The sequence below is a fragment of the Phaseolus vulgaris genome, chromosome 3, assembly GCF_000499845.2.
Source record: "Phaseolus vulgaris cultivar G19833 chromosome 3, P. vulgaris v2.0, whole genome shotgun sequence".
NCBI classification, from domain to species: domain Eukaryota; kingdom Viridiplantae; phylum Streptophyta; class Magnoliopsida; order Fabales; family Fabaceae; genus Phaseolus; species Phaseolus vulgaris.
Genome location: NC_023757.2, coordinates 41659392 through 41730140, shown reverse-complemented (window position 1 = coordinate 41730140; position 70749 = coordinate 41659392). Strand labels below are relative to the sequence as shown.

General features: G+C 32.7%; 9 protein-coding genes across 15 annotated transcripts in view; 4 read left to right on the top strand and 5 right to left on the bottom strand.

The window, feature by feature from the left end:
- Nucleotides 1-1306: 1306 nt before the first annotated feature.
- On the bottom strand, nt 1307-6145 carry LOC137807799 (protein NRT1/ PTR FAMILY 2.9-like). The gene is made up of 5 exons (XM_068608600.1): nt 6086-6145; nt 5803-6003; nt 5510-5727; nt 4534-5093; nt 1307-2424 (listed from the first exon to the last, which is right to left on the bottom strand). The coding sequence occupies exons 2-5, from the start codon at nt 5912-5914 to the stop codon at nt 1512-1514; spliced, it is 1803 nt and encodes a 600-aa protein (XP_068464701.1). The 5' UTR covers nt 5915-6003; nt 6086-6145; the 3' UTR covers nt 1307-1511.
- A 12991-nt stretch (nt 6146-19136) lies between these two features.
- Nucleotides 19137-21654, bottom strand: LOC137807798 (protein NRT1/ PTR FAMILY 2.8-like). The gene is made up of 3 exons (XM_068608599.1): nt 21533-21654; nt 21234-21451; nt 19137-20814 (listed from the first exon to the last, which is right to left on the bottom strand). Exons 2-3 carry the CDS (start codon nt 21420-21422, stop codon nt 19330-19332), a joined length of 1674 nt encoding a protein of 557 aa, XP_068464700.1. The 5' UTR covers nt 21423-21451; nt 21533-21654; the 3' UTR covers nt 19137-19329.
- A 3644-nt stretch (nt 21655-25298) lies between these two features.
- Nucleotides 25299-27870, bottom strand: LOC137807797 (protein NRT1/ PTR FAMILY 2.8-like). The gene is made up of 3 exons (XM_068608598.1): nt 27712-27870; nt 27413-27630; nt 25299-26994 (listed from the first exon to the last, which is right to left on the bottom strand). Exons 1-3 carry the CDS (start codon nt 27839-27841, stop codon nt 25510-25512), a joined length of 1833 nt encoding a protein of 610 aa, XP_068464699.1. The 5' UTR covers nt 27842-27870; the 3' UTR covers nt 25299-25509.
- A 1703-nt stretch (nt 27871-29573) lies between these two features.
- On the top strand, nt 29574-33931 carry LOC137807795 (LRR receptor-like serine/threonine-protein kinase FEI 2). Its single transcript, XM_068608596.1, has 13 exons — nt 29574-29941; nt 30201-30339; nt 30428-30499; nt 30592-30663; nt 30771-30842; nt 30955-31026; nt 31111-31182; nt 31564-31670; nt 31798-31971; nt 32067-32399; nt 32626-32880; nt 33215-33348; nt 33438-33931. The coding sequence occupies exons 1-13, from the start codon at nt 29857-29859 to the stop codon at nt 33657-33659; spliced, it is 1809 nt and encodes a 602-aa protein (XP_068464697.1). The 5' UTR covers nt 29574-29856; the 3' UTR covers nt 33660-33931.
- A 92-nt stretch (nt 33932-34023) lies between these two features.
- LOC137807796 (uncharacterized) lies at nt 34024-36694 on the top strand. The gene is made up of 5 exons (XM_068608597.1): nt 34024-35280; nt 35430-35563; nt 35925-36072; nt 36165-36271; nt 36368-36694. The coding sequence occupies exons 1-5, from the start codon at nt 34971-34973 to the stop codon at nt 36407-36409; spliced, it is 741 nt and encodes a 246-aa protein (XP_068464698.1). The 5' UTR covers nt 34024-34970; the 3' UTR covers nt 36410-36694.
- Nucleotides 36695-45375: 8681 nt separating this feature from the next.
- On the bottom strand, nt 45376-47209 carry LOC137807794 (homeobox-leucine zipper protein HAT5-like). The gene is made up of 3 exons (XM_068608595.1): nt 46720-47209; nt 46251-46642; nt 45376-46062 (listed from the first exon to the last, which is right to left on the bottom strand). The coding sequence occupies exons 1-3, from the start codon at nt 46835-46837 to the stop codon at nt 45586-45588; spliced, it is 987 nt and encodes a 328-aa protein (XP_068464696.1). The 5' UTR covers nt 46838-47209; the 3' UTR covers nt 45376-45585.
- Nucleotides 47210-59009: 11800 nt separating this feature from the next.
- LOC137807793 (protein NRT1/ PTR FAMILY 4.6-like) lies at nt 59010-62670 on the top strand. The gene is made up of 5 exons (XM_068608594.1): nt 59010-59327; nt 59452-59554; nt 59754-59971; nt 60690-61130; nt 61493-62670. The coding sequence occupies exons 1-5, from the start codon at nt 59325-59327 to the stop codon at nt 62462-62464; spliced, it is 1737 nt and encodes a 578-aa protein (XP_068464695.1). The 5' UTR covers nt 59010-59324; the 3' UTR covers nt 62465-62670.
- A 4026-nt stretch (nt 62671-66696) lies between these two features.
- LOC137807791 (hypersensitive-induced reaction 1 protein) lies at nt 66697-70290 on the top strand. 7 transcript variants are annotated; one of them, XM_068608587.1, is made up of 6 exons: nt 66697-67035; nt 68008-68205; nt 68672-68792; nt 68884-68975; nt 69067-69163; nt 69524-70290. In XM_068608587.1, exons 2-6 carry the CDS (start codon nt 68017-68019, stop codon nt 69877-69879), a joined length of 855 nt encoding a protein of 284 aa, XP_068464688.1. In that variant the 5' UTR covers nt 66697-67035; nt 68008-68016; the 3' UTR covers nt 69880-70290. The 7 variants fall into 7 exon arrangements, with proteins under 7 accessions (XP_068464688.1, XP_068464687.1, XP_068464691.1 ...); XM_068608586.1 differs by having other exon boundaries at nt 66970-67105; XM_068608590.1 differs by lacking the exon at nt 66697-67035 and adding an exon at nt 67130-67246.
- A 57-nt stretch (nt 70291-70347) lies between these two features.
- LOC137807792 (mitochondrial outer membrane protein porin 1-like) overlaps nt 70348-70749 on the bottom strand; it is a 2710-nt gene continuing 2308 nt past the window's right edge. Inside the window, exon 5 of the mRNA XM_068608593.1 lies at nt 70348-70749. This exon is cut by the window's right edge and continues 338 nt beyond it. The gene's annotated coding sequence lies outside the window, so the exon portion shown is untranslated.

The window sequence follows — 70749 nt, the reverse complement described above, 5'->3', positions numbered from 1 at the left end:
TTTTTATTATTATTAAATCTTTGATATAAATAAAATAAAATAAAAATAATAATTATTAATAATTTATTTTAATAAATTTATTTAACTATTAATAAATTTTTAATTTACATTTATTATTATTATTTTAAAATTTTATTTTAACTAATAATAATATTATTTTAATATTTATATTATTATTATTGTTTATTTTATTATTATTTTATATAATTATACTATATTATTATAATTAATTATATTTTAAAATTTATATACAAAATTGATTATATATAATATATACTAAATTATATATAAATTTTGTAACATAATCCATTAATTATATATGTTAGATATAAGCTATAATAATCATGTTATAAAATTTATGATATAAGATTTATATATATAATCGATTATATATTATGCATAATCGATGTATAAAAAATTTATAATATAATTAATTATTTTATTTTTATTAATATATGTAATACTTTTTATTTTATTATAAATATATATAATATTTTTATTTTTATTAATTATAGTTAATATTTTTAGGAGTATGCAAAGTTATTTTAAGGGTAAAATTAAAAAGGGGTTGAGGTTAGGTGGTTTTCACTTCATTTTTCTGTATAGGTGAGTGGATATTTTTACACTCTTCCCCACCTTTCCTTACCTTTAAATTTGTGTTAATATGTGGATAACATATTATAGATACAAAATAAAAATAAAAAATCCAAACATAAAAATCCTATAAATGTTTTGTTGATAATAGTTAATTTATAGATAGAAACACAACATAGTGATTTTTGTCCTTTTTATAATATATACGGAAAAGCTAAATGAAAACTGAATACGAAATTCCACTTATCTAAAAGGAATCCTTTGAAAATATATTTGGGTACTTCTCTAGTAATTATAAGTAAGGGGTGTTTCTTCCTTCACAGTATTAAAAAAAAATGTTTTATCTTATTTCTTGAATAACTTCTGAGTTAAGTACATTTTCGTTTTTTCATACTGAAATTGGGTGCCGTTGTATAATGCAGTAATGTCCAACAATTAATTGGTGGTGCTTACAACCCTTGTTGGTCCAAGAAAATCATTGAAAACTTTCTAGAAGAAATCTCACAATAACAACCATCCTAAAACTTGTGTTAAAGGCCAAAAGATATGTTGAAAATGACAGTGAAATCAAGTAAGCATTAATAATTATGGAAATCTTGAAAACATAACTTGAATAATAACTTCAAAACATTAAATGTTTATTTGGTGACTATTATAATTTTGTGATACAAAATGTTGCAGGTATAGTAGCAGAGTAATAGGAGACACAATATAATAAAACTATTTCCAAATGCAAACTTTTCTGCTGCCAAAGAAACATTATCAACTATGGGCTGAACCATTTTTTCAAGAAGATTATTACAGGAATTTGTACAAGAGACAAGACAATCATTCTCAAATCAAATAAAAATTACTAGGGATGATGATAAAGTTTTTTCTTGTACGTATGCAGAAACTACATAATGAAGGCGAAAGTATTAGACAGTGTTATGAGTTGTTTCAGATGGTTTGGATACTTGATCTAGCTCAAGGTCACTACTGGTGGTAGTAGCAGCCCCTTTGTATTTATACCAGTTGGCACACAGTATAAAGTAACCTAAATTGAAGACTTCGAGAGCTGCTATAACGTAATAAAAATAATCCAATCTCCCCTTGTTCAGATTCTGAGGTAACCAATTCCCAGTTGCAGAATTGGCTGTGACCTTATGGATGATAGAAATGAGCAAAGTACTCAAATAACTTGATCCTGCAAGACCACAGAAAAAAAGAGACCCTGCAAGGCTTTTCATGTTCTCAGGAAACTGTTTGTAGAAAAATTCAACTTGTCCCACGAGGGTAAATGCCTCGGAGAGTCCTGCAAGTGCTAGCTGAGGAATAAACCACAGAGCTGACATCGAAGAAATCTCACCCTTTCTTGGATATATTCCTATAGGATTGCTCAAAGCCATAGTCCTTCTCCTCTCTTCCGAAAAACCAGACACCATTGCGCATAGCACAGAGAGAAACATTCCAATGCCCATCCTTTGAAGAACAGTGATGCCACCCTCTTTTTTGGTGAACTTTTGGAGTAAAGGCACGATAATTCGGTCATAGATGGGTAACCATATGGTGAGGCTCATCATCTGGAAGATAGTGTAGGAAGCTGCTGGGATCTCGAAGTTGCTGTTTAGAACGCGTCTATCAGCTTGAAGGGTCTGCAACACCAACATTGTGTTCTGCTGGACAATGACAACGAAGAAGAAAATTCCTGAAACCCAAATGGGGATCACTCTCACCAAACATTTCAACTCTTCCACTTGTTGCATGCTGCAAAGATTCCATGGATCAGATGCAGACCCGTCAGGGTTTATATCATCTTTCGGGGTTATAATAGCAGCTTTGTCAAGAAACCTGTTACATAACATTCAACTTCTTAGAACCAATCACTTTTAGGAATTCATTAATACAGCACACAGTTTATTGAATCAGTCACCTCTTTTAATAGTATTTACATATCAAGTTGTTTAAAAATAAAACAAACTTGTTTATCCTATGATTTCATTTGTTTATGTTATCTGTTTTGTTGTATAAGGGTTGGACCACCCTGAAGTGGTCTTATTTAATTTCATTGCTATTTGCTGAAAAAAAAAATGTTATCTCCAAAATTCTTTAAAATCCATAATGCAACCTAAAATGTATGTTTAATGTATCTTCATGTATAAAATTTCATATATAGCTATTTCGAACTAGGTTATGAGTGTGTCACTTTTGGATTTCTTTTTTAGAAACTAAAAAACATGTTTTAGTCTTTTAACTTAATTACAATTTATTTCTGGCATTATGACTTTCTGTTAAGGGAGATAGTTCTCTCATAAGGTATTGAAAGAAATATTTAGAAAGTAAGATGTAATTGATAAAAAAGGTAATAAATATTAAATTTAGAGAAACAATAGATAAATAAAAATGGTTTTTGTTATAAAATTCCAACCCTTTGAAAGATACTAGAAGTACCGACAAAGAAAAGTTCTGACAACATTCTTTCTAAAACACAACTTTAAATATTTAAATATATTGAAATTATAATTTGTGACTTACATTTATATTGACTATTTTTCTCTGTAATCTTGTTGTTCTGACGTTATTTTAAATATTTTATATTGATGAATCAATATAAATAATAAGAAGTGAAAGTTTTCAACATCAATTGGTAATTAGTGTAGAAAGTTGTTTTATTGTAAAGCAAAAGTGATATAAAATATTCTTTTTAAAAACGAGTATGTTCTTGAAATTTTTCACATAATGGAGAACCATGAAGAAAACACTTGGTATTGAAATATACAAAAAATAAATAAACTTTTCAAATATACAAGAAAATATATAAAAAGAATTTAGATTTCAAAACCTAAAATATGAAAATCAAGGATTTAAGAATAGAAAGTTGAGAATAGGAGTGTACATGATTCAAGTCTATCTAAGGCAAAGATGAACCTATAAGAGAAAAAAGATGTGCAATGGAGGGAGAGGAATAGTGGTGTAGGAGAGAATGAGACAATGGCACTTTAGAAGAGGAGGAGAAGGTGATGCTCGAGGAGAACGAAACATAAAGGGAAGAAGCATGAGGGAAGACACAAGTTGGTGTCCTAATATAAAATATTCTACATCAATAATTTATTAATCAATTTAGAAAGTAAATACTGCATTGATTGTAAAATGAACAAAAGTTTTATATATTTTCTACATTAATTATGAAAACGACTAGTGTGTTTTGCACAAAAATTTAACATTTATGACATAACCAATGATAGAAACAAATATTATTTTGATTCTATTAGGTTCTTTGGATGGATATAAGAACAAGTCCAAGTCATATCTCAACTCATATAAAAGTACATAACATCATTTTAAACTTAAAATCTTAATGTGAATATATCTTTTAATTATATATTGTTTATCTCTATTCAACGTAAGATTCTCAAATGATTCCCAAATGGTTACGTAAGATTCTCAAATGGTTCTTTATAAGAATATTCCTCATGCAACCAATATAGTAACTATTATTTACACTCTTATAAAGATAAAATATTTAGAAACTTTATATGTTCTTTAGTTTAAATGTAATATTAGTAACATAAATTTATGTTAATAGTGAATTAAAAAAACATGTTGCACATTTAAAGAAAGTGAATGGTTATGTATTTAAGGTATATGTTGTTTATCCTTAGCTAAATTGGGAAGCTCATTAAATGTATATATGGTTTAAATTATGGACTTGCTTTTATGTAAATTTCCATACAAAATTATGCATTTTAATGCATGAACAGAGAAGAAATATTTGTTGACTTTCGAGTAAACCTATTTGTAAAAGTCTTCCACCTTCATATAAATTTTTTTTTAAAAAACAGCCTTCAAAAAGTTTCACCAAGAAGCACAGTGAAAAAGCTTATCATAAGGCCATTGTGAAAACATACTGATTTTGTGTAAGGCATTCGAAATACCCTCTAAATACATGATGATGGTTACCTGAACTGAGAAGTGTGAGGAAGCTTGGAGTTAAGAGAGTGTGGAGAAATATAGTTGAAGAGGGAAAGCAATGACTGTTGTGGTAGATTGAGTTTTCTTTTCTTTACTGCCACAACAATAGCTTGAACTATAGTTGTTAGTGGAGCTTTACCAATTGGTTTAACTTTGACATAATAATTGGTTCCCATGTAGTAGAGTGTGCAAGCTAAGAGCATCAAAACAGCAGGAATTCCAAGTCCCAGAGCCCAACTCACGTTTGTCTGTACGTATACAATGAGTGATACAGATACCATCTGAGCAAATGTGAAGGTAAAGAAGTACCAATTGAAGAAGCTATTTATTCCCTTTTTTCCTGACTCTGTGTTGGGGTTGAACTGATCAACCCCAAATGCCAAGTTACAAGGTCTGATCCCTGCAGCTCCCACAATTAGAAGTCCAAATCCACACAGCAGAAATGCCATCTGCCCTGTGCTTGGTCCTGTGCATGTGCTGTTCTCTTTTCCACAGCTAGGTGGATGCATTTCCTTAATCCATGCTGTTAGTTGAATAACAAGTAACCCCTGTTCAATAACCAATCACAGTAATCACATTAAATATTAGTATCATCAAACTTAATTATAATATATTAGATCACTGATTCTTATAAACAACAACAGAAAGAATAATAATATTTTCAAAGTCACTTTAGGTATGTTCTACTTTTCAAAAAGCAACTCTTATAAAATATGTGTCAATATATAATAAAGATTTGAACCTATGTTTGATACAAACCCTTAAAACTCTCCACTAGGTGGATTGTATTAAATATCCCTCCCAGTAGATGGATTCTAACAGGTCTAGGTTGGTGTGGTTACATGTTTCATATCACCTAAACTTACAAAAGTACTTTTTTCTCAAAACTGTTTTAGAAGTTAGTAGAGAAAAGCAGTGATTATTATTTTGAAGGCATGAATGCGGTGAAGATGGAGATTGAGACCAGAAAGGAAGAAACTGTGCAGAATCCGAGAGTGCTGTAGCGGCCAAAATAGGTGTCACAGAGAAAAGCCCCAACCACGGTGGATAAACTGGCACTGCCGTTGAAGATGTTGATAATATTTGTGGCCGTTATACTGTCCAAGTTGAAAACAGTTGTGAGATAAACCAAGAGATTGGCTAAGGTACCAATGGTTCCTAGCTTCTCAAAAGTTTCATTCCCTGCATGATGTGAAAGTGAGATGAAGAGTAATAAGGAATCATATAAAAAGCATATACAAATTTAGAGATAGTTACCAATGATAAGGGGCATCACTTTCCACCCTCTGTAGTTAATCTTTGGCTCCTCTTCTGCCTCATTTTTCTCCATAATCTCTGGACCTGAGTCTCTTTTCCCAACAAGGTTCATCACTCAGGTTAAGAGAGGAAACAAATAGTTGTTAAAATTTTCTCAACACCTCTCTAGTATTCATCAACCTTGTTCCATTCTTCACCCTCCTGGTATTATGAATTTATAGTGTGAGCCTATTTCCTTGTTCATCGGCTTATACTCAACAAAATAAGTGGATGGAAAAATTACCTCATTTTTGGCACAGATAATTCACGCACAAAAATGCCGACATCAACGAACTTTTTCAACATTTTACCTTTATTAACACACATAAAACTATATAAATTCCACGTATAATTTAATACTGTTTCTTTTATATAATTAATACTAACACTTCTCCTTACAGCATAAACCATTTATTTTATTTTGAATTCAGTATTAACTTTTTCTCTTAAATAGTAATTAAAGTAAGAACATTACATAAATTAGACTAAGTAATTCTCCAATGATCTGTTTGATAGATAGATAAAATGTAAATAAAAGGTGAGAAAGTAAAAAAGATAAAATAAAATTGTAGAAAGGAAGTTATTTGGATTAAAGATAAAAAAAAAATGAAAGCACTGCTCTTTTGGACACATGCTTAGTGTTAGATTTTGGTTGATTTACATAAAAATCTCCATTAATGGTTTGAAAGAAATTAGTCCATAAATATTAAATTAATTAGAATATTTGATGCTTGAGTGGTATATTTACATAATTTGACTAGTCTAGGAAACATGCAAGACAGAAGATAGTCCAGAAGCAACGTTTGAAAGCCATTTTTTTAGTTATTCCCAGTGGATCACGATTGCTAGCTGGTTACTGGATAATCATTCAATTAAACTTGTGTAGAAGAATTCTTTACCCCACTCATTTCACTGTGTAACAATAATTGTCCCGTTGAAATACGAATCCCATTTGCTAATAAATAAATAAAAAATCTTATCCCTTTTCACACAGCTATCTTTTCACACTTTAGTCAAACTACATGTCTTAAGTTCCCATTTCAAAATAAAAGTGTTTTTTTCTCTTACAATTGCATGAGCAATTAAGAAACAAAAAAGTCCTCAATAAGAGTAACAGTCACGTACGTTTTTTCATTGGAACCACTTAAAAGGTATCAACCTTTCCTTATCCAAAAGAAATGAAGATTTAAATTTATCAATCCAATGTCCCAAAAGCCACACCTTCTCTCTCCTCATGGCCTAATAGAAACAATGTTATACATGTTATGGGTTGACTCATTAATGGACTCGATGGGGTCGTTCTCCATGGTTCCTGTACCTGAGTGGAGAGATGGGGCCCAGGCACGGTCGGTTGACGTGGTGCAATTGCTGACGTGTTGACCTTCTTCTCCTCTGGTCGACTGTCCTTTCTTGCTGTCTCCTTTGGTCGGTCGTCCCTTCGTGCTATCAACTTCGGTCGGGCGGGGGAGGGTACCTGCGAAGGCACTCCGACGCTCAAGTAAGTATGAGATTCTAAGCGCAGTTTCGTAAGTGAATGAAAACGTCCCTTTCTCTGGCTTGAGCACAGTATTTATAGGATTGCCTAATGGGCTTTCTATCCCTTGGGCTCAGGGTGGTTATGGATATGTCTTGTCAGTCGTGCTCCGGAATACCCGGGGAACATATCTTCTCTAAACGCATATTCCTTATTCTTCGGAGGTGTATCTTAACCACCTTAGCTTGTCACATAAATGCCCTTACATTTATTGTGTATACGGCCGGTCGGCCACGTGCGTTCGTTTCCATTTAGTGCATAAGGCCGGTCGGCCACGTGCGTTCGTCCGGTGCCTACCAGTACACTTGCCCCCCAGGCTCGAGGTGAATAAAAGCCGAAGAGTCGTAATAATTGTTGTGCCTTTCGAGTTGTCAGACATTAAATTTAACGGAATGACGGGACGTTCGCATTAGCGAAGAATATTTTCGGTTAGGCATCGGACAAGTGGCCTGCCTGCATGGAGCACCCCTGGAGGACGACCAGTACGACAGAAAAAATAATAGTTGATGGAAAGCTGGTGCCGATCAACCCCGATGATAATTTAAATGAGGAGGCCGAGGGGGAGACCCCTGGCCCACAGTCTGACGCCTCTTTTGAAGAGTTAATGAACAATGTGGCATAGAAAATTGCTGGACCCGACATGTGGGCAATGCACACTTGCATAAATAATTCTGATTACATTAAAGTAATAAGATAATTCTAATGCCGGACGAGGCATAAATAATTCTGATTACATTAGTAATAAGATAATTCTGATGCCGAACGAGGCATAAATAAGTGAATAATTCTGATGCCGAACGAGGCATAAATAAGTGAATAATTCTGATGCCGAACGTGGCATAAAAAAGTCTGATTACGTTAAGGTAATAATTCAGATGCCGAACGAGGCATAAGATTGAGTAAATAATTCGGATGCCGAACGTGGCATAATAATTATGATTACGTTGAGGTAATAATATAATTCTGATGCCGAACGAGGCATAAATAAGTGAATAATTCTGATGCCGAACGAGGCATAAATAAGTGAATAATTCTGATGCCGAACGTGGCATAAAAAAGTCTGATTACGTTAAGGTAATAATTCAGATGCCGAACGAGGCATAAGATTGAGTAAATAATTCGGATGCCGAACGTGGCATAATAATTATGATTACGTTGAGGTAATAATATAATTCTGATGCCGAACGAGGCATAAATAAGTGAATAATTCTGATGCCGAACGAGGCATAAATAAGTGAATAATTCTGATGCCGAACGTGGCATAAAAAAGTCTGATTACGTTAAGGTAATAATTCAGATGCCGAACGAGGCATAAGATTGAGTAAATAATTCGGATGCCGAACGTGGCATAATAATTCTGATTACGTTAAGGTAATAATATAATTCTGATGCCGAACGAGGCATAAATAAGTGAATAATTCTGATGCCGAACGAGGCATAAATAAGTGAATAATTCTGATGCCGAACGTGGCATAAAAAAGTCTGATTACGTTAAGGTAATAATTCAGATGCCGAACGAGGCATAAGATTGAGTAAATAATTCGGATGCCGAACGTGGCATAATAATTCTGATTACGTTAAGGTAATAATATAATTCAGATGTCGAACGAGGCATAAGATTGAGTAAATAATTCTGATGCCGAACGTGGCATAAATAATTCTGATTACGTTGAGGTAATAATTCAGATGCCGAACGAGGCATCAGATTGAGTAAATAATTCTGATGCCGAACGTGACATAAATAATTCTGATTATGTTGTAATAATTCAGATGCCGAACGAGGCATATATAAATCCGATAAATTCTGATGCCGAACGAGGCATAAATAATTATTATTACGTTAAAGTAATAATTCTGATGCCGAACGAGGCATATAAAATTCTGACTACGTAAAAAGTAATAATTCTGATGCCGAACGAGGCATATATAAATCCGATAAATTCTGATGCCGAACGAGGCATAAATAATTATTATTACGTTAAAGTAATAATTCTGATGCCGAACGAGATATGAATTGAGTAAAGGACTAGGAGATTTGGATTTTAATTTAGTGCCTCGTTAAAACCTTCCCGGTCGTAAACCCTCCTTAGGGAAAAACCGACTGAGCGAGGAAAGAGTTCAACTGTAATAAAATTTGAGATGTGTGGCATTCCACGTTCTCGGTATTTCCTTCCCAGATAAATATTCTAAATAATAGGCTCCACCGGCTGCCGTATCAGCTATGCGGAAAGGTCCTTCCCAATTGTTGGAGAACTTGCCTCCTTCCTTCCGTGCGCTGCTCCGCATTCGCCATACTAAGTCGCCTTTGTGGAACAATCTTGGTTTAACTTTGGAGTTGTATCGTCTGGCCGCCCGAATTTTGCATGCTTCTTCTCTAATTCTACACTTGTCCCGGAGTTCGTTGATGAGATCGAGACCGACCGAGAGGCTTTCCTTGTTTAGATCAAGATCAAGGGTTTGCCGGCGGAGAGAGGGTTCGCCAATCTCGACGGGGATCATAGCTTCGGTGCCATACGTTAGGCTGTACGGCGTTTCTTGTGTAGTCGTCTGAGGAGTACAACGATATGCCCATAATACTTCTAAGAGTTCTTCAGTCCAGTTGCCTTTTGCTGGGCCGAGACGTTTCTTCAGTTCGTTCAAAATAACTTTGTTTCCAGCTTCTGCCTGTCCGTTTGTTTGCGGATGTTCGACTGAACTAGCGATGTGTTTGATGTGGAGCTTCTCGTAAAATTCAGCTAACGTTCGGTCGGTGAATTGCCGACCGTTATCGGTGATGATGATTTGTGGAAGCCCGAAGCGGCAAACGATATTTTTCCATACGAAATTTTGAACATTGCGGGCGGTGATTGCAGTCAGGGGCTCGGCTTCGATCCACTTGGTGAAGTAATCAATGCCGACTAGTAAGAATTTACACTGGCCTTTACCGGGGGCGAAAGGACCAATGATGTCCATACCCCATTGGACGAACGGCCAAGGTGATAACATAAAATGGAGTTCCTCAGGCTTTTGATGGGACAAAGTGCCAAACTCTTGGCATTTAAGACATTTTTGTACGAAATTGGTGCAGTCACCTTGGACGGTCGGCCAGTAGTATCCAGCCCGGAATACTTTGGCAGCCATTGTCCGTGCGCCGGAGTGAGTTCCGCAAATTCCTACGTGCAACTCTTGGATGACATAGGAAGCTTGGTCTGGTGTCAAACATTTAAGGAGTGGTTGGGTATAACCTCGGCGATAAAGGTCGTCGCCGATTAAGACAAAACGGGCGGCCTGCAGCTTCATGGTTTTTTCGCCGAGAGGACTACATGTGCCGTCGAGTAAATATTGCTTGATTGGGGTAATCCAAGTAGATTCCGTGTCGGTCGTCAGGCATTCCTGTAGGTCGATGCTTGGGCGTGCAAGCGTAACATGGATGACCGACCGATGCATTCCTTTACACTTCGTGGTTGCTAACCGGGACAAGGCGTCCGCGCGGGTATTGTGATCGCGTCGAACGTGCTGCATAGAAATTTCAGAAAAGGTGCTCATCGACTGTTTGACTAAGTGATAGTATCGCTGTAAAAAGCTTTCTCGGACTTCATATTCGTCGTTAAGCTGACCGATGACAAGCCGGGAATCACTTTTGCAAATTAACTTAGTGATTTCTAATTCTTGAGCGAGACGTAGACCGGCTAATATGGCTTCATATTCGGCCTGGTTGTTTGAAGCTTTGAAGTCGAATTTGAGGGCTTGCTCGATGACAATCTCGCTGGGGCCTTCCAAAACAACTCCAGCGCCGCACGACCTCTCGTTCGAGGAGCCATCAACATATAAGATCCATGATGAATGTTCGGTCTCGGCTGAAGAAGTAGTGAGTTCAGCTGCGAAGTCGGCGAGAGCTTGCGACTTGATCGCTCCGCGTGGTTGGTACTGAATATGGAATTCGGATAGTTCGATCGTCCAACCGATCATTCGTCCGGCTAAATCTGGTTTAGTGAGGATCTTTACAATAGGGTAATTTGTCCGAACAATAATCCGATGATTCTGAAAATACATACGCATTCGTCGGGCGGTAATGATGAGGGCCATGGCTACCTTTTCGATCGTCTGGTATCGGATTTCGGCGCCATGAAGGGCGCGGCTGACGAAGTAAACCGGCCGTTCTTCAAAATTAATTTCTTGCACTAAGACTGAGCTGACGGCTTCGTGTGAAACGGCGAGGTAGACTATGATGGGTTCTCGTGCGTCCGGTTTCTGGATGACCGGCGGGGTTGATAAAAAAGTTTTCAAATCGAGGAAAATTTCCTCACATTCGGTCGACCACTCGAAGCGGAATGCTTTTTTCAGTAGTCGGACGATTGGCCTCGTTCGTTCGGCTAGTTTAGGAACAAATCTGGATAGTGCGGTGAGTCGGCCGATAAGTCTCTGAATTTCCTGAATGGAGTTGGGACTTCGCATTTCGGAGATAGCTTTGCACTTCTCGGGGTTAGCTTCTATGCCTCTATGAGTTAGCATAAAACCTAAGAACTTCCCCCCTTCGACGCCGAACGCACACTTGTCCGGATTGAGTCGCATCTGGTGTTGGCGGAGGGCCTGAAAAACTTCTTTTAGGTCGGCAATATGTTGTTTGCATGAGTCGGACTTGACGACGATGTCATCGACATAGACTTCAACATTCCTACCAATCATGTCGTGGAATACGTGGTCCATTAGTCTTTGATAAGTGGCTCCGGCATTTTGGAGTCCGAAGGGCATTACTTCATAGTAGAAATTGCCGGAATCAGTCATGAAGGCCGTCTTCTTCCGGTCAGCCGGGTGCATTTGGATTTGATTATAGCCAGAGTAGGCATCAAGGAAGCTGAGGATGTGATGTCCGGCTGCACCGTCGACGAGACGATCAATGGTAGGCAGAGGATACGAGTCTTTTGGGCAAGCTTTATTGAGGTCTGTGTAGTCAACACACATACGCCATTTTCCGTTCGCTTTCTTCACCATAACCACGTTGGCTAGCCATGTGGTGTAATGGGCCTGCCGAATGAATCCAGCCTGTAACAATTTGTCGGCTTCCTCACGTGCGGCTTGACGTCGTTCCTCGCCTATATGTCTTTTCTTTTGAGCTATTGGTTTAGCTTCTCTATACAGTGATAATCGGTGAGTGATAACCTGTGGGTCTACGCCAGGCATATCAGCGGCCGTCCAGGCGAAAAGATCGGAATTTTTAACAAGTGTCGTCCCGATGGCCATTCGGTCGTCCGGTTTCAGCGAAGTACCGATGTGCGTAGTGTGGCGATCATCGCGAAGCGGGAATGGATGCAAGTCTTCTCCTGCTTCCATACGGGGATCGTCCATGCGAGGGTCGAGGTCAACAAGGGCTATCATTTGACGACGGGACATGTGTCGTCCGGAACGCCGTGTGGGGGAACGTCCTCGTTTTTGCGGGACTCGGTCGTCCGTATTGGTTGTATAGAGTCGTCGAGTTGGCTCACTTTTCAAACTTGCTACATAGCATTCCCTAGCGGTTTTTTGATCGACATGGATGGTTGCAATGTCGTGGTTAGCCGAGGGGAATTTCATGGCTAAGTGTGGAGTGGACACAATGGCTTTTAATCTGTTAATGGACGGACGACCGAGCAGGATGTTGTAGGAAGTTTGTGCGTTAACCAGGAGGTATCGTACGTTTATTGTTTTATGGAGGCCGTCTTCCTCACCAAAGGTTGTGTACAAGTCTATGTACCCCTTAGTATCGACCCGCTCACCTGAGAACCCTACAATTTGTTCGTTATAGGGCTGAATATGTGCTTCTGGGATGCGCATTTTCTTGAAAATGTCCCAATACAATATGTCGACCGAGCTACCCTGATCTACCAAAGTCTTGGCAATTGCGAACTTGTCAATTTCTACAGTGATGACCATGGGGTCGTCCTGGGCTGGATCTATGGCTGTAAAGTCTTCGTCAGTGAAAGTAATCGGAGGTATATGTGGACGCTTCCTCGTGGTAGCATGAGCGGACTGGATGTCACGAAGATGTTTCTTTCGGGCGGAATTTGAGCACCCGCCACCGGCAAATCCTCCAGCTATATAATTTGTTTCGTGGTTCGGTTCGCCCAAGTTAACGGGTCCAGCAATCATGTTGATGACTTCGCGGACTCGTTGGCGAGGTCGGGCGTTTCGGTCGGGACTTGTGGTACGGGGGCGTGTACGCCGAACGGGGCTTTCGCTGCGTTTTCGCGAAGTCTGGCTACGGTCAGTGTGGCGTTTGTAATCGTTACGGTACGACCGGTCGACACCACGGGAAGGACGGTCAGTATTCCGTGGTGGGGATCTTGAACTCCTTGTCCTCTTGACGAACTGCCGTAAATGGCCAGCTTGGATGAGTTCTTCAATTTTATCCTTCAAAGCTTGACATCCTTCGGTCGTGTGACCGAAATTCTGATGGTATTGACAACGCTTAGCAGTATCTGCATTCGGTGGTGTTTGATACTGCTTCAATGTCGGGATTAGGTCCGTTTGTAGTGCTTCATCTAGGGCTCGTCCCCTCGGCACAGTTAAAGGGGTGTAACTGTTAAACCTGGGGATTCGGCCTCCCCTATTCCGGTCGGACCTCAGAGTGGTTCGGACGGTTCGTTCGGTTTCGACTTCTCTTTCTTTACTTTGGGTTTGGTCTTTAAGGGCTCCGAATCCGACAGCTTTGAACCGTTGATGGTAATCAATGTGTTCTTCGATTTGCATGAATTTGGTTGCTCGAGTTCGAAGGTCCTCCATGTCTTGAGGTGGTTTCTTGATGAGACTTTCAGTGAAACGGCTCGGTCGGATGGCCGAGACCAAATGGTGCAATGCAACCTCTTGTTTGAGCCCTCGGATGTTCATGCATGCTTTGTTGAACCTATCTAGAAAGGTTCTAAGAGATTCACCTTTTTCTTGTTGTACCGCTAGGAGAGACATGGAGGACATGTGATGCGGTCGGCTAGTGGCATATTGAGTGGAGAATTTTGCGGCTAGGGTGTCAAAATCGTTAATGGAGTTTGGAGGCAGCTCTGTGAACCAGGTAAGAGGTTCTCCCTGGAGCGACGTGGGAAATACTTTACACCACACATTGTTATCTGTGGTATACAAAGTCATTTGCGTCTTGTAGATATTTAAGTGTTCGTCCGGGTCGGTCGAGCCGTCATAGAGTTTAATGACGAGGCCTCTCCATTTGTCAGGAAGTGGAGTGGTGATAATTTCGTCTGTAAAAGGATGACCCCTTTTCCTTGACTTTCTTTCGACTGTTTCAGCTCTGGAAGCAGGATTGGTATTGGCAGGTGTAGGTATGCGAGAGGCGGTTCGGTCGGCCATATGGGATTGGCCTTCTCGTTCGGGATTATCGACCTGTTGTTGGAGTCGTGCATTCTGCTCTCTTAATAAGGCGATTTCTTCTTCTTGGCGGCGTCTATCTTCTTCTTGGAGGCGTCTATCTTCTTCATGTTGACGATGGTCTTCCATCCCCTTTTGTCGCAGTTCCTCCATCTGAGCTTGGAGGATTTGAATCATAGTCATCTGTTCTGCCATAGCGTCGTTGTTGTTTCTTGTCGCAACCATTATAGCTTCAAAAATTGAAGATTTGCCTCGGCCCCACGGTGGGCGCCAATCGTACCTGAGTGGAGAGATGGGGCCCAGGCACGGTCGGTTGACGTGGTGCAATTGCTGACGTGTTGACCTTCTTCTCCTCTGGTCGACTGTCCTTTCTTGCTGTCTCCTTTGGTCGGTCGTCCCTTCGTGCTATCAACTTCGGTCGGGCGGGGGAGGGTACCTGCGAAGGCACTCCGACGCTCAAGTAAGTATGAGATTCTAAGCGCAGTTTCGTAAGTGAATGAAAACGTCCCTTTCTCTGGCTTGAGCACAGTATTTATAGGATTGCCTAATGGGCTTTCTATCCCTTGGGCTCAGGGTGGTTATGGATATGTCTTGTCAGTCGTGCTCCGGAATACCCGGGGAACATATCTTCTCTAAACGCATATTCCTTATTCTTCGGAGGTGTATCTTAACCACCTTAGCTTGTCACATAAATGCCCTTACATTTATTGTGTATACGGCCGGTCGGCCACGTGCGTTCGTTTCCATTTAGTGCATAAGGCCGGTCGGCCACGTGCGTTCGTCCGGTGCCTACCAGTACAGTTCCACATGAAGGAAAATGGAACAACACTTTATGAGCTGCTTTTGAGGAAAAATATGTCTTTTTTCTATTTTTATTTGTCACTTTTAATTTTCAAAGTCGCAACTTTTTTTTCAATCTTTTCATGGGTTTTTGATTTGCATAGGGAAATAAAATTAAAAAAGTGTCTATTATTAAAGAATTATTCCATCTTGAGACAACTTAATTATATTGTATTTTTTCTTATAATTGTGAAACTATCATTTTAAAAAGATGCTTCTTACAGAAGTGTTTGAGAAAGAAGATAAAAAAAATGGTTGTGGAAGTAGTCCCCATTAAATCACGTGAGTGGAAAAGAAGGATTTGGCAGAAAAGAAAATAAGTTTGGCTAAAGAGTGTTCTGGATCTGACTGGTAATTGGAATGAGGTTTGTTTGAAGAAAAGGGAAAGTTGAAGAAAATATCACTGCACTATGTTCAGGGACTTTGGCCTCATACCCCTTCATATCCACCACCACTAACTTTTATTTCCTACACTATCCTCAATTCACTACTTTTAGCCAACTTATTAATTTATTCAACTCTTTAACTATAAATTGTAGGGTCTGAAAAAGGAATAAAGTTTCCTTTAACATTCTAATTGTTAAAAACAATTATTTTATTATATTTTTGGAATAAAATATTATATTATAATAAGATAATAACTTTTTTTAACGTTAGTGGAGGAAATTTGTGTCAACATATTATGGAAAAGTGATTTTTAAACTTTAATTCCTGTAAGGTGTCTTTGCTGATGGATTTGAGGGTCTAAGTGTTTGTAATTTATTAATGAGAAGATGCAAGTGTGGATGTACGAGAAAAAAATTTAGAGAGGGTCTCTTAAATGAAAACAAAATTTGAAAAAAAGACGTAAGAAAAAGATTAAATTGTTCTTGACTTTTATTACATGATAATAGTTATAGCAGTTTTGGAATTTTATAATTGGTTATGCTTGAAAAAATTAAATGAATTAATATATATAATTGATCATATAATATAATAATAATAATAATAATAAAACAATAATCTATAATAATTTTATAAATAGTAATAATTCTATAATTAAAAAAATACAAAAATAATAATCTTATTTTATTTTATTTTGTGAAAATATTTTTTATACATTTTTATATTTATTGGTTGCATTAAATTGTTCTTATGACATGTTAGTGTTTTCTATGTTTTATCCTTGTAATTTAATTCTTTTTTTTTCTATCATATTTTATTGTACTATTTTATGTTTAATATTCAATAGATTTGAATTTTTACACCAGTTTTCTGATTATTTATTAAGTTTTACAAAATTTATAATTATTTTCATTAAAATTTTATTTAATTTTATTAAAAAATTATTTTCAACAATTTTGTATGTATTCAAAGTGTTAGTTAAATCGTATTTTATTTCAAAATAAGTTCATGAACCATAATAGAAATGATATTTTAATTAGAAGCTGTTTCCATGTACAAATAATCAATTATATTTCATCTTAAATTAATTTTAATTATAAAAATAAAATTATAATTTTATAATTTCATCAATTAAAAAATTTAATAATCACCCTCATTACATCATTCACAAGTTTTTATAAATTTTATCTTTTTTCTTCTCAGTTTTTCACTTTCTTTTATTAATCTAAATAACCCTACTTTTCACTCTCTTTCCTTTCAAATCAATATTTTTTTCTCTCAAATACATATCTTAATTCAAACAAAATATTAGTAAAAAAATTTTGTCAAAACATTAATGATTTTTTTTGTCTTGAGAAATATGAAACTATATTAGAATAGAAGAATAATTGTTTGAGACTATATAAAACAAAATACTTCTACTTTACACTTATATGATAATATATATTAAATATAATTAAAATAATAATATATTTAGTTGTGAAGCGAAGTAATTTTTAAATAACGAGAAATTATTGTGAAATTAAAAATTTCATATTGGACAAAAACGAATTATATATATTGTATTACAATTTTAATTTAAAATTAATATAAAGTCTTTTATATAGATTATTTTCATCATATTCAAATATTTTCCATTAGTTATTGTGATCTCTCTTATATTAAATTGAGTCTTAGTTTGTGATAAAGAAGAAAACAATGATTATTGATGGTACCCACATCTTTGCTTTGCACGGTTATAATTCATTGACTTTTGAAAGTTCTATCGTTCTCAACACATTTTTTGAAATCGAGAGCTGCAAGTGTTGAATGTTTGTGGATGTCTGGGGTGAAAAAGGGTACAGTCATTCATTCTATGTGGGACTTTTGGTGAGGTTTTCTACACATCACTATCTTCACCATTCTAATATATGAATTAATTAGACCGATATTTCAAAGTAATAATAATTGTCTATTATAACATAAAAAAAATATTATTAAAAAAATATAAAGAATTAGATCATATGTTAAAAAAACTGAAAATAACTAATTAATATTTTCTCTAAATTTAAGAATTATAGTTTCAATCTATCATACTCCTAAACACAATACTAAGTATTTAAATAAGTTTTAAAATCCAAAATAGAGAGATGAATAGAAAAATGTTTTTATCTATACTATAATATATTATATAACCCATTTGATATATTATAATATATCAATAATGTTATATAATTACATTACCCCTAATTAACTTCCTTTGGGCAGCACCCTTAAATATGTCATATCACTTGTAGCATTAAAAAAAATCACAAAAGACATCTTTCATATAAAAAAATATATTTGTTGAAGTAAAACATAATTATATACTAATTAAGATTGTATTAAGTGAAAACAACTTTTTTTCCATTAACAATTTTGCACTATAGTCACATGACCGTGACACAATTTTTCTTATTTCAAATTCTAAAACTGAAATATGATTTTTTTTATATAAAGTCGCGCACTAAAAACACAACTTACTACTTATTGATATAAAGTTTTTTATTTATATCCATTATAGGAACTACGAAACAAAAATATACCATAAATGATTTAAAAACTCAATAATAATTTAGATAACTAAAGACATATTAAATAGGCATTAATTTTTGTTTACATGGATAAGTCTTGTAGTCATAGACTCGCCTTCAAAATATTTATAATGTTAGAAAAAAGTCTTAAATAAGCTAACGAAAACAACATGTATTAAAAATACCTATTTTTAATTTCATTTAATGTTTATGTGCTATATTAATTGATACAGTAAAAAATAATTGGAAAGATAAATGAAAATATAAAACAAAAACAAGTGATTTTAATCTTAGACAATAAAATGGTGCATAATTTAATCACAGTAATAAGGAGATCTTTCTTAGTCCACACATATCTCAGAAGACTTACGATACTATTACATCATTAAATTGCTTTGAAGTAGGATAAGTTGAAATGCTATTGTAAAAATGGATTGAGACTACACAATGGGAAAATGTGAATAAACAAAAATGACATGTTTGTCTCTAAATCAGGGACAAGAAAAAAAAAATAAAAATAAATAAATATATATATATATATATATATATATATATATATCAGAGTTAAACTAAAATCGAAAGATACTTAAATTTGTGAAAGAAAGAGATTGTATCTATAAAGATGTGAAAGAATAAAACTTTAGGAGGCAAATTTTGATTTGAAAAATCTAAACTATTATTAAATTACAATGTGTCGGAGACAGAAGCATAAAAAGTAAAAGATAAAAAGCCACATCAAAACTTAAGTACATTAAGTTTGTCTAAAGAGAAAAAAATCTAGGAAACGAATATACAGCACCGAAGAAATTGAATTCTTTTATTTTGAACTCCAAGAAGTGGAGAATATGGTCATGTTGCGGTTTTTGTGGTGCCTGTTATATCCAAGACCTTCTCCTCATCATTTGGTTCAGTTGATTCTCCCGCAACATTTGAATGCTGTTGTTGTGCCTCTGTTTTGAAATTGTCAATGTCACAATGACGGCATGCAAAGAAATTGAAGTAGATAAAATTCAAACCTCCCAATGCAGCAATGACATAATAGTAGCAGTCAAGCCTATTCTGATTTAAATCATGACCCCCTATCCATGATGTTTTTCCATTGACAAATGTTATTTTATGGACAATATTGACAATCAATGACCCCATGTAGTTTGCAATGGATAAGCTCAGAAAGAAGACTGCCCCAGCAACAGTCCTCATGCTCTCTGGCATTTTCAAGGTCAAGAACTCCATTATAGAGACAGCAGCAAAGGCTTCATTCAGACCTGATAATGCAAACTGAGGCAACAACCATGCAAAGCTTACTGGTGAAATAAACAAACCATGTTTCAAAGCTGAGTCACGACGCTTCTTTTCAACAATTGCTGCTACCAACATGCATAAGATGGACAACAAAATCCCAATTCTGATTCTTTGCTTCGTTGCCAATCTTGGAGTCTTTATACTAAGCTTTCCCACAAGGGGAATGTAGACACACTCATAAATGAATATCCAAGATGAGAGGGCTATCATTGATATCAGGTTCATCCAACCAGGAGGGATCTTGAAGTAGGGCCCAATGGACCTATTACTTTGAACAACTTGAAGCACCCCAAAAGTGTTTTGCTGGTCCATCACAATGAAGCAACAAATTCCTGTCACCCACACTGGCAGAATTCCCAGCAAGCATTTGAAGTGTTCCACTTGTTGCAAGCTACAAAGTGTCCAAACATTCCTAGCCGTGCCTTTCTCATTCAACTCACGAGGATTAGCTATTATAGCAGCCTTGTCAAGGAACTTGAACCTCTCTGTCCAAACAATCTCTTCATTCTCCAACTCTGCTTCCTCCGATGTGGAAGCAGGATTGTAAAAGGTTCTACCAGAAGCCTGTACGTTGCGTTTTCTAAAGGCTGCTACAATTACTTTAGCCATGTCTGAGAAGATGCTCCCTTGAGGCTTCTTGCAAATGTAAGTGTGGCGGCCAAGTAGGAAGATGGCTATTGAGAAAGCAAGACAGCAAGTGGGAATAGCAAAGCCTACAGTCCAACTTACATTGGTTTGAATGTAGACAACAATTGTGAGTGCTATAACAAGTGCAATGGTGAAACTGAAGTACCACAAATTGAAGAAGCTTTCAAGTTGTACCCTACCCTTCTCTGTTTTGGTGTCAAACTGATCTGCACCAAAAGCAATGTTGCATGGCCTAATGCCACCTGCTCCTATGGATAATAGTCCAAGACCTAAAAAGAGGACTCCTAGCTGCCAGGCATGTGGAGATTCGCAATGAGGTCTGTCTTCGCAGGGATGGGGTCTCAGTTGATGTATACCTGCTGTTAGGGTTATGGTCAAAATACCCTGCCAAGTACAACCCAAGCTTGTGATGTATATACATGATCTTTCATTGGTTAATGAGAATATATAGCAATTAGAATTTTAAAACTTCATGTGTAATGTTCCATCACAGCCTTCCATTTTGTTGTTACTTGTTGTGAGTCTAAAACCAACCAATATAGCTTTCTAATTAACTCACTGATATGATTTGTTACATTCTTATTTGTCAGTGTATCTCCAATAGAGTAAATATTTCATATGTCAACCAATGAATAGTTAAGCATTTGTTTTCTCAAATTTTCAGTACTTATTGGAAGTTACCTTAGGCATTGCTAGGATAATTTTTGCTGGGTTGTAGAAATTGACAATTGAAACATGACTCAGAAATGAAAATAGGTATGTGTAGGGAAAGAAGACAGGAACATGCATGTGATTTTCCTTACCAGAAGTGAGCTAATACTGCCAAAGAGGAGGGTCCGGAACCTTCCCAGATATGTATCAGAAATGAAAGCTCCAGCTATTGAGAAGATGTTGGAGGTTCCATTCCAAATTTGCACCACATTCACCACATATACGCCACTGAGGTTGTAATTTGAGAGCAGGTACACTGTCAAATTTGATATCAAACTCATGGATGCCAATTTCTCGAAGGACTCATTTCCTTTGCAAATTAAAGGACGTGCGTTAGAACAATGAACATTGATATATTGTGAGGTAAACTATAAAACATGGATGAAATTACCAATGATGTATTTGATGGATCTCCACCCTCCTGCCTGTCTTGGTGAAGCAGGAGATGAAGAGGGTGGTGTGCGTGTTCGCTCATGTTCTAACTCTAGTGCATGAGAACCATCTGTCTTCAGGTTCTCCATTTTTGTTAAGTTCTGGCGCTTTATAACTACTGGTTTATATATGTTATCAAAGTAGTTCCATGCATTTCCTTTTGTTAAGACCACTAATTAGAGAATAATTTTTTTTTCTTCTGTCTGAACCTTTCAAAAAGATTTGAGAAATTTTAGGTTATTTTCCTTAAAAATCTAGGATTAGGTGGACGTATGATTTGTGATGTAATTTGCATCTGATGGTGATGACTGTGTTTGCGTGGAAAGAGAGAGTAGCTATAGATTTGGAAACGGATTATTTTGTTTATTTTTTTAGCACTTAATTAGTGAATTTATAAAATCTTATATTTAATTAGTCACTAAACCCCTTAGTTTCAGCTAGCATTTTAATAACTCTTTTCCTACTATTTTGTCAAATATCTTCTCAGTCTCCTTCTCTTTGACAAAGGATTGAAAAGTTTGTCTTCTTGTTTTATTTATTTTCCAGCTTTGTATTTGTATATATATTTAGTTGTATATTTTATTAAAATATATAAAAGAAAAAAAATCCTGTTTGAGTTTTCCCCTTTCTTGTTTTTTATGTGCATTATTTCTCCTTTAGCATAGAGAGTTAGTAATATTGTGAATTAAAATTTACACAGAAGAGTATGAGTATAAAATTAAATTCAGTCTCATGAATTTGGATGATGGGATAAGGGAAATTTTCAATTCTCATCTGAAATATGTTCATTGAATTCAAAATATTCAGCACAAACCAAGAGATTTACTTGGAGAGAACTTTAATGGCATGTTAAAAACTAACTCTCTGTGCTAAAGGAGAAAAAATGTGCTGCATCTAAAGAAAAGAGAAAGTTGAATAAGGAGGTTCAAGAAAATATCACTGTGTTTAAAGAGATTGTCGTAGAATATCCTTAATTCACTAGTTTTACCCAACTTATTAGTTTATTCAAATCTTTAACTTTAGATTTTATATAGTATCTGAACAGGAATAAAGTTTATGTAACACCCTAATAATAATAAATAATTATTCTATAATATTTTTAAAATAATATATTATATTATAATAAAGTGATATTTTTTAATATTAAGTATATAGATGAAACTGATGTCAATTTGTCTTACTCTTAAAAATATTTAGAAAATGTCTCTTAAATAAATAAAAACAAAAGGAAACCAGGTGGAGGTGCATGAAAACATCAAATTATCTTGTCTTTTATATTTTGTGTACATGATAATATTTTATGTATAGGTAGGGTCTGACCGATCATATGACTCTATCCAATTTAAGTTGATTGACACCGTAAAGACCATTACACTTAAGCAGGATTAGTGATGTTAATTAGCGATTAAGGAATAGGTAATAAACTTCTAAACATGATTTAACTCTATTATTTTATCCAATAAGAAAAGATCCATAATAACCATATAAATAGACACAAAATTCAAGAACCAGATATATCATTATATAGTGCTAAGAAGTGCCGAATACTCAATTTTGACTTGAGTGTCAGAGTGTCTTTTGCAAGTACTATCCGAGTTCGGACTTCGTGGAGACTGAGAGAGAGATTAGGAGGAGGAAATTACGGAACTTGCTTAAAGAGAAATAAAATTACAGACCAACAAATTGTTTTCTTGTTTCCAATTCATTCAATAACAGTTTATAAAAACCGTAAGAAATCATATAATTGATTATGTTTAAAAAAAAATTCAAAATGATTGATACAATCCAAATAATCGATCGTATAATATAATAATAATAATAATATAATATTTTAAACAATAAGACGTATTTATATATAAATAGTTTTATATAACAAATAAAAAAATATAAAAATAATAACTTTAATATCATAAATAATAATTATAATAAAAATAATAATAATAAAAATAAATTCATTAAAAAAATAATAATCATTTTTTTTTATTTTGTCAAAATATTTTTTATACATTTTATATTTAGTGGTAATATTAAATTGTTCTTATAATATATTATTGTTTTCTTTATTTTTGTCTTGTAATTTAATTTCCATATTGTATTTAACTATTCTATGTTTAATATTTAATATGTGTTGAATTTGTAGATCAATTTCTGTTTATTTTATGAAGTTTTAGAAAACTTATAATTTCAGTTATCTCTTATAATTATTTTTATTCAAATTTTATTTAATTTTATACTTTTATTTAATTTTACACATTTCATGTATTAATAATTAACTATATTTTATTTTAAAATAATTTTAACCACAAAGATAAAATTACCATTTTATAATTTCATTAATTAAAAAATTATAAATCACATTTTTCACAAGTTACAGATTTTTATATGTTGTCCCACGTACTAGATGTCACTCGCATCATGAAAAGATGTGTTGGAGAGATGACACATCTATTAAAGATTAAACCATTTCATAGTATATATGTAAGTGCAATCCTCACCTTAAAAGTTGGTTTTATGCGATTGAGTTAGACTTAAAGTCTTATTATTAATACGGTATAAGAAAAAAAATACTTTATTTTACACCTATATAATATATATTAAAATATATAAAAAGTATAATTAAAATAATAATATATTAAGTTGTTTGGTAGAAGTAATTTTTTAAATGGTGTGAGCTTATCGACAGTGTATTATAATATATAATTGTTGGAATACGTATATAATATATGGGAAATTAGAAATTTCATATTGGATCAAAACGAATGAGATATATTGTATTAAAATTTTAATTGAAAGTTAATATAAAATATTTTAAATAGATTATTTATAATTCATCATATTCAAATATTTTCTGTTAGTTATCGTGATCTCTTTTATATTAATTAAATTGAGTCTTAGTTTGCGACCAAGAAGGGGATTAGTCATTCAGTCTATGTGGGACTCTTGGTGAGGTTGCGCACAATAATTCATATTTTTTGTGTACCAACAAATCAATTTGTAAATGTAAATCAATATCTTCTTTCTTTTTCTTAATATTCTACAACTCTTCACCATTCTAATATCTGAATAAGTAATAATATTTTCACTAAATTTAAACATTATACTTTCAACCTATCATTCTCCTAAACACAATAATAAGTATTTAAATAAGTTTTAAAATCCAAAATAGTCAGGTCAATAGAAAAATGTTTTTATCAATAATGTTATATCATCACAAGGATATGTAAGTCTTATAGGCATAAACTCGCCTTGAAAATATTTATAATGTTAGAAAAAAGTCATAAATAAACTAACGAAAACAACCTGTATTAAAATTACTTATTTTTAAATTCATTTAATGCTTATGTGTAATATTAATTGATACAGTAAAAAATTACTTGAAAGATAAATAAAGATATAGAATAAAAACAAGTGTTTTAATCTTAAACAATAAAATGGTGCATAATTTAATTACAGCGATGAGGAGATTTTTCTTAGTCCACACATCTCAGAATATTTATGATACTCTTACATCATTAAATTGCTTTGAAGTAGGATAAGTTGAAATGCCATTGTAAAAATGGATCGAGAGTACACAATGGGAAAATGTGAATAAACAAAAAATGACATGTTTGTCTCTAAATGAGGGACAAGAATATATATATATATATATATATATATATATATATATATCTGAAATCGAAAGATACTTAAATTTGTGAAAGAAAGAGATTGTATCTATATAGATGTGAAAGAATAAAACTTTAGGAGCCAAAATTTGATTTGAAAAATCTAAACTATTATTTAATTACAATGTGTCGGAGACATAAGCATAAAATGTTAAAGAAAAAAAGCCACATCAAAACTAAATTTAAAGAGAAAAAAAATATAGGAAACGAATATACAAATCTAAAGAATTTGAATTCTTTTATTTTGAACTCCAAGAAGAGGAGAATATGGTCATGTTGCTGTTTGTGTGGTGCCTGTTATATCCAAGACCTTCTCCTCATCATTTGGTTCAGTTGATTCTCCCACAACATTTGAATGCTGTGGTTGTGCCTCTGTTTTGAAGTTGTCATTGTCACAATAACGGCATGCAAAGAAATTGAAGTAGATAAAATTCAAACCTCCCATTGCAGCAATGACATAATAGTAACAGTCAAGCCTACTCTGATTTAAATCATGACCCCCTACCCATGATGTTTTTCCATTGACAGATGTTATTTTATGGACAATATTGACAATCAAGGACCCCATGTAGTTTGCAACGGACAAGCTCAGAAAGAAGACTGCCCCAGCAACAGTTCTCATGCTCTCTGGCATTTTCAAGGTCAAGAACTCCATTATAGAGACAGCAGCAAAGGCTTCATTCAGACCTGATAATGCAAACTGAGGCAACAACCATGCAAAGCTTACTGGTGAGATGAACAAATCATATTTCAAAGCTGATTCACGACGTTTCTTTTCAACAATTGCTGCTACCAACATGCATAAGATGGACAACAAAATCCCAATTCTTATTCTTTGCTTCGTTGCCAATCTTGGAGTCTTTATACTAAGCTTTCCCACAAGGGGAATGTAGACACACTCATAAATGAATATCCAAGATGAGAGAGCTATCATTGATATAAGGTTCATCCAACCAGGAGGGATCTTGAAGTGGGGCCCAATGGACCTATTACTTTGAACAACTTGAAGCACCCCAAAAGTGTTTTGCTGGTCCATCACAATGAAGCAACAAATTCCTGCCAGCCACACTGGCAGAATTCCCAGCAAGCATTTGAAGTGTTCCACTTGTTGCAAGCTACAAAGTCTCCAAACATTCCTAGCCATGCCTTGCTCATTCAACTCACGAGGATTAGCTATTATAGCAGCCTTGTCAAGGAACTTGAACCTCTCTGTCCAAACAATCTCTTCATTCTCCAACTCTGCTTCCTCCGATGTGGAAGCAGGATTGTAAAAGGTTCTACCAGAAGCCTGTACGTTGCGTTTTCTAAAGGCTGCTACAATTACTTTAGCCATGTCTGAGAAAATGCTCCCTTGAGGCTTCTTGCAAATGTAAGTGTGGTGGCCAAGTAGGAAGATGGCTATTGAAAAAGCAAGACAGCAAGTGGGAATAGCAAAGCCTAAAGTCCAACTTACATTGGTTTGAATGTAGACAACAGTTGTGAGTGCTATAACAAGTGCAATGGTGAAACTGAAGTACCACCAATTGAAGAAGCTTTCAAGTTGTGCCTTGCCCTTCTCTGTTTTGGTGTCAAACTGATCTGCACCAAAAGCAATGTTGCATGGCCTAATGCCACCTGCTCCTATGGATAAGAGTCCAAGACCTAAAAAGAGGACTCCTAGCTGCCAGGCATGTGGAGATTCGCAATGAGGTCTGTCTTCGCAGGGATGGGGTCTCAGTTGATGTATACCTGCTGTTAGGGTTATGGTCATAATACCCTGCCAAGTACAACCCAAGCTTGTTATGTATATACATGATCTTTCCTTGGTTAATGAGAATATATAGCAATTAGAATTTTGAAACTTCAGTGTGTAATGTTCCATCATAGTCTTCCATTTTGTTATTACTTGTAAGTCTAAAACCAACCAATATAGCTTTCTAATTAACTCACAGTTGATATGATCTGTTACATTCTGATTTATCAGTGTATCTACAATAGAGTAAATATTTCATGTCGACCAATGAATAGTTGAGCATTTATTTTCTCAATTTGTCAGTACTTATTGGAAGGTACCTTAGGCATTGCTAGGATAAATTTTGCTGAGTTGTAGAAATTGACAATTGAAACATGACTCAGGAATGAAAATAGGTATGTGTAGGGAAAGAAGACAGGAACATGCATGTGATTTTCCTTACCAGAAGTGAGCTAATACTGCCAAAGAGGAGGGTCCGGAACCTTCCCAGATATGTATCAGAAATAAAAGCTCCAACTATTGAGAAGATGTTGGAGGTTCCATTCCAAATTTGCACCACATTCACCACATATACGCCACTGAGGTTGTATTTTGAGAGCAGGTACACTGTCAAATTTGATATCAAACTCATGGATGCCAATTTCTCGAAGGACTCATTTCCTTTGCAAATTAAAGGACGTGCGTTAGAACAATGAACATTGATATATTGTGAGGTAAACTATAAAACATGGATGAAATTACCAATGATGTATTTGATGGATCTCCACCCTCCTGCTTGTCTTGGTGAAGCAGAAGATGAAGAGGGTGGTGGGCGTGTTCGCTCATGTTCTAACTCTAGTGCATGAGAACAATCTGTCCTCAAATTCTCCATTTTTGTTAGTTCCGGCTTTGTAACTTTGGTTCTACTTGTTTATATATGTTATCAAAGTAGTTCCATGCATTTCCTTTTTTATAAGACCACTAATTAGAGAATAGTTTTATTTTATTTTTTTTCTTATGTCTGAAACTTTCAAAGATATTTTTGAGAAATTTTAGGTTATTTTCCTTAAAAATCTAGGATTAGGTGGACGCATGATTTGTGATGTAATTTGCATCTGATGGTGATGATTATTTTTGCATGGAAAGAGAGAGTAACTAGATTTGGAGATGATTCACGTGCCATTCATGTCTTTCTATTTTATTTACTTTTTTTAGCTTTTAATTAGTGAATTTATAAAATCTGATATTAGTCACTAAACCAGTTAGTTTCAGTTAGGATTTTAATAAATATCTTCCTACTACTTTGTGAAATATCTTATATCTCTCTTTGTCAAAGGATTGAGAAGTTTGTTATAATCTTAAATTTCTCAAGTCTTAAACAGTTTGTGACGACTGTTTATCTAAAGTGTATTAGAATTATTTTCTGGAAGAGTTTTTAAGACTATAATTACTTTCTTTAGTTTTTTTTTACAATACTAGTCTACTCTAGTTTGTCAAATGACTTTTTGCAGTTAGTCTATGGCTACATTTTTCATTCTATGTATATTCATTTTTATCCTATGAAATAGGAACTTCTGTTATTCATATTATCTTCAGCTCATTTTCCTTTAGTTTATCTTCTTGTTTTAATTATTTTTCAGCTTTGCATTTGTGTGTGTGTATATATATATATATATTTATTTTTTATTTTTTTAAATTGATTTAAACAATGGATCCTTTGTATAAAATTAAATTAAATATTATAAATATTATGTATATTATACATTGTAATTCCTAAACCTCAATCAATAAAATATTATGATAACAGTTTAAGCCAAACTCCGTTTCAATCTTTCACAAATAACTCTAGTGTTTGGTTCAATTTATTTTATAAATTATGAAACAGCTTTTATAAAATGAAATAGTATTTTTAACATATAATCTTTTCTAAATATACACTTAAACTATCAACTAACTAACCCTTCATCTTAATATAAATAGCATCTTACAGCAAAACAAGTAAGATTTATTAGAAATGATGTTATATGTTTTCTTCTATTTGTGTAAAAAACAGGTGGTTTATATAATTATTTCTTTTATTTTTATTATGAAAGAAAAGAAAAACACTTTGTTCTCTCTTATATTTTTTAAATTAAAATAACAAAAAAAATGATAAAAGTTAAACAGAAACAAGTAATGTAAGAGATGAACTAAAATGGAAATCAAATCAAAAGAAGAACATAGAATCCATCGAAATTCCATCTTATACACAATCTAATTAGGCACTTATTCCTTTTATTATTATTGTTAAAATTTAAAGATTAAATTAGATTAAATATGTCTGACATATATCAGACATGATAAAGAAAAATACCACGCGCTAGTCATATAAGTGTACTCCACTTGCTGATGTGGCTTTTCACTTCTCTTTCATTGGCTCTTACCAAGCACAATTTTGTTGACTTACTGGCGAGTATTCTTTACACCCCCAAACAGGCGAGTGGTTGAAGTGTTCTTTTTTTTTGAATTTCTGCCTGAACAACGGTTCCTTCAACCTGCACCACTTTTCATACCGATTTTCAAAATACTTGTCCTTTCCCCCCCCCCCTCTGCATAAAATATTACAGTAATTAAGTCTAAGAACCAATCAAATAAAGTAAAATATTGGAGTATCATAAGTGCACTCTCTTACCTTGTTGCATGGAATTATTCTCACTGTTTTCTGTAATATATATATAATAGTTATTTTGAGTTCAAAAATGGAAGTTAAAATCATGTAACACCTGGGTCTACATTCTTATCATACTCCCAACCCTACCCACACTTTTTTTCCTACTGAATCATCACTTTAAAGTCACACTGTCTTAGTGACAAGTTTCGTTTTCACTCATAGAACTTCAGAGTTCAAATTTGTTGAGAGATTGGAAAATGGAAATGGGGATTGTAGGGTGGAGTTCTCTGGTGATTATGCTGACAGTTTTCTGCCCTTCTTCTCTTGCTCTCACCCTGGATGGTTAGAACTATGAACCCCTTCTTTGTTTCTCAGCTTCAAATCCTCTTCTATGCTTTGTTTAGTTTTTTTTTTTTTTTTTAAATCTTTTTTGTCTGAGAATAAAAGCTTTCTGGGTAGTTTTCCGATTTCACCTTCTGCCTCCTACTTTGGGAGTTTATCTTTATCATTCTCTCTCCAAATCTCTGTGAAATGCTTCTCCTATGGCAGCTGGAGTTTAAAGTTGTGAAATTTAACTCTCGAACTTTCTTTCATCTGTTAGGTCTGGCCTTGTTGGAAATCAAAAGTACTTTTAATGATACTAAGAATGTGCTGGGCAACTGGCAAGAGTTTGATGAGACTCATTGTGCATGGACTGGTATCTCTTGTCACTCTGGCGATGAGCAAAGAGTTCGCTCAATGTATGCAGACAACACATGCACTGTATTCTGTTACCTTCTTTTTCTCACTTTCTCAGCTGAGTATGGCATTTTGTGTTTTGTTCTTCAGAAATCTGCCATACATGCAACTTGGAGGAATTATATCTCCCAGCATTGGTAAACTCAGTAGACTACAAAGATTGTAAGTAGAAAACATGTTCCTCCCACCATTGGTAAACTTGCACCTGAGACTTTTGTCATTTTCATTCCATTGAATGGCTTGTAATGAATCAGGGCACTTCATCAGAACAGTTTGCATGGAACCATTCCTAATGAACTTACCAATTGTACTGAGCTAAGAGCGCTGTAAGTATATGGTTCACTCCTAGAGAAGTATTTATCAATTTCCTAAAAATTTTGCTGCTTTTATGTTATGCTGATGGTGATGCCTCTCATCTGATTGTGTTCAAAAGGTACTTGAGGGGTAATTTTTTCCAAGGAGGCATACCGTCAAACATTGGAAATCTTTCATATTTAAATATACTGTAATTCCTATTCCCTTGCTTTTTGTCACTATTCCTTTATGATTCTTTGAACTTGTTTCTAGATTTTGTTTTTCAGAATTTATTTGGAATTTGATTCATAGTCTAAATACAGGGATTTGTCAAGTAACACGTTAAAAGGTGCTATACCTTCCTCTATTGGCCGGCTCTCACATTTGCAAATTCTGTAAGTCAGTATAGTCTAAACATCTCTTTCGTAGTGGTATTCATAACTTTGTGATTCTTTTTATGCTGACCCTCCTTGTCTTAGGAACTTGTCTACCAATTTCTTTTCTGGTGAAATTCCTGACATTGGAGTACTAAGCACCTTTGACAAGAGCTCGTATGTATTCTTTCCTTATTATAGTTTAGACTATATGTTGTAACACACGTGAATGGTGAAAATTGTGTGTCAATTTTTCACTTTTGATCTCTGAACTTCTACTCTCTATCTTTTTAATATGTAAAGTACAAAAAAAGTCATTTTTGTGATTTTAAGTTTTCTTGGCTGTTGTAGTTAGTTCATGCTATTGCAGACAGCAGCTAAATGTTCTTATTGGACATGAATAACGAGAGCTCATTTTGCATTAAGACTATAGTTTTGGATTTTCTTGTTTTTACTATATCAATCCTGTTATTAGGTTAATGTATTTGCACTATGAGCAGCAAGTTGATTTTATTATACCTGTACTTTTGTATTAACAAATTCATTGCATGTAAATAGGTTTAATGGAAATTTAGATCTTTGTGGGCGGCAAGTCCAAAAGCCATGTCGGACATCACTTGGTTTTCCTGTGGTACTGCCCCATGCTGAAAGTGATGAAGCTGCAGGCAAGTCACATCTTGGATTTGACTTTTCTAAATACTATCTAATTTACTCGATTTAGAACTGATATACATATTAAAGAATTATGGTCACTGTTTTGCATGATAATCCTTATCACTTCAATATATGCAGTCCCAGCCAAAAGGTCTTCACATTACATGAAGGGGGTGCTAATTGGTGCAATGGCAACAATGGGTCTCGCACTTGTCATGATCCTTTCATTCCTCTGGACTCGTTTATTATCAAAGAAGGAACGAGCTGCGAAGAGATACACGGAAGTCAAGAAACAAGTTGATCCAGGAGCAAGTAAGAACACTGATGTTTCAAATTTGACAATCTCCAAGGAAAAAAGAAAAGACAATTTCCTCTTTGTTCATAAATGCTGAAATAATCTGTAACAGGCACAAAACTTATTACTTTCCATGGTGACCTGCCATACACATCATCTGAGATCATAGAGAAGCTGGAGTCTCTAGATGAAGAGCATATAATAGGATCAGGAGGGTATGGTACTGTTTACCGAATGGTGATGAATGATTGTGGTACATTTGCTGTTAAACGGATTGATCGAAGTTGTGAAGGGTCTGATCAAGTGTTTGAAAGGGAACTAGAGATCTTGGGGAGCATCAAGCACATAAATCTAGTAAATATGCGTGGTTACTGCAGGCTTCCTTCTTCAAGACTCCTTATCTATGACTATTTGGCTTTAGGCAGCTTAGATGATCTCTTGCATGGTATGGTTCATTTTAATATTCACTGAACTATAAATAAGTCTGTTTTCCTATGAAGATGAGAAAGATTTTCTTGAAATTGTACAACAATCAAATTTAGGGTGGGGATCATAGGCTGCCCTTAAAGTATATTATCAAGCCTGTAAATTTTATAAAATCTATTGTATATTTGTGATGACTCGTCCTGTAGCTGTGTAATTTTCTAATAGTAAAGCAATCCTTTCTTCAGAAAATACTCAACAAAGACGACTACTGAACTGGAGTGATCGCCTAAAGATAGCTCTTGGTTCTGCCCGGGGTTTGGCTTACTTGCACCATGAATGCAGCCCAGAAATTGTTCACCGTGACATAAAATCTAGCAACATACTCCTTGATGAAAACATGGAACCACATATATCTGATTTTGGCCTCGGAAAGCTTTTGGTCGATGAAGAGGCCCATGTTACCACAGTGGTAGCTGGCACGTTTGGGTATTTGGCACCAGGTATGTATTTAGTACTTCTGGATCCTTGCAGATGGCCTGGTTATCCTTTGTTTTGGGATTTTGGGTGGAAAGTGGCCATATTCCATTTCATTCTTCAAATTTTCAATTGACCTATGCCAAATGTGATGAAAGAGTCCCGAATGATATGTTAGATAATTATTTCTAATGTATATTATGTATTAATTGACAAATGCTAATAAATGCTTAGGATACTATTCAATGCATTCCTCAAGTAGTCCCGTAACAAGACCCTATTAATTATTATTCAATAGTGCATCAAGTGATTTTTCTAAATATAAAGAGGTAAACTAGTGATATTTTACGTGTCTACCAGAGTATCTACAAAGTGGAAGAGCAACTGAGAAGTCAGATGTGTATAGCTTTGGAGTTCTATTACTCGAACTTGTAACTGGAAAGAGGCCAACAGATCCTTCCTTTGTAAAAAGAGGTTTAAATGTTGTTGGTTGGGTAAGCTTTTTAACTCTCAATGCAAACCTCTGGTAACACAGGAAAGTTTTTCGAACATAATGTACTAAGCTTTAGGCAATTCTTTGCAGGTGAACACATTACTGAGAGATAACAGATTGGAAGATGTGGTGGACAAAAGATGCAGCGATGCAGATGCAGGAACCCTTGAAGTAATTCTTGAGCTAGCAGAAAGATGCACAGATGGAAATGCAGATGATCGTCCTTCAATGAACCAGGTGTTACAGTTGCTGGAACAAGAGGTCATGTCTCCTTGTCCAAGCGAGTTTTATGAGTCTCATTCAGATCACTGATGACAAAAGTAATCCTCTCCAATTATGGATGCCATTGCTATTTCCACTGCACCATTTCGTGTGTCCCTTTTCCTTTGTGTGGCATTCTAGATTACTTCGTAGCAAATGTGAATAGATCTGTCAATTATCTGAAACACTTGTTGTCCCCTTCAAGAACTAAAGGGACAACTTAGATATTGCAGTGGGTTTTTGTATTTGGAATGGCCTCCATTCTAGCTATATGAAATGTTATCACTTTCTCATACAATTTTGGCCAATTAGGCATTCTTAAAGGTGAGTTTTTGGTCAACTATTTCCGAAGACAAAGTTAGTTTACCTTTGCGCAAAAAGAGGCCAGAATAGTTTCATTTCATAAATATGCGTTATTGTCGTCTCTGTGGTTCGGAAGTACCTAATAAATTATTTTCTAAACAAACTCGAAAAACACAACTATGAGGCTATTCTGTTTATCGACACGATTCATCCCCAGTCTCCCAACATTAAGGATACGTCACAGCTGTTTATCAATATAAGGCAAACTTAAATCTCAAATTCATTTCACCGCTTCCTACCTTTTTTTTGCCTAATGGAACAAAATTCTCCAGAGATTCATAAACTCATCGGGAACTCAGTTGGAGTCTAGAAAAATCTTGTGCAGATTGATAGAGTTCGTTCCTAAGTAGGTCACCAATTTTTAATCATTCATACGAATGAATAAATCGAATTCCAAGTTTATCATTATTTTAGTTTAGTTTAGTTTTCTTGAACTGTTAGTATAATAGTTTTCTTGGTCAACTAATTGGTAACTAAAAATCATCATATGTATGATTGCAAAAATTGGCATTCTTATTATAAAGCTTTAATTTTGAGATGATGGTATAAAACATCTTTTAAACTTAATCTTTCAAATTAATTTTTATTCTTGAATTAAAAGCCTAGGAGTACATATATGATTTGGAAGCAAGAAAAAAAGAATCCGAAACTTGGGCTTACAGTGATGATTCGAGAAAAAGAAAGCAAGTAGAGGTTGGGTGAGGTAGTAGTGGTGGTGGATGAGATAAGATTGGGTCTTGTTTGGTTGTCTTGTATTAATGTGGGGATGCAAAGTTATAGGTAGTTAGAGCATTGAAATTAAAGTAATAAGGAAACAAAAAAGAAAAGGTAGTTTAATAGGAGTAGCTTGGATGTTCTTAACGGGCGCCCTTTGGGTCTCTTCAAAGCTTATTCATTTTTCAACTCTCGACGCTCGTTGCTTTTCCATCACCCTCTCTGGTATTTGATAGAGGGACTTTCAGAATCTAAGCGATCAATCCAAAACTGAAGACTTGAGAAATGAGTCAAATGTCATCTGGAATTGTTGCTGTTGCCAATTTTGGCACCAATTATATGCTCCCATTATCGTTACCTTCATCATCTTCATTTGCTTCCTTCTGTTTTAACACCACCATCATACGCAAGGGAGTAGTGTTGGATTATTGGGCAGCTAGGAACTGTAATCATAAACATATTCAAAAAGGAAGGAAAAGAGGACATGGGATTGTGGCATCAAGCAACGTTGCTTCTCCATCTATATGGGATGATTGGAAACCTCTCAAAGCCCCTTCCTCTCCTTCCCTCAGTGACATTTTTTGGCCCTCTGCTGGTTAGTTTTTTTCCTCTCTCTCTCTCTCTCCCTTGTTTGTTTTCAGGAAATTTGAACCCATAATTTATATTGAACCACCCACTGTAGGATCTTCCTAACTATACCAATTAGATTTGGTGCAATCTGGTAATTAAAAAATGATTCTTCAGGGGCATTTGCGGCGATGGCAGTATTGGGAAAGCTGGATCAGTTATTGGCACCAAAAGGACTCTCAATCGCATTTGCACCATTTGGGGCTGTTTGCACTATCCTCTTTGCCACACCCACTGCCCCTTCTGCCAGGGTATGACTTGCTTAACCAATTCAATGCACTGTGTGTCTAAATTTTTATACGCTCTTGGACTTTTTCAACTATTACAAATGTTCATTTTTTACCAATTACAAGTGAAAAACAATTTATCAGAATCTTGCTTACTCACTAGGTTCGCCTAGTTGTTAGAGTCATATGTTTAGACCTGATAGTGGTCATTGTAAAAAAAATAAGACTTGTATGTTTTCGGTTTAGAACATAGATAGACCAAAAACAAAATCACCCCACAAAATCCTTGGTCTCTTAGCATGCTGTTGCTATGCATATCTTCAGGCAATCCTGTGCTATCTCATTTTTTACTTCAGAACTAAATAACCCACATGTGATTATGCAGAAATACAGCATGTTCATGGCTCAAATAGGTTGTGCAGCAATTGGTGTTTTGGCATTGACAATATTTGGACCCGGATGGCTGGCCAGGAGTGCTAGTATTGCAGCATCGGTTGCTTACATGATTTGCACCAACTCCGTTCACCCCCCAGGTATTTTTTCTTCAATGTTATTTTGTTGTCGTTTGATAAATCATTAAGCTTCCAAAATTTGCTGGTTAACTTTATTGCAATGATACATATAGCTGCTAGTATGCCGTTGCTTTTCATTGATGGTCCAAAGTTCCATCACTTGAATTTCTGGTATGCTTTGTATCCCGGGGCTGTGGCATGCATTCTGCTTAGTTTGGTGGTAAGGAATCTATTGTTACTTGAAACATACATTACTGCTGAATGAATTATTCATTGCAAAAGTTTGCTAATTGGAAGACCCCAAATGTTTTTTCAGCAAGAGGTGGTTATATACTCGAAGAAAAATTTCAAATTTTGACCGCTGCTCTGCACACTGATACATCTCTTCTGTTGTCTCTTCTAATGTAATTTGCCGAAGGGCCAAGAAGAACATTCTTTTATTAGTATCATAATTGTAAGTAGAGAGCATCCTCAAACCAAAATAAACTTGTCCTGGATTTTCCTTCATGATGAGGCAACTCAAAAATGGAAATCAGATGGATCTTCTCAGATGCAGCATGGTATTGGTCTTGCAATTTGTTCATGGAGTGTATTTGATCCGAAAATTATTTTACAATAATGACTTTGACTTGTAAACATTGCATATCGAATTGTGCCTCCTTTGTGAAGAATGAGAAAAATCCTCCACCATCTCCCCCACCCTCTCCCCACTCTCAAAACTATGAAAACAAACACAAAAAAATACTTCCTCCCTCCTCCCACTTGGAAGCAAACACACCCTTAGACAGTCCAAAGTCTAACATACATATACATATCTAATAAAAGGGATCTAAATCATCAAAAGCCGGAACAAAGTGCGGTAAAATAGTGACAAATAAGTGAATAACACAGTACATATCTAAAAGCATCGCCTGTTGCATCAGTCAATGCCTGCAAATTTCTTTGATATCTTTGCCTAGGAAGCCAGTGATTGGGCCAAAATGGGAACGCCTATTCCAAAAGTTGCTCCAATAATGTTAGACTGTTTCTTCCACTTTCTTCCACTTTCATATGTTTTTATGCCACCCCATACAAAACATGAAAATATCTTTTTATTCTTTTTGTGTCACCCCATATTTCGGATTACATAATTCGGAAGTTACTTTCAGAATCAAAAATAGCTTATGGATTATGTAATCCATAATATATTTTTAAAGAATGGTATACTAGATTATATAATCCAGAAGTCTAGATTTGAGAGTAACTTCCGGATTATGTAACACATTTGAAAAAAGACTTCTGAATTACATAATTCAGAAACTAATCTCATTAGAAAAAACTTTTGTATTATATAATCTGGAAACTAATCATGCTTCTGAAAAAAGACTTTTGGATTATATAATCCAAAAACTAATTACAAATTTAAAAAAAAACTTTTATTCCAGAATATTACATAGGAATTTTTTAAAATATATGTTATCCATCCTCATCTAAATGACTTCCTTGTGGACTTAATATGAACTAGAAGGACACTGCACAGCTTAACTTTCACTATAAGAAAAAACATTACAAAAGATTATTCGTATCCATTATCAACAATCCCTATGCTTTTTTTTGTGTTTGTGGTCAGTGAAATAATTCCTATTCCATTTTTTTCAAAGTTATTTTTAAAATAAACTAATTTATAAAATAAGGTATTCTAAACTTGTAGTTGTAAAGGAATGATGTAAACGGCTAGTGAAACATGTATAATTAAAAGAAAAAACTGTCTATAAAAAATTAAAATTCAATGACAGTGATACGATTATTTATTTTTTAATAATTACTTTAAAAATTATATGTAAAATAGTAGTTTCTAATGAATGAAGAAAGTAATATTTTTACTAATAATATATTAAAAGACTTAATACATTTCTTATCTCTCTACATTGCATATCTAACTATGTGAATCTAAAGACTTAAATCACATTTTGAATTCACGGAAGACTTGTAGAATTGAAATCCAAGAACCATAACACAATTAATCATAGATTAAAATTAAAGTGTAAATAGTGAATTTTGATTAAATGTAAATGTGAATATAAATGATTGGATAGGCTAATGAGAAACGGGAAGGCAGCACCATGTTCCAATCTTTATCCGATACGATACCTGTGCAATTTGAACAGAAGCAAAGAAGAAGAAGAGTTGAATGAAAAAGGTGAAGGGGTCTACAAACAAGAACCCACTAACCCAATTACAGCACCCGTGGCATGGTCTCCTAAAAGTTGAAACACAAACTCCCTTTTATTTTATTAGGGGCACCACAGTGGAGCACATTGACTGAGAAAATGGTTGTTGATTCTGTTGTGTTGCACAGAATGGAATGGGTTGTTGGTGTTAAGGTTCGTGAAGACGCTATCAGATTCTGTATTGTAATGCGCCAATTGTGATGCAACAACCTTCTTAAAGTGGGATCTTAAACATCACTCATTTTCAGTTCTATTTAATTGCAAAAATTCTGGATTGGTGAGTGCCTCATAATTATGCAACACTCCTATCTCAAATAGCAATATCGCAGACCTTGTTAATTAGGTCAATAAATCCAATCATTGATTAGGGTCTCATTTCTCAAGTGATTTTTGTCTCTATTTCATCTATACGCATTCTTTAGCTTCTCTAAACCAGAAATGAAAAGGGGAAATAGGGGCAAATCACAAACCTGAGTTAATGCGATGCATGAGTTGATGCACCACAAGGAGGAGCCCACAGATGATGCATCAACATGAGAACTGGTGTCAATGGATAGAGTTTGGGTTGTGTTATACTATCCAAAAAGATTGTTTGCTTAACAATAAGAACATTCTTTTCACAATCTTTATAATAATATTTTAAATTAAAAGATAAATTAAATATGAATTTATTAAGTACTTGTGCGATGGTTAACCATTTATGGTGTTATATATGAATTATTTTACCAAAATTCAATTCTCATTTTTCACAAATAAAGAGTTATTACTTTTTTTTTTTACTTATATGTATGAGTTATCACTTAATGCAGAAGGATGGAATTTAATTTACGACTAACTTTTGATATAGTTACTCCCTTTTAACTTTTTTATTGTATATTTTCTCAACAATTATGCATAGAAAAAGTAGATAAGCTAAACATTATGTAACTGTGGAATATTATAATCACGATTTACTTATATTTTGAAAATTTACAGAGAGCAAACAAGTTATTTCATGAGAACATTTAAGTAGTGTTACTCTATCACAATCTCTTCATATTACATTTTATTAATCCAACTATTAAACGTTATTATGAAGTAGAATAAGTCTTCAAAATTTATACATTTTCAAAAATACTTTATTAAATAAAGTTGTATATTATAATGTATAGAAAATAAAGTTACGGTGAGAAATTAATGGTTTTTTAATTGTTGATTTTCATTTACTTCATCTATTTTGCTGACTTTTAACACTCAAACCTATTTAAATATTTGTTCCTTTTTCAGACACATCATAGGAGAGGTATTTCTGCTTTAGAAACCAAAGTCTATCTACTGTATAAAAAAATTAAATATAAAATTGAAAATCCCACATTCAATGAAAAGAAATGAAATAAATATTCACAAATTGATTGTATTAAAAAATTAGATTGTGCAGTCAGTTGTAAACCAATAATTTAATGAAGGAATATAAAAAATATGGTTAACTTTTCATTTGTTCACATATTTGATCGTACTCATAATATGCACAATTATTCAAAAGTATACTTAGAAAGCTAAATTTTTTTAAAGATTACTATTTTGTCGAGAAAGCATAATTATTTCATTTTTAACTAGGGTTAGATTTATTTTTTTCTTATACTATAATATAAAATTAGTTTTTCTTTTGTCCAAATTTTAAATTTTATATTGTAGTATGAAAATGATTGAATTGAGTCTTTGGTATGTGAAATTTGTTCAATTTAAAGTTTAACTTTATGAATCCATTAAAAGTATTTACAATACACATAATCTTGCAATCAAAATAACAAGAACAAAAATTAACAGTTTTTGAAAAAAATTAACAATTATTTTACACTATTTTAATCATTCACACTATAAATATCTGATGATATAAATGTTTAAAGTTTAAATTAGGAAAAAAACTAAATTTATGTCATAATAATAAAAGATAAAAACATATTTAACCCTTGTAATTACTACTTTGTGATAGAAATATATTATCATTTTTCTGATAAAAAAAATATTAACATTGTTTTCTAATTGAACCAATTATATTATTTGTTTGATATCTCCTAGTGATTTCAAACTTGGAATTTTGCACATCCTAACTATTTTGAGATGCTTTTTTACTGGATTTATTTTCTAACTCCAGAATAATCTTAGAAAAGTATCATGTTTAAAAGTTGGGGAAAAATTCGAAGGTGTTTCTTTCGTATGGTTCAACTCCTCAAGTCAAATTATGTCTTTGTTGCTGTGATACTAGTACAACCCATGAAGTCATAAAACCAAATTGGTGGGTGCTAAAATAGACAAGACCTTATTTATGTCCATTGCCCCTTTTTTCCCCTTTTTTTAGTGTGTTTTCTTTCTTACTCACATGAGGGTGTCTATTGATGTCAATCCAAGAACATTTTCTGCATATAACTCGATTTTGGACAAGATGCTTGGAAGATTATCTTTTTGGATAAAGAAAACACTTCTCTTTTAACTCTCTTAAATTCGATGTTTTCTTCCATTCCTATGTTTTTTTTATCTCTATTTCAAAGCACTTAGAATGCTTAAAAATATCTCTTAATATATATATACACATTTTGTAAAATGTCATATTTTGTAAGTATCTTCTCTCACGATACTTTTCCGATCACTCCCAATTTTTTAAGCACACTATAAGTCATAAGAAAAAAACTAAATCCTTGGTTTTGATTTTGTTTCTATGTATATAACTTCCTTTGTTGTGTTATGTAAAGAAAATTTAAAGGAGTGAGAGGTAAGAGGACACTGTCGTGAAGTACTGCCAAACGACCTTACAATGGGTCCAACGAAAGCAACACAACCTATACGTGTAATCTCGTGTCATGTTTAAGGTTAAAACGTGGCCAATATTTTTAAACATGCTTTATTATTATTATCACTCAGAAATTTGCATAATAATACCAGTTTGTTACGTGTTGTGTTCCGAGAAATCATTATCTTTTTTGAGTTTCTGGGAAGATTGTCTGTAAAGAATCATTTTTTTATGAAAATGAGAAAATAAAATACAATTAATTATGATTTAAATACTTGAAATTTTGAATTTTAAACTAGAGAGAGAGCTTGAAATATGACCCTAATCTTTCTGAAAATGGTAGTTTAAATTTTTGAATGATTGGGTTCAGATTTTAACTCTCTATTCATATAATTTCATCTTCAGTAATCAACCATCTCACACTTCTTTCCTTTATTCATGGAATTTAAAACAAAAAAATGCGCCATAAATCAATGCCAGTGGTGTCGCTCCTGGCCCTCTGTCTTGTCATTTCTTTTGATTCCTTCATATTTTTCGCTAAACGTACAAAATTTTCTCTACATTATCTTATAAGTCTAACCTATTTTAAAATATTGCCAATTAAAATTTATCATTTTCAGAACCAGGTCTATTTATAAAATAAATAATTGAGTGTATGTACGACCTTACCAACACAAAATCATGAACCAACATGGTGTGTTCATCAGCTGACACGGAATCATTATAATGAACCAGAATAATTTTAGTAACATTTTCTTTTCATTCATCAAGTTTTAACATGACATTTTCTTCGAGAGGATCAATCAAATACCACTCAAATTAAACTCACAATCACATTAACTATACAAATTTATTGTTAATTGTAATTGTATTCACATGTGTCAAATCCGATTAAGTGATATTTAGGTCGATTGGAAACTGTGAATTTAAATCTTAGTTTCATTGACTTTTATATATATATATATATATAAAAGATTAAAGGATTGTAGTATAAATAGATTGTAGTATTTCAATGTATCATAAACTTAATCTCCGTTGCGTATTAATAGATTGTTTATAGATATTCATATTCAAAACAATAATAATGTATCAGTATAAATTAATAGAATTTTGAATAATTAATTTTTATTATTGAATTAGATTACTCTCAAAATCCAATAATAAGATGGATATTTCATATATACCAGAGAATATATATAAAAAAAAGATAAATTTTACATTAGTTAAGAGATCAAATGTTTTTTACAATGTTGTAAATTTGAAATCAGTTATACTCTTATCTGAAACAATTATTTTATCGGTATTAAATTAAGAAAAAATATATATGATTTATGAAATAAAAAAATAATCACTAAACAAGTATGATTTGGAGAAAAAAAGAGGAATTTGAGTGCTTGGAGAAATGTATTAAATTGGCTCACTTTAACAAAGGCTTAATGATGCTTATCTTTTGGGTGTAAGTTTATACAGTATTTATATAATAATAAGAGGGGAGATTTTTTACGTGGTGGGTTCATAGAGCATCGCAGAGTAAAAGGCACGTGGCAGGAGAGGTCAACGTCGTGTGGGGCCCACGTGATGTGTAGATTCCAGTGCGGAGTTTGCACAAGTCATTTGGTGTGGCTGCTCTTCAATCTGGCTCGCACCTCTTCATTTTCCCCCCTTTTTTGTTTGACCGAAGAGGAGAGGAAAAAAAAGGTGGCAGGTGGTGGCATGGTGGCCGTACACGTGGTGCAATCTAGGTGAAGGCCTTGTGCTGTGTGGTGCGGTTGACCCGGTTGGTAGGAAAGCGTTTTGAGAAAACAGGGCGTGTGGCAGCTTGTGAATGGATCTTTCTACACGCCGTAAAGCATGGACCTTTCCTCACGCAATTTCTTTCCAAATACCAATCAATTAAATTTATAATTAACATCAGAGATTAATATGAACAACATGTTGACCCTTATCGCAACCATTCTCAGCCACTAATTTCAATTATTCTACCATTAACGTCCTCTTCTCTCCTCTGTTACACTCTTCAAAATAATCATATTTATCATCATCGTCATCACACACCCTAGTTTTTGTAGCCTTTTCTTTTACAACTCCACTATTTACAAAAACTCCCAGTACAAAATTAGGAACAGTAAAACAGATAAAATATTAAGACACTGCTATTCTTTCAATATTTATAAACACCATTTTTTTATGACCTAATTTTTCCTGTCTATCACTTTGCTTCCGTCTCTTGTTATTCTTTTCAAAATTCAACTTATACATGTGACTGATGTTTAATATTTGCATCGGGATTCTACTATTTTTACTTTATTATAGTCAAGAGATTCAACACATATCTTCAATTTTACTCTCTTTTTTAAGTAGACAGTTAATATGTTTCATAAAAGATAAGTACACTTAATTTATGAAGATTTACATTATAACTAACTAATGAAAATATAAATGATGTCGCGTGTGTACGTACGTACGTGTATTTTTTGTAAATATAATTATTTTTCCAAATAAAAATATCACTTTGGTTTAAAATCTTCCTTAAAAGTAGTTACGTATGTATTACGTGAATTAATTACTGTTTTATTACTTTGATTATCTGTTTTTACCTTTGGGGTAGACATGCATTTTCTTGTTATGTGACAAAATTCATTTTTTTTACTCAAAGTATTTAATGTAGTTAAATATTTATTCAAAGTCAAGAGTACTGGTTAAGGAAAATTAGTTCTCAGTAACTTAATCAATGTGATATAGCTCATTTTGATAAATTTACATTTTCTATATACAAAAAAAAAAATACAAATATTAAAGATATGTTATAAATTATTGACATTTATTTATTTTATTATTTTACTTTTTACTAAAAAAATTATATTGACTAAATTATATACTATTTTAAAAAATAAATAAATTATTTTTATCTAAAATTATTTTTATTATTAATAAAAAAATTTAAATTAGTCTCTAATTAATTACCAAACTAATCCTAAAAACACATCTAATACATATTAATCCCATGTATGCATTGTACCTTATACACAAAGCTAGTAGTCCTAAAATCGGATGCATATTAAACGTTTTTATTTATTTATATGTAAATCATTGCATCATTATTAGTTCAAAGCATTGAAGAATGAATGCTTTAGCTTAAGTTTCTTAAGCCATATAGTTATAACCAAAAAAAATTCAATGAAAGAAAAATTGAATGTTTTGTTATTTTGTAAAATAAAAATAAGTGAGTATACTACGAAGTGAACTTTAAGCCTAACTCAACCCCATAAAACCGGCTCGATAAGGTGAGGTTTGCACCCACTTATATATATACAATGAAAAGCTGATAGAAGCTCGTGCGTGGGACTATATATTATGGGTGGTCCGATAGCGGCTCGATAGGGGGTGGCCTGATAAGCCCAACAAATACTCGCTAGGATAGGCTTGAAATGGCTCTGATACCATATTACGAAGAAGACTTTAAGCCTAACTCAACCCTCATAAAACCGGCTTATAAGATTGAGGTTTGCACCAATTTAGTCGATGTGGGATCTCCAACAGAGTATTTGATAAAAAAAATAAATTATTTTAATAGTACGATGCTTACACTCCTTAATTTATGCTATTCAGAGATAAAATATATATTTTTTTCATTTTCTTCAATTATTAATATAGATATCTAACTACCACTAAATTAGACCAAAGAAATGATCACCTCAATCCATATATTCCTCTTTTTGGAAAAAAAAAATCCCACTCTATTATAATTTTCGAAGACATTAATAAATTAATATTTATATTATTACTATGAAATTTCATATCCCAAAAGGAGTTGGTTACCTGGTTTAATAATTTACTGAGGTAAGAAGGAAGGGAAAAAAACGTTACAGGTGAAATATAAATAATGATTTACTGCGTTGTGTTCTCTTTGGTATTAAAGAAATGGAAAGAAATTTTCCAAGATGCGAAGGCTCTCACAGATGTTCTTGATATCACGAGTATTGAGTAAACGAGAAGAGAAGTCGGTGATCCTCGTTGAATGGATAGCCAGACATTTTTTACCAAGTCATAACGAAAGTGACACTCCTTCTGTCACAAAGATTAAATGCTCTGAACTTGGAAACAATTGCAAAGGTGCAGGCAAGTCAACTTCCACATGCAGGGTTGCTTACCAATCTAAACAACAGGGACCCAGAACCCAAGTGAAGAAGAATCATACTCACACATCACAGTAAACACTGTGTATATATATACATTCTTGGCCTCTATACCAAGAAATTGAGCTATGTTTGGATTTCTTATTATAATTTTGTCTCTCCCATTTCTTCAGCTTTTCAATTTAAATTGCTTCATTAAACTAAATCCAGATTTACATTCTCAACAGGAAAGCATTATTTAATTACATTGGAACCAACAGTTTCATTACAAGTAGCAAAATGCGGCAAAAACCACCATCTCTATCCTAATAAAGCTATAGTGATTGATCTGACTTATTGGCCATTTATGAAGTCTTGACTAAAAGTGCAAATACTAAATAAACACTACACACGGCACAGACACAGAAAGATGGGAGAAAACTTAGTACTCCCAGTTCCAAAGGGCATGATCTTCCTCCGAGAATCCAAAATTACAAGAACTTTCCGTGGGGTCGGAGTAATCGGCATCTTCAAGTTTGGGAAAGAGGTAGGAAGGGTACAGACTCTTGCTGAGGTTGTCTTCTTCATCTTGTGACATGTCTGATTGATCAGGCTCAAACACATAAGAAGAATCACCGTGCTCTAGCACTGCTGAGTGAACTCCATCCGTGTAATGCGGGCTATCGGAGTCCAAAATGTCACTCCTGGCTGAACTGATATCTTCCTGTTTGCAACCCCCAACAACGCAAGAAACTTTCGATCCTTCACCCTCCGAAACTGAATCAAGTATAGGCCTTTGGGGTGCTTCCTCATCCTGTTCCTGTTCCTGTTCCTGCAACCCCTTCGTTCCCCTTTCACCCTGCTTCAACTGCCCCTCTTCTTTCTCTCTTGCAACCACCTTCTCACTCAGGTGCGCCACCTGATTTAACCAAAACGTCACACAAATTAACTCGTCAGCCCACAAAATAGAGTCATCAATTTGTATCAATACATGAATAAACCAACATTAAGTTATGGATTGTTATTAAGATCAAACTTCAATTTCGATATAAAAATAGTTAAAGAAAAATACTCATTGGATCCAAATTGAGTTCTCGATTTAATTACCTCAGATTTCAACTTGTCTTTCTCCTTGAGGAGGCTTTCGTAGTTGGCCTTGAGACTCTCAAAGCTGTCATGCAGAATCTCGTAGTCCTTCTCGAGCTGTTTGGTCCTCCACCGAGCACGACGGTTCTGGAACCAAATAGCGACCTGTCGTGGCTGCAGACCAAGGTCTTTGGCTAACTTGGTTTTTCTCTCGGGTTCAAGCTTGTTCTCTTCCTCGAAGCTCTTCTCGAGGAACTGAACCTGGTTGGCAGAGAGACGGCGCTTCTTCTCAGGCTGATGAAAGTACTCGTCCATGCACTCATCTCCATTCTCGTCTATGTCAAACGCGCGGAAGAAGGAACCATTACACCCCTTCCCTCCTTCTCCTTCGAAACTCATCATGGATCTCGAACCTGAATCAAATAGCAAAAAGTCAAACACAGTGTCCATGAGTGGTAAAAAATAAGGAGGGAGGGTAATTATTACTGACCAAGAAAAGAAGCAGTGGAAGAAGAGAGGAAGAGAGAATCGAGAGGTTGGGAAGTGGGAGGAGCGGTTTGGTTGCGAAGGAAGGTAGTGATGTCGGAAAAGGCCCTTCCAGCCGCCATGTGAGGAATCGTTGGTTACTCCGACCTAGTTGGATCTGAAGGTGCCATGAAAGAAAGGTGAGTAGAGGAGTTAAATAATTGAGGTGAGGATCTAAGACTTATGGCGGAAGAAGCTGGTGATGATGATTTCCGTGATGTGCGAGGTGTGAGAACAGCGGCAGGGCATACCCATCACTCAGAACCCCAACAACGACGAGATACACCAATTCCAACACCACAACGGAAGAGACAATCCCGAACAAGAAGAGAAAGAGAGAGAGAGATATGGAGACAGAAGCAGTGGCTATGTTTGGAGAACACAAGAGTGTGGCTTCGGTTTATAACAACACCCTTCCATGGAAAGAGAGTGTGGACTTACCATCATGCCCTTTCGTTTTAATCTAATAAACTATCTTTTATATGTACAAATTCAATCATTCCAACTAATTTTCTTAATACATCTTAAAAGTTAAAATATTTTTAATTTAAATAATATATGTTCGAACTACTTACTTAAGTTGTAAGAAATTAAACTGTAAATAAAAAAAATGTAAATTTTATGAGAAACAAAACTTACTTAAAGTAAAAACTGGAGATGGTATAAATGGTTTTTCCTACCAACCTTTGTGTTCTGATATTTGTCTCCCCTCTCCATGGGTAGATGAGACCACGTGAGTTTCTGTGGAAAGCCTATTCCTCCTTAATTACCCTTCCCACAAATACAGTCAATTTTATCTTTAACATTATTTAATCTCACAATTTTTTCAACCATTTTTTTAAACTTAATATCACAAATAAAAAGACTTGGAAAAAAATCACTAGTACATAAAAATATATTAAATAAAGTATAATTTTATTTATTTATAAATAAATTTATCCGTATGAAGAGTTTTATTCATTATTAAATTTCAAGTGCATTCTAGTCTGTTTTTAGAATTCTTTATTATTAGGTATAATCTATATATATCGTTTTTGTTAACATATGAGTTTTGGTCTACTTTTTTCTTATTTTTTTTTTTAATAATATTTTTTTTATGTGATGACAAATGATTGTTGTTACTTGAAGTATCAGCCTAACTGAAATGTGAAATAGCATAATGATATTTAACATGAAAACTTTATATATATATATAGCATAATGATATTTAACATGAAAACTTTATATATATATATATATATATATATAAAAGTTCAACTGCCACTTATTCACATTGATACATTGATTAAAATCTAGTTTGAGGGAAACAATACTTTTTTTTTAATTTGTAAATTTTATTGTTTAATTAAGTGAGAGGAAATAAAAAAAAATTAACTACAAAAATATTTTGTAAGTTTGTAAATAAAAAATATTTAAAGGTTTAAAAAAAAATTGTGTTCAGATTCGTTTTTTATGAGATAATGTGGAGGTATAAAAGTATATATAAAGATGTCATGAATGCTTATAACTGGTGGAATGTTATCAGTTAACAATGGTAAAGACTTATTTATTTTTGGTAAACGCTAAAGTAATCTCATAAAAGTGATCTGATAAAAAATATTAAATAACTATTTTTATGTACTTTTTATTATGATTTTTTTTCACTATACTCTCTCGTTTGGATTTTAATGAAATTTTTGTTCTCTATCTCTAAACAAATTATTGTATTAATGTTAAGGAGTCTACTTTAATTTATTAAACACGTTAAATTTCTTTGACATGTGTTAATAAAAAAACTTATCATATTGATTAGAATAACCATTTATTCTTTATAAATTCTTCTTTCCCGTTATAGGATGATTCTTTTGATTCGTTAAAAAATATATTGTAATGTAGTTTAAATATGATTATTCCATGTTTGATTTAAAAAAAATACAAAATGAAATGAAAAATAGATAGTATTAATGGCGGCGTATATGGTGGTGAGGGTGACTATTGCTATAAAATTACAACTAAATATACGATTTTTTTTCTCACCTCTCTAAATTTATATAATTATCTTACTATCAAATAACATATATATATATATATATATATATATATATTTATATATGCAGACTCATATATTATACAATAATAATGTTTATTACTTATTAATTTTTAAATAAATAATCTCTAATAATTTAGTTGGTGTATGAATAAGTTTGAAAAAAAAGGATTAAAATAGATAAAAAAAAATATTAAATATTTTAAGTTAAGAATATACATCAAAGTTAATTTATTATTCATTTATCTAAAAAAATTATCTTTTAAATTTCTTTTCTTCTAGGTCATGTATTCCTTTTTAAGATCCAACTTCACAATCGCTAAGGTTATCAATTAGAAATTAAGACTAGTCAATCCAAATTTTAATTAGAGTAATTTTTTTTTAATTTTTATATTATTTTACATGTATATATAATCTAATCAGAAAGTATTAATATTTATTAATTTATATATAGATATAATGATATATATTAATTTTTTAATGATTTATAACTTTCTTTTATAATGAGAGGAGTTTTATAAGAACAAGTTAAAAGTAAATTAACTACATGTTGTGTTTTTTTTTGAACGAAGCTTACGTTAAACTAGTTTATAAATTCTATAATATTGGAAATTCCAACAAATACCCGGTAATAATTTAAGAAATAAATCATTGATTTTTTCTATTGAAAAGGAGAGTGAATTTAAAATGACATTTATTACAGAATTATAAAACATTCAAAAAAAAAAACAAAATGAAAGGAATGATTTTTAATGTCCCTTTATATTATGTATTGAAACAGTTTTATCCAACGAGTAATATTAATTGAAGCACGGGTAGATGTAGTCGAAACAAAACAAGGCATAGTTTACAGATCATCATATATTTTATATTTTTTAAGTGTTCAATCATCGATTCAATTCACATGTCTAAGGGTATATGTATGAAAAAATATATATTTTGAAAGCTTGATTCTTTGAACGAACTTACTATTTTCAAAGACTAATATTATTTCCAGTGTCCTTAAGTTTAAAAAAAAAGTGTAAAGATTCCTCTTTTATGTTACATATTCGACTTTAATAAAATATATAAGTGTGCAAACTTCATATAAATTCAATTTTATAATTGAGTTAAGTTTAAAATATTTTTTTTAATATAATATCAAAATTATTTAAAGTTTATCAAAATTTGTTATATTTATCAGATTATATCTCAAAAAAAATAACTAAAAATAAAAAGATTTAATAGTGTATAAATAATACAAATCTCATTTTATAAATTCTAATTTTATAAAATTGAGTTAAATTTAAAGTTAAATACTTAAATATAATAATAAATATAAATATCATCTTATAAAATTGATATAAGCGTAAAGTTCAGTGGTTACTACTCTAACTAATATAAAAATGAAGTTGTGACTTTAAAGATTAATTATAAATTACAGTTTGAAGGAAAGAAAAGGTTATAATGGCACATAAATGTTTTTTTTTTAAAACAAGTGTAAGTGATATATAGTTTCTCTTATCTGAGAGGTAGAATTGGATTGTAGGAGAGATAATAAGAGGAGAAATTGGACTGTAGGAGAGATAATAAGAGGATAAATGATGAATGAGTTTTGTGTATATTATTGAGTCGCTTTCTTAGGTGGAAGGAAACAGACAAAAAGAATTAAAAAAATTTATATATTTATTTGTTGTTGGAAAAAGAAAGGTTTGTTTATAATTAAGATGAATTTGGAGGCAGAGAGAGGTAAAGAGAAGATGGTGACATATTTTGTGAAGTTATAATATTTTTGTTCTTAAAACTCTGACTTTTGATCTCACCTGCTTCCTTCCTTCATATCCTCTCCACTTTTACACGCCTCATTGGGCCACCTTCACAGGCCTACGATCCACCATGTCACTTCAATTTCATATTATAATCATATTTTACCCTCCCACCTTCAAATTAACTACTAATAAATCAACACCAACACATTGTTTTTACTGTTCACACACAATAATAATAAAATAATGATGATGCATTTCGTTTAATTTTGGCACGAGAATATCAATCACAATTTGATGTTTTTGATGGGTGGGTGGGTGAGTACGTATTCCCTTTCAAATACAGCCCTACACTTCATTCTTAATTTCATTTTTCAACATCTGTTTTTCACTATTTTTTTACTTGGTCAACGAGGAAACAAAACATCAAGGAAAACAAATCTTATTGGGCTGCTTTTCGAAACATTGAAAAGGCCCGCTCCACATTTTTTTTTTCATTTTTCTTTTTGGTCAAGGTTGTTTTGTTTGCAAAAACTTAATATATATCCACTTCGCCCAACAAAATTCCTTCACAGCCCGTTTGGAAATCTCTTTCCGGGTTTTACATTCTTCAACTCCAAGAATTATAAAAGAGATAATAATAATAATATTACAATATGATGACTAAGTTTGTCTAATTGTATTAGTTATATGTTTTGTTTACTCATACTACTTGAGTTTTGATTCCTGTTCTCGAACAAGATCTAGATAACGCTGAAGTTAGATTTACCTATAGATGAAAATCCCAAAAAAGTAAGAACTCTTAACATACATCTTATAACATTTTATAGGATGTCCAAACCTTCGAGTAGTTTGAACAACATCATCTTCACTATCACATGGTATGTTTGAATTGGGGAGGAGATTTGTGAGGAGGAGGGAGAGTGGATTTGTGAGGATTAGAGAGAATGTGTGAGAATGTGTTAAGTTGTTTGGATTGAGGGATGATAGTGTGGATTTGTGAGGATGGTTTATTAAAATTTGTGAGTGATATGATAGTTGAGAGAAAATTTAGAAAATATTTTAAAGATATAAAATGTAAGATTACAAATTTATCCTTATTATTAAAAAAACTTAAATAATAAATTATGATATTTTTTTAATATTTGATTTAATTAAATTTTTGTAATATATAAAAATTAGAGTTATAAATGCAAATTTGGAAATTGTTACATAAAAACAAATAATTTAAATTTTTAAAATTTTAAAAAATATAATATAAAATAATTTTGTATTAAATTAAAATGATATTATTAAATATATTAAAATTTATGAAAATAATAATGATTATTGTTTTTTTTATATTATAATTTTATTTTATTATTTTTATTATTTATAATTATTTGTTGTTATTAATAGAATAATTAAATGTTTTTATTACATAAATTTATGTAATATTTAATATATTAATTTTACATATTGTATGTATATAACTATATAATAATGATAATAATAAAAAAAATTATATATTATATATAATAATTATTATTATTGTATTATAAAGAAGTTAATATATTTAAAATTTATTCTAATATAAAAAATATTTATAAAATAAAATTACTATATTATCTTTTTATAATCAATATTATTATTATTATATAAATTTAAATATTTATTATCAATAGTTATATATTTATTATTAATATTTTGTGTGAAAAATAGTGATTTGTGTTTGAATAATATGATAAAATTGGTGCAAAAGAAACCCTAATCCAGTAGCCATATGTAACATACATGTGTTATGCTCGTAACAATTGCATTTTGGAGGGGAGGAAGAGAAGAAGATGGAGGTGTGCAGAGATGGTAATGAATGCGAAGAAGGCAGCGAGTAAAAGTGGAGGTGCTGCGTCTGCTTTCTCTTCACTAAACATAAAATCGATTTTCATGACAAAAAGAAAAACTAAAGTCGATTTTTCATCCACTATTAAGTTTGTAAAATCGATTCTCCTCTTTGATTCAATGTCTAAAAACCTCAGTGTATTGTATGCACAGTTTGAAAATTAAGGGTATTGTAGTGAATTATCATTATTCTACGTTATCACACTCGCTAATCATCGCATATAAGAGAAGAAAAAAAAATCATATCTACTCGTTCATCCATATGCGCTCTCTCCTTCAAATTATTGGATGCAAACAACGAAAATCCTCACTCGTCCATTTGCACCTAAAGAGTATCAACAGAAACAAACAAAGCATAAGAGATTGTCCCATATCACCCTCACCCTTCAAATACTTAGCAACAATTTTATACTCTTTCATGAAAAAAGCAGTAGCGGAAGAGGGGACAACATCAAGCTCTAGAGAAACATTTACATCAGACATGACAAGAAAAGAACAACAAAATAAAAAACACTTGTGTTTTGGGACTAGTAACAGCACCGAGAATAACATCTGTTAGACCATGAGATGCAACATTGTTATCCAAATCAACTCAACTTGAGTAGTGTAATTCGTCCCTGCCACTACATTCTCTAAACCTAAAAGGGATTCAAAACAATTTTGCAATGTCAAATCATTAGAGATAGTTTTAGAAGGAACTCGTTTGTCAACAATAAGCAATGAGTTCTTTCTTATAGCAAATCTTCTTATTCATGAACACTCTCCAATTAGGGCATATCCGAAAAAATATCATCTTGAGATTCAAACCAAGTTCATATATCACCAATAGGGTTATCAACAACGGATAAATCTTTATTAACTTTCTGAACAACATCAATAGAAGCAATATGAGCTATGATAAGTGTCATAATTCAGTAATATTTCATACAAAAAGATAAACACTTATAAACTTTAATTGATAAAAGAATTATAATTCAACTTCTAATTTAGGAATTTTAACCATTTTACATATTTTTGGATTATGAGATGAATAAGAATGATTTATTCCCAATTTTGTGTTATTTTGAGGAACTTAAGGAGAGATGAAACATATAAATATATCATGAATAAAGATGTCACTTGATCCAAGTACAATATTCATTTAATGACTCACACAAATCACCTCATTTGGGAAATTTTTTCATTTTAAATTTAAATGATTCATTAATTCCTATTTTAGTTCTAAGAGGATAAAACTAAAAAAATATAGTAAAAATTAGAAAACTTATCTTAACCTTTTCAATTACATATATTTTTGAAACAATAAAACAGTCACGTTGTATTGATTAAAAGTTATTTAGAGTGATGTAGAACATATAACATTACACGTGATGTGGTCCACATAAGAATCTTGGTGAAAGTTCTAGTAGAAATGGTGCTTCTCATTTTGAAGTTGAAGCTCCTTAGCCTTTATAGTTGGAGCTACCCAAGGTTGAATTCCCTATCTCGATGAGAAATACACCTACTGCTTTGTCGCCCATTCACAAACTAATCAACATTAGTGTTTGTTTGGAATCTTTTTGAGTCATGTATTCTAAAAATTGTAACACATGCTTCAATTGTAATGTAACACATGCTCCAATTGTAATTCTTTAAGATGATCATAACATATTAATTTCTAAATTTTCCAGTGAATCATCCTTTTAAGAGATCAACAATAGCATGACCTTTTTGTTTTGTGATCAACTCAAATGATATAAATATAGGTCACTATGGTAAAACTCAACAAGAGTCAACAAAAAGGGGATTGAAATTATTTGTTTAGGTGATTCTTGGATGGGGATAAATATATACTATTGTGCTAAAACTCGCACTTGAATACTTTTAGAAATTTAAGTAAAAGTCTCATATTATATAAAAATAGAAAAATTAAATAACAATATATTCTATTTAAAAATGGTGCCATGATTTCTTATATTCAATTGTATTTCTTATTTTAAATTAATACAAATCCTATATGTGATTAGATATTTATAGATGAATCCGATAATGATTATTGTTATTATTTATATACTATAAATCAATTTTATCTAAATAAAATATCAAATAAAAATGAACTTAAGGAAATGGGCCTCAATTCCATTAGTGTTGGTATACAAGACAAAATTGGACAGATGAATGTGATCGAATGTGGTTAGTGACATGACGAAAAGAGAGATGAACGAAGCCCACACAAAGATGAACCTCATAAACTACCAATGTTCTGAATAGAAAGTCCCTACTTGATACGAAATTACCAAAAAAAGGAAGAAAATGTCGAATGAGAGTGTTGCGTAGCCATTTATTTGGCTTGCACAAAGTATTGTGTAGGAAGCAAGGTCAAAAGTAATTGCTGAGTTTTTTAAACATCTTGCCACCAATTCAATTCATCATCATATCATATGTACAGACAAAACTAAACTAAATTCACTTGGAAAATATACTCGGTGACAAAAAAGTATTGTGCTAGCCTTTCTTATTTCTTAATAACATATTATTATTACTGAAAATAAATTATTCAAGAAATTAGTTTTTGGATGAGTTTTAGAGATTAGATTCCAGTATAAGCTCAATCGTTTATAAGTTTATTTGGATAATTGCGATGGATATTTGTTTGTAATGGACGTGAGACATTTGGTAAAATTCCATTAAACTATAGAAGTGAATAACAATAATTTAGGGAGGAGAAAAGGGAAAAGTGTTGGTGCATTCCTTGAATGTTGTACTGGAAAGAAGAGATTTGGCTAATGACAGAGCTCTTTCAATGGACCACATCTCTCCAAGACATATCTGAAAAGACTGTTGAATTCAAAACCTGAAAAAAGAACCATCCCAGCATGGACCAAAATATTAACTCACACTCTTCATTCATGTCCCTCTTTCCAACTTCATAACCCACTCAATCGCCCTTAAACTCATATCTCCATCACACATTGCTCCAATGTATACATACTGATATTTATATATATATATAGGGAAGGAGTTTTTTTAAAAGAGATTAACTTTAATGTCATCAAGTTTTTAGATGATTTGATATTATAGTAAGAAAATAACTTTTAAGTTTAATTCAACCTTTTTTATTTTGGTTGACTTTAAGTTATGCAGGGTATAGTAAATGGTTAAAAAGGTGTAATATGATGGTCTAGACTGAAGAGTAAGACAGCAAAAATTAGTACTCACTTAGAATAAGGGTATTCATTAAAGGATGATACTGTTGTGAAATTTTCTACTGCAGATTTTTGACTGATGCAGTTATTTATGTAAAATTGTGCATTTCAATATAGTGCACAGAATTGGACTTGAATATTCTTTTTGTGGATGAGTTGAGTGGAAGTTGTGTTTTAGAGAAGGTTTTTTAAGAGTTTAAACAAATTAGTGATCTTAATATGATTGAAGATTTAGACATATTTTTTATAGTTTGTGTTTTCTGTACTCTGGAATACATATACGTTGTATAAGATTGTGGGACAACTAAGTATATCAGAATACGAACTCCACATTTCTTGCTTCTATAATTGGATCCAGTTGTAAGGACCTTTCTTCTGGCTGTAAGCACAATTATGAAGGTCTAATTTTTGCTGCATAACACTTCTTGGAGTGAAGGCTGGAGGCCCTTGTCCTATGCCAGCGAACTAAGTAGCATACAGGAGGATTTTGATGCATAATTGTCAACTTCAAATTCGGTTGCAGATGGAGCATTAAGTCAAGCAGAGCTGGAAGGTGGGAGCTGCAGACGTGCTGCTGCACTAGCAATTTGAAGAAATGATGCAGCGTTGATGCAGTAGAATTCTGCACAGTTCATGCATAGTGCAGCTCAAAATTAGTGCCAGAGTACAAATTGTCCCATCTTTTCAATTCTGTTTGTGGCTTTAGTTTGTTACTAGGTTGTGAGATTTTGATCTCGTATAAAGTTGAGATACTACTCAAATGTCTCCTGTAATGGATTTATTTTTTGTTGATGAAAAAAAAGTATATTTGAAATAGAGTTTCTAAGTAGCTGTTTTTTATATAGTTAATTAGATGTGAATATGATTTTGGAGTAACTTTTCCGATGTTGATATTTGGACACAAGACTATATAGTTCTCTTAATATTGTAAATTAGGTTGAATGTTCTTTAGAGTCTAGTAAACTTGGTCTTCTTTTGTTAGATATTTTTTTTTACTATTTGTCGATAAAAAAAATTAATTAACCTTATCAAATCTTAAAGTTTAATAATCTTTTATATATAAAATATTCTTATTTTTAATCAATTTAAGATTCAAAACAAATAATTTTGGAGCAATTTCAAATTTGTCACCATGCCACATGCTAACTTCCAACTCAACTAAACATTGTTTTTTTTTCTACTACTACCGCAAAAAAGATAAAGGGCTTGCTTTGCGTGGACAACACAAACTTCAGTATTTTTTTTAATAATATATTGATAACCTTAATTTTTTATACCACTATACCCTCAATATTATTATTTTAATATTTTTTTATATAATTTTAATATATAAATAAGTCACTTCACGAATTGTATATAATTATCATGTTATTTCTCTTTTTGAACAGATTATAATGGATATTTTTTAGTTGTCAAGAGTTTGTTTTAGGGTTCAGGGTTTGTTTTACTATGATGTGAAAATATCACTACAATATTCTTTTTTTAATGCTACTTAATCATTAGAAAAAATTTCTTTTGACATTATCTTTTTTATCTACGTTCATTTGATAATTTCTATTCATAATAAAATATTATATTAAAATAATAATAATAACAAAACAATAAAAGTGTAAAATTATCATAACTCATAATCAACCTAACTTTTGTTGCCCAAAACACACAAATGGCAAGTTGAAGATGCCAACGTGGACTTCATCTGTTGTACCTACACATTTTATCCAGAGTCACAACTTTCAACAGAAAAATGTGTACAGTATGTGAAATAAATATACAATTAGTCCCCACAGAAAAGAAGATGGAAGCATACCCTCATGCTGAGCTTTTGAATATTTATCACACCCCCTATCACAAGGGCAACCTTGTAACCAACGATTGGTTCGTATAATCCTATTTCCTGTCACAAAAATATCGACACTTGATCATTAATTCAATGCTATCAGATTAGATACTGTATTTGGAGTTTAGATATTATTTTCATTCTAATTGATGAAATATATATATATGACTATGGACAACATTGTAGATAAAACTTATCATTCAGTTTTACTGATCACAAGCATTTTTTATTTGATCTCTTCTACTAAGTCATCCACCAGAGTCACTATAAGCTATGACTGTTGGATTCAAAAGGCAGTATAAAGGGTGTAGAGTATAACATCAACCACTAAGCAAAAAGTAAGAAAATTAAAGAGGTATTTTAAAAAGTTTAAGTATTAACAAAAAAAATAAGACTACATTAGTATTGATTTTTCGTGTAAGAGACCAGGTTGTATACTAATAAGTAATAGTTTGTTTTAAGGAAAATGATACTTTAACATGGCACATACAACTTTTGATACAACTTTGATGTTTTTGTTTTAAAATGAGGTTCACTAAGAACTTGAAATCTCCCTTGTATATGTTTGTAATGAGATGTAGGGAAGAGTGTTACACAGTAGCAATGAAACGGAGTTAGGTTAAATGGTGGCACATGGGTACGGAGCCATTGTTATGGGGATCCTAGCCACAGAACTTGGAGATGGCATTGACCCAACAGCCATACACAGTACTCTGCTCACCCAAAGAAAGAGGGACACTAAAGGTGGCCATAAAGGACACTTTAATGCATACTCTAACCATCAAGCATACTATTCAATGGTACTTACCACTGTTCTAAAGCCAATGCCCCCTTAGAGAAGATCCACACACAGCTTGAAAGCGATCTCAAGGAATTGAAACGAGACAAAATTCACATGACCTGCATAAGCCTCCATTGGCCTGGCCTGGCCTGCTAACTACAAATACTAGTCACAGTCACATTCAAACAGAGTTTTCAATACTGTTTTTGAAAAAATGGTCCCCTTGTTTTCTACTGGTCAGGAAAGGTTGTACCTAAGATAGTTTAAGAGATATAGTGAAGTTGGCAAATCATTGATCTTTGAGATTAGCATAAAACACAGTGGACTTATAGCCACTATGTGAACGAATCATGGGTGCTTGTGGGAGTAAGAGGGGTGTGGGACATGCTTGAGAAAAACTTCTCCCTAACTTTACCTTCACGCTCACCATCATGCAACTATGACCTTTTCTCAAATAATGTTGCCCACTTGTTCATTTTAATTTCTCTCAGCTTGTGGTGCCCTAATGTCCATGCCCTTGCTAAATATCACCGCACTTCAACTTCAACGCACTGCATGCTTTGTTCATGCAATTATCTACCGCCACCTTTATAAAATTCCCAACATGCATCGGTTTTTAAATTTTTAAATGAGTTGGATTGATTACCATCATTATCATTTCCATTTATGTATATAACCTTATCTTTTCAATAAGCAACTAAACAATTCACAGGAAACATACAGAAGAAATGAGAAGATTCAAAACAAATATAGGACCAAAAGTTGGTTACTATATATACTGCTTTAACCAGATAGAAACATTCATTCCCAGCATGGTCTCGTGTAGAAATGAAAGGAACCAAGAACGACAAAGTAACGGTAGAAACAGTCAACATCAGCATTAATGCAAGATGAAAGGATCCAGGAGAATGACTGGTTGCTTTCATATAGTCTAGACCTTTCCTCTTCTATCAGAAATTCCATTTCCCCCGCTATAAATGCGATTCTATTCTATTCACCACTTCCTACATGATACAAAGTGTTCTTGATCAAGTATTCTGCCACCAGCATCCCAATCTCTCCTTCATTACCATATTGAAGAATAAGATAAATACAGGATATAACAATTAAAGCTCGGGATGGTATAAATTAAACTTTCATACATAATTTCCAATATGGTTTTTTTCGTTGTTTATCTTAGTTTTTAGTATATAGCACTACTTTCTTTAGTTGGCTTTAACACCACCACTGACAAAACTGTTATAGGAAGAAGCACAGGTGCCCGTACTGGAAGGGTATGTAGATTGGAAGAACAGGCCAGCCATCAAAGGACGTCATGGTGGCATGTTTGCAGCCTCCTTTGTTTTAGGTAAGGCTGTCTGGCGACACTTTTCATGTTTCTCTTATTTTCTAACAACAATGTTCATATACTGGAACCACGAAATGTTTTAGCTACATGTACTTCTTTTAACCATATACTGTTTAATCGTTTTTCTCCTTCACAAAATTTCCATATTGTTTTTGATATGCATAACATGTTTGTAAATTTTCGACATGGCAAACCCCAGCTGCGGAGGTATTGGAGAACCTAGCATATCTTGCCAATGCAAGCAACCTTGTTTTATATCTGTCCAAGTTTATGCACTTTTCACCATCCACCTCTGCCAACATTGTCACTGAGTTCATGGGAACATCCTTCCTCCTTGCTATTCTTGGGGGGTTTCTGGCCGATGCCTTTATCACTACTTACTCCATCTATCTCATAAGTGCTGCTATAGAATTTATGGTAAGTTCTCATCGTAATAAATTAAGCTTCTATCTTTAGCGTCTATATAAGTTATAGTCTGGTAGCTTTGAATGTCATTACGTGTCAATAATAAAAAGTTAAAAAAAAAAAAGAGAACCTAACCTATACTTTGTACTTAGGTAGTTAATTACACTTTACTGTAATAAATAAAAAAATTGATTACTATTATGAGAAAAACCACATGGTCAGGATTTTGATAGACTTTCACTCATGTAGTACAGTACTAGTATCCCCACATAAAGGGACCCTTTTTCCATCCTCAACCAACTCCAAAATTAAAATGACAGAGTAGAAGAAAGATGAAAGAGGCCTGGCTATCATTTATTGCCATTAGATGCTGGTGCACCAAACAGGAAGCAAGATTAGATTGTGCTCAATCTTCTAGTAACCAGATTCTGAGTCAGTATATCGCTATTCTTCCGTGTAAAACAGTTAACAAGTGAAACTCCAAGCCAATTTTCAAAATAACTTTTCTTCATATCATCACGATTTATCAGACGTCACCAAAACAGCAAATGAAACAACTTTACCAAAGAAGCATGGATTGATCAAATAAGTTAAGTTCAATGAAGTCAAATAATTGAAGCTCATTAGGAATTAACTGTATAATACAAGCAGTTCCATGCCGTTATCAAGATTATAATCACTACTATATTTAGATCGTACTTTTAAAAGTGAAATTATTTGATGGACACAGGGTTTACTAATGCTCACAATACAAGCACACAAGCCATCACTGAAACCACCAAACTGCGTTATGGGAATCACCGACAGTCCATGCCATAAAATTTATGGTGGGGACTCAGTAATGCTATTCGCAGGCCTGTATCTAGTGGCTCTGGGCGTAGGGGGTATAAAAGGTTCACTTCCTCCTCATGGGGCTGAGCAGTTTGATGAGAATACCCCAGAGGGAAGGAAGCAGAGATCTGCATTTTTCAATTACTTTGTTTTCAGCCTGTCATGTGGAGCATTAATTGCAGTGACTTTTGTGGTATGGATTGAAGACAATAAGGGATGGCAGTGGGGTTTAGGAGTCTCAACTGCTTCAATACTTCTCTCCATCCCAGTTTTTCTTCTTGGTTCACTCAAGTACAGGACCAAGATTCCAACGGGGAGCCCCATTACATCCATGTTCAAGGTATACTTATGAATAAGTACGTTACACAATTCATTTAGTCGTTATTATATAGTTTTCATCTATTTCATGTTTTACTTCTTACATGAGAAAATGAAAGCTTCATTCTTACACAAGACTTAACTATGGTCATGTCTCAAACACTAGAGAAAATTTTCTACTGTACAAAACCACAACACCCAACAAACAAGTTGTCCAGGAATTAAAAGTAACTGCTTTCTCATTTTGGAACTAAAAATTATAATGGCACAACACAAGTATAGAGACCAAATATGAATTATTTGACCGAATAAATAACAGAAAATGACTAGTTTTGTAGTCAAATAAAATGCTAAACAATCTGTTTGGAATTTGCTGTGTTGAAGGTTCTTGTTGCAGCAATATGCAACAACTGCAAATCCAGGAATTCAAGCAATGTTGTCATAAGCATGGCCACAAGTCCATCCCATACAACTGAAAGGGAAAATGGAGAAGAAAGTAGGAGTAGAGAAGAGGTTCCAGGCCAAACTCTAACTGAGAGCCTTAAATTCCTTAACAAAGCAGTGATAGAACCAGTTCACCCAATTTTAGAGTGCACTGTAAAGGAAGTGGAAGAGGTGAAGATTGTGATAAGGATTATTCCCATATTTATGTCCACCATAATGCTAAACTGTTGTCTAGCTCAGCTATCTACATTTTCAGTCCAACAGTCAGCCACTATGAACACCATGCTTGGTTCCTTCAAGGTCCCACCAGCTTCTCTACCAGTGTTCCCTGTCGTCTTCATCATGATCCTTGCCCCACTCTACAACCACATCATTGTTCCATTTGCTAGAAAAGTAACCAACACTGAAATGGGGATCACACATCTACAAAGAATAGGGACAGGCCTATTCCTCTCCATTGTGGCAATGGCTGTGGCAGCTTTGGTGGAAACGAAGAGAAAGAAAACAGCTGCAAAGTTTGGTTTGTTGGACTCAACCAAACCCCTCCCAATAACATTCCTTTGGGTGGCCTTACAATACATTTTTCTTGGTTCAGCTGATCTTTTCACTTTGGCTGGCATGATGGAGTTCTTCTTCACAGAGGCACCGTGGAGCATGAGGTCCTTGGCAACAGCACTCTCATGGGCCTCACTGGCCATGGGGTACTTCTTCAGCACACTTCTTGTGTCCACCATCAACAAGATGACAGGAGCTATTGGACACACACCATGGCTTTTGGGTGCCAACTTGAATCATTATCACCTTGAGAGGTTTTACTGGTTGATGTGTGTTCTCAGTGTACTCAACTTCGTTAATTTTCTCTTCTGGGCCAATTCCTACAAATACAAACATTCAGCAAAGCCTGGATACTAGCTAGAACACACCTACTACGTACATATATACTGTTTCTTGTAACTTGATAACTTTCCTTCGTAGTTTGTGGTTGGACCCAAATAATCAGCACATTGAGACTTTATCTTCATCATGTCCATGCATACACCAATATTGGTTCCACTCTACTATTTCTTGGTTCAATGTACCCAGTTTTAATTTTAAATAAATTAATCCATTGCCTACTATCTATCGGAAAATATGGTACTTTGATAATTCTTGAAATCGTATATAACTGTCATGGGATGAATTTAAAAATAAATATATATAATAAAAAATAAATTTGTAATTAAATTATATAAAAATATTATAATAATAATATTGGGAGTTATAATTTAGTTGTATAAAAAATTGAAGTTATTAATATCTCGTTATATATATATATATATATTATTTTTTTATTTTTTTTCCTTTCGGATTTTCATGAAAACTGTTCTCCCTTATTGCTGGTGCAATGTACTCAGTTTCATGGAACTGTTCTCAATTAAATCTAATGGTGAAGTAAAATGGATTAAAGAAAACCCATATTCAAATATTGCTGTGGCCATTCTAAAAGAATAGAATAACTTGCTTTCACCGACTAATTTAAAAATACATAGATGTTTAATTTTGAAAAAATAACTTAATATATTTGTTTTTTATGTGGTTGACAATCACGATAAATACTTTTAAACAGAGATGGATGCAAATGGATAATAAAATAATATTTGGATACACTTTCATTATATTTTAATTAGTATATTATCTCTCATTCACGATGTTATCGATGACCGTGTTTGAATTGGTTAAAGTATTTTAACTTAATTTTTCAAAATATTTTAAAATGCTGGATCAATATGAGCCGGGGCCAACTTTACAAAAAAGTGTGGTGGACTCATTAATTTTTAAGTTCTGCATAACTCGTAATCGGCATAGATCAATAACGAGATGAGACGAATTGACCTGATCCATACAAACATAAAAATAAAGTTGTGTATGTTAAACATTTATATTTAAATACTTTCAAAATATAGAGTCTAATAATGTTTTTTCAAATTGGACGAAATCATCGTGTTGTCAGTATCATATTTTATTTTGTACTTTGTTAATCATTAATTTTAATTTATACTTTGAACCACGAAAAACATCAATTTACTAGTAGGATCATATTTTAATGTAGTGATATAGTTGTTTGATGCTTGAATATGTTTTGAAATGAAAAAATATTGATGTTTGATGTTTTATCTTAATTGAATTATTGATGTTTCACTATGTTTGAAATGGAAGAAAATAATATTGATGTTTATATATTAGTACTAGGTTCAATTTTTTATTCAGTTATAATTAATTTAGATTCAACTTTTTTATAATTATTCAATTTTTCAGTAGTAATGAAAAAGTAGCAAACATTTTATTGATTTCTTTATATTCAATTTTTTAATAACAAATATTTTTATTAAATTTTTAAAAAAAATTTATATATAGACTAATATTTATATGGAACGAGACAGAAAAATCAACCTATATTTATATTACGAGACGGGTCAATTCGACTTGCATTTTGAGACGAACCTATATAAAATAAGACAGTCACATTGTCATATATGATACTAAGTATTTAATTAAGATTGATCGCCATATCTGATACTAGCTATTTAATATCTGATACTAGCTATTTAATTAAGATTGAGTACTTGAAAAATTAAATAATAACAAAACTGAAAGACACATATAAATTTGTATACGTTAAGTTCCATTTATAAAAATATCCTATAATTTGAAAAGGATTAAATTTTCAGTGCCATTATTTATTTTTTATTTGGTTTCATGTTAATAAAAATTACATTTAATTTTTTAATTTTAAGAATATAGTAATTAAGTCTACTATAAATTGATAGGCTAAACAGATCATACCACTTAAGATTTAAAATTTAAAATAAAAAAGGTAATTTTTTATGTTTAATAAAATAAACTATATAAAAATTAAACTTTGTAATTAAAATTTAAAGATTCTATGCAATACATAATACATAATAAATTAAAAAATTAGGAATGTCACAACAACACACAATGCATAATGAATTGAAGAATTAGAATGTCACATCAAGTCAGGAAAGATCTTCTTGTCATATGTCAACATTATTTTGATCCATCAGTTATAAGTTTTTAAGTTTTACATAATATGTATTACTTGATAACTTAAAGAATTTTAATTTAACATCATATTTGCAATTAGATGATTTTTTTAGATTGATTACTAGGTGAATATAGTTCATCTTGAGGTGGATCAAGTCTATTTTCTTTTTGACATATTATAAAAAAAGTCATTTTTAATATGATTCCACTTAATATGTAAATTTAGGCTCATTTTAACCACTCTACTTCTAAATTATGATTCAAAACAAATTTCTCTAAGTTAACTCATTTAACTTATATAAATACTTTTCATTTTATTATAAGTATTATAATATTATGTATTTTTTCTGTAGAAATTAAATTTATAAATATTATTGTTGTCTCACTCGCTTATATAATGATAAGCTCATTATCCATATTTTATCTTTCCTCCTTTTAGTGGTATCTTCCAAACTATTTCTTAAGTATTGACAAGAGAACACGTTACCCACCATTTCAACCTTTAAAACCAATCAAAGTTTATCTAATGGTTAAGTATTTTTTATTCTCGATAAATTATTAGATTACGCTTTTAATCCTTGATATTTTTTTGAACCTTTTTATCCCTAATAACCTTTTTTTTCTACTTTTTGTTTTCTAAAGCCTGATTTAGAGCACTTTTTATTTATCTAAATCACTTTTGTGGCAAAAATTAAAATAAAATTTTTTGGATACAATTTTTTTTTTTTAATTAAAGACAAGAAACAAAGTCCAATAGTGTATGAAGAATAGAAAAACATATTTAAGTCTATACATTAAGTTTAGATTTAATAGTCATCATTATAGAAGGAAAACATCCCTACAATAATACTAAAATCTTACTAATATTTATGGATTCCATTTTTTAATAACAAAAATTTAAGTTTGCCAATAAATCTATAAAGATGTTAACAATACTAATATGGACTGAAATACTAATGAACTATTTCACGGAGAAAACACATGTAATGTTTTGAAGTTATTTTATTTTAATAAATTAAAATTTAATATTCATGTTAATTTTAATTATATATATACATATATTTTAAATAAAATTTTAAAATCTAATATATATATATATATAATATTAATACGGTACCAACCTGATATTATACAATAAAATTATTATAACTATAAAACAGAAAAAAAAATCTGTAAATTATAAATGATAAAAAATTATTTTAAGTATCAATATTTTATTTTTGAAAAAAAAATTCAAATTAAATAAATTGAAAGAGATAAATCATTAAAAAAATAGAAAATAAGGCTGACCAAAAGCAATTTTACAGGTGAAGATAGTATTGATTATTATCCCATTCATGTTACTTTTTAACTAAATTTATCCACATGAGCACATTTAAAAAAATTACAAAAGTGGATTTGAAGTCGTATTTTTTAAATACAACTTTAAATTAATTTTAACTTTTTTTACTTTTTAAAAAAATGGTGTTTATAAATTATATACACAACTTTAATTTTTTTTTATAGAAGTTGTGTATAATTTTTTGAAATAATTAATTAAACAAATTTTTAATTCTTTTTATCAAAGAATTAAATATATTTTTTGAAAAAAATAATAATTTATCTAAAATAAAATAAATAAATTTTAATGTAAAAAAATAGGAAAATAAAATCGTAAGACTTCATTAAAAATTAAAAATAAAAAATAAAAAAATTGTATTAAAAGCACTCTTCTATTCAAAAACAACTTTTCTTGTTCCTTCAAAACAAGACTTACCCTTTGTGTACTTTTTAAAAATCTGTTCATTTTAATGAATTTGAATAAAAAAAGCCTAATTTAAGAAAAAAAATCTTCCAACTCTGTTTGTGTGCAATGGTTGTTAGCGTTTACCCAGTGGCTTGTTATTTAGAGTCACCATTGACACTTCCGCTTTTCTCTTATATTCAAATTATAACTTCATAAATTGTTATGTTATTACAACATTTTATTTATATTTATTTTATTATTGTAATATAATATTTTATTATGAATAGCAATTTAGATGGATGTAGATAAAAAAAGATGATGTCAAAGAATATTTTTTCAATTATTTATATATTTTTAGGGTTGGACTTTGTATGCCCTTGTCCCACAAATAAGTTAAAAGAAGGGCAATAAGTAGTTTTCTAGGTTGTATCAGGAGGAGGATTGTGATTGGTAAAATCTCCTTGACGAGGTTGTGTTGTAATTGGCTTGTCATGGAAGTTAGCTTGCAATTCTGGGTTTTTGACAGACAATATATAAATTGTATATGTGTATGCCAATGGCTATAGAATATAGGGTTAAGACAAATGCGTCATGACTGATGGTGGTGATGAATATGTCAAGAATAGCAAGTTTGTCTACTGCCAGTGTGTGGCTTATAATTTAAGCAAGAGCTCTTCCAAGTCAGCTTTGCTTTGGAAGCCTTTATCTTGAGGTGCCATTTTGATCCTCAGTATTTTGCTTCTAAGTTGTAACTTTTCCTTGCTCTAATTCTCTGTGTTGATGTGAGTATCTAATTATCTTTTTGTTTTTGCATGGAGAGTTGGGATGAATTCTTTTGTAGAATATAAAAGCATATCCACATTGATTGATTTTTTACGGTTTCTGAGTAGTTGTAATCACTGGAACAAAAGAGTCTCCCTGGAGTAGGTGATTTAATATACAATGGTTACATGATTTGGATATGATTATTAAATGATCTGATGTTGGCTTCCAGATTTCATAGTAATCTTTTATGGGGTGAATTCATTAATTTGGCAAGGCTTTTCTCATACTGCCTTTGATTTGTTTATTTCTTTTCTTGCCAGTTAACTCTGCCTTTTTTTTTTCTTTTCTTCCAGTGATAATAATTTTGGGACTAGTGTTGGTGACTCAATATAAAATAACTAACTTATATTGTCCAGTATTGTGCCTTCTTTAGTTCGAATTCTCAAAGTCTGCTGTAAAAAGTACAAGTTTTGGGCATCCTTTTTAATGGTTAAACTCTTCTACCGTATTCATGTTGCATACCCTTCCCTGAATAGCTTGTAGGAATAACACAATCAATGTTTCCTTGATAAAATATTTTGGTTACCTATGCTTTTCATCTTCAACCTTACTGCACTTCATTTCCAGTGCATTAATATACCAATTAATATTCCAGTAGAGGTTTGTTGGACTTTTGTTGGTATGAACACTGGTTTCTCTCCTGCTGCTGAGGACTGTAACTCAATGTTTATCCATAGATTTTGCTAATGTGTGAAATAATTTGTAGTTTACCCTGTGTCCATATTTAGCCTGTAGATTGGCTGTTCGTGTTTAGTCTAAGTCCTTCAAATTTCTTGCATTCAGTTCTTGCATCCTTCAATTGTCATCTTCAAAATTCTGTACCTTGTTGAGTTAGTGCTGATACATTCGAATATTGCAGTTAACAGCAATGGGGAATCTTTTGTGTTGTGTGCAAGTTGAGCAATCTACAGTGGCTGTAAAAGAAGGATTTGGACGATTTGAGCAGGTGCTTCAGCCAGGATGCCATTGCATGCCATGGTTCCTTGGCAAACAAGTTGCTGGTCATCTCTCTCTTCGACTACAACAATTGGATCTTCGATGTGAGACCAAGACAAAGGTTTTGTTTTTGCCTAACACTTTAACTATAACCAATATTTTAAGGCATTTCTTGGTCTTTAATCACCACAAATACTTTCATTTTGGCATGGAGATTTTTTATTAAGTTTATTTGGTTGTCATTCTTGTGTTTCGTTGTCAGGCTAGAGGGCAGTCCTATTGCGAAAGGCAGAGGGAGACCTAGAAAAACTATAGGGAAACTAATGAAAAGGATTTCGAGGTCCATGAGTTAGTCTAAGACATGATTATTAATAATATTGGAGATTGGAGATGACACCTCGACTAAAGATAAAGATATTTCATACTATATAAGTTTAGAAAAAGCTTGATTTGTTGTTGTATGTTTATTTGTCTTTCACTAGTACTGGTTACTCTCAGTTTTCTATGTATAACATATTATTTTGTAAACATTTCTTATTTTCCCGTTGAATTAAAGTTGATCCGTTAAAATGTTTGTCTGCTTACAGGATAATGTCTTTGTTAATGTTGTTGCGTCAATTCAATATCGTGCCCTGGCAGAGAAGGCCAATGATGCTTTTTACAAACTCAGCAATACAAAAACCCAACTTCAGGCATATGTTTTTGATGGTATAAGCTCTAATACTCAGTAACAGAAGCCTGCAATAAGTGGTTTAAGCATATTTGATTAGCTAAGGTGAAATTTCTATTCTCATTGTAGTAATTAGGGCAAGTGTTCCAAAGCTCAACTTGGATGATGCTTTTGAGCAGAAAAATGATATTGCCAAAGCTGTGGAAGAAGAACTTGAGAAGGTTGTTTTTAAATGTGAAAATATATTGTTTACTTATAAGATGAACAGTGAAGTTATGTTAATTTGAATATCATGCTTTATTATCTTAATAGGCTATGTCAGCTTATGGGTACGAAATTGTTCAAACACTGATTGTTGATATAGACCCAGATGAGCATGTGAAGCGAGCTATGAATGAAATCAATGCTGGTATGTTATTCGAGTTTAGTATGTTCATTTTCTGCCCATACTTTATTTATTCTTCGAAAGGGGTTTGATTATTTTTAGAAATATGACTAATATCTTCCTTTTCCTAGTGGTATATGCAGCTACTTGTACTTTGCAAGCTCTTATTCTTTAGTATTAGATCCTAAATCTAATTTCTCGCAGAAATATTGTTTAGGCCTTACATTTTGTTATTTTCGCTGTATAATATGGTATGAAGTGCAATTTTGGAGTCATAGGATTGTTTGTGTTTATAGTCTCTCTTGATTGCTTTATGCTAACATGGGTGGGGAGCAATCTTTCCTCTGGTGATGGATGGAATTATTGTTTTATGCACTTTATCAGCTGCAAGATTGAGGGTGGCAGCTAATGAGAAGGCAGAGGCAGAGAAGATCTTGCTAATTAAACGAGCTGAGGGTGAGGCTGAATCTAAATATCTCTCTGGGATGGGTATTGCTCGCCAACGTCAAGCAATTGTGGATGGATTGAGAGATAGTGTGCTTGGATTCTCAGTCAATGTACCTGGGACGACTGCCAAAGATGTTATGGACATGGTCCTGGTTACTCAGTATTTTGACACCCTGAAAGAAATTGGCGCTGCCTCCAAGTCTTCTTCTGTATTCATTCCACATGGACCTGGTGCTGTTCGTGAAGTTGCTTCCCAAATTCGTGATGGCCTTCTTCAGGCTTCTCATCACTAGCTTCTACTCCACCTAGCGCCTGTGGTTATATACTTGTATTTCTCTGCACTGTTTTGTGATTTGGTTTTAGAATAAACTGCTAAATTGATCCTCCAAAAATTATAACGTCAACTGATTAATCTTCTAAAGAATTTTTCCATCAAATTAGTCCCACAAATATCTAAAACTTTACCACCTATGTTCTAAAATTAGTCTTTATTTATATCTTTGAGGGATTGATTTGTTGGCCAAAATCTTTGGAGGACCAGTTTAAGGACCTTTTTTTATCTATACTTTCAGACACAAAGTAATACTGTATACTCTGTTGTCTTTGTTTTGAATCATGCATAATCAAACTATCAAGTATCTGTATATACAACTTGTTTAGATTGTGGAAGTTGAACAATAAATTTCTTATATACAGTTAGAGAATGATTCGTGCTAATCCTTAAATTAAACTCTACGCTTTCTAGCCTGAAGGTTTGCTTGGAATGCAGTGCTAAGTTCTTTCTCCCAAGAAAATATAAAACGACTAACATTTTAGAAATAATAAAGTCATTCACAGCTAATTAAAGAACAGAAGTAACACGGAAGCTACTATCTCATCCAAGAAAAGAAGTAATTCTGGAGCTATTTGTCTCAGAGACTCAACTACAAGAATAAGCACGAATTAATTTAAACTTGAACAGGTAAAGAAGATAAATAAATATCTATGACTAGTACTATAATAATTTTATTTATAAAAATTGTGTATGAGTAGTAGAACTAGACATGGCACATTGGTACTCATATTGTTGTTGAATGTTGAAGAAAATGGATGGCGAAAAGTTTCATCCGTTTTGTGCCATCATTTAGAAGTCTCCTTCCATCCAACAACCTCTGAATTGGAGA

Bases quoted from the DNA above. Each gene is read 5' to 3' on its own strand.
- LOC137807799 (XM_068608600.1), bottom strand. From the start codon at position 5,914: ATGAACCTTGTTGGGAAAAGAGACTCAGGTCCAGAGATTATGGAGAAA. The intron at 5,728-5,802 runs GTAACTATCTCT...CACATCATGCAG, and splicing joins AGTGATGCCCCTTATCATTG to GGAATGAAACTTTTGAGAAG. The intron at 5,094-5,509 runs GTCTCAATCTCC...GTTATTGAACAG, and splicing joins GCACAGTTTCTTCCTTTCTG to GGGTTACTTGTTATTCAACT.
- LOC137807798 (XM_068608599.1), bottom strand. From the start codon at position 21,422: ATGAGTTTGATATCAAATTTGACAGTGTACCTGCTCTCAAATTACAAC. The intron at 20,815-21,233 runs GTAAGGAAAATC...TGTACTTGGCAG, and splicing joins GCAGTATTAGCTCACTTCTG to GGTATTTTGACCATAACCCT.
- LOC137807797 (XM_068608598.1), bottom strand. From the start codon at position 27,841: ATGGAGAATTTGAGGACAGATTGTTCTCATGCACTAGAGTTAGAACAT. The intron at 27,631-27,711 runs GTAATTTCATCC...TAATTTGCAAAG, and splicing joins ATCCATCAAATACATCATTG to GAAATGAGTCCTTCGAGAAA. The intron at 26,995-27,412 runs GTAAGGAAAATC...TGTACTTGGCAG, and splicing joins GCAGTATTAGCTCACTTCTG to GGTATTATGACCATAACCCT.
- LOC137807795 (XM_068608596.1), top strand. From the start codon at position 29,857: ATGGAAATGGGGATTGTAGGGTGGAGTTCTCTGGTGATTATGCTGACA. The intron at 31,972-32,066 runs GTAAGAACACTG...AATCTGTAACAG, and splicing joins ACAAGTTGATCCAGGAGCAA to GCACAAAACTTATTACTTTC. The intron at 33,349-33,437 runs GTAAGCTTTTTA...AATTCTTTGCAG, and splicing joins GTTTAAATGTTGTTGGTTGG to GTGAACACATTACTGAGAGA.
- LOC137807796 (XM_068608597.1), top strand. From the start codon at position 34,971: ATGAGTCAAATGTCATCTGGAATTGTTGCTGTTGCCAATTTTGGCACC. The intron at 35,281-35,429 runs GTTAGTTTTTTT...ATGATTCTTCAG, and splicing joins CATTTTTTGGCCCTCTGCTG to GGGCATTTGCGGCGATGGCA. The intron at 35,564-35,924 runs GTATGACTTGCT...GTGATTATGCAG, and splicing joins CCACTGCCCCTTCTGCCAGG to AAATACAGCATGTTCATGGC.
- LOC137807794 (XM_068608595.1), bottom strand. From the start codon at position 46,837: ATGGCGGCTGGAAGGGCCTTTTCCGACATCACTACCTTCCTTCGCAAC. The intron at 46,643-46,719 runs GTCAGTAATAAT...TATTTGATTCAG, and splicing joins TTCCACTGCTTCTTTTCTTG to GTTCGAGATCCATGATGAGT. The intron at 46,063-46,250 runs GTAATTAAATCG...TGGTTAAATCAG, and splicing joins AAGACAAGTTGAAATCTGAG to GTGGCGCACCTGAGTGAGAA.
- LOC137807793 (XM_068608594.1), top strand. The intron at 59,972-60,689 runs GTAAGTTCTCAT...TGATGGACACAG, and splicing joins GTGCTGCTATAGAATTTATG to GGTTTACTAATGCTCACAAT. The intron at 61,131-61,492 runs GTATACTTATGA...GCTGTGTTGAAG, and splicing joins CCATTACATCCATGTTCAAG to GTTCTTGTTGCAGCAATATG.
- LOC137807791 (XM_068608585.1), top strand. From the start codon at position 67,677: ATGCTTTTCATCTTCAACCTTACTGCACTTCATTTCCAGTGCATTAAT. The intron at 67,749-68,007 runs GTTTGTTGGACT...CGAATATTGCAG, and splicing joins CAATTAATATTCCAGTAGAG to TTAACAGCAATGGGGAATCT. The intron at 68,206-68,671 runs GTTTTGTTTTTG...GTCTGCTTACAG, and splicing joins GATGTGAGACCAAGACAAAG to GATAATGTCTTTGTTAATGT.